At 47.3% G+C, this 71,306-nt stretch overlaps 2 protein-coding genes across 2 annotated transcripts; one reads left to right on the top strand and one right to left on the bottom strand.

Annotated features, from left to right (window-relative positions):
* The first annotated feature begins 22,962 nt into the window (after positions 1–22,962).
* On the top strand, positions 22,963–34,857 carry PDCL3 (phosducin like 3). Its single transcript, XM_084754127.1, has 6 exons — positions 22,963–23,074; positions 26,481–26,613; positions 30,541–30,631; positions 30,879–31,022; positions 31,996–32,204; positions 34,170–34,857. Exons 1-6 carry the CDS (start codon positions 23,069–23,071, stop codon positions 34,310–34,312), a joined length of 726 nt encoding a protein of 241 aa, XP_084610253.1. The 5' UTR covers positions 22,963–23,068; the 3' UTR covers positions 34,313–34,857.
* A 26,041-nt stretch (positions 34,858–60,898) lies between these two features.
* Positions 60,899–61,547, bottom strand: LOC311581661 (acyl carrier protein, mitochondrial-like). The gene has a single exon (XM_084754130.1). The coding sequence runs from the start codon at positions 61,525–61,527 to the stop codon at positions 61,057–61,059; it is 471 nt and encodes a 156-aa protein (XP_084610256.1). The 5' UTR covers positions 61,528–61,547; the 3' UTR covers positions 60,899–61,056.
* Positions 61,548–71,306: the final 9,759 nt, after the last annotated feature.

Below are 71,306 nucleotides of genomic sequence, written 5' to 3'. Positions count from 1 at the left end.
CCTGCCTCTAGATTCCTGCCGTGGCTTTCTGCTCTGACTTCCCCAGATGCGAGACTGGGACGCAGAAGTATAAGCCAAATAAATCCTTCCTTTAGGGTTTTATCACAGCATACCTGAAGTTAATGTTATGCTTAGTGGTGAGAAACTGGGGGGATTCTGTGGTGGTTTGAGTGAGGGTGCCCCCCATAGATTTATCCATTTGAATGCTTGGTCCCAGTTGGTTAAGCTATTTGGGAAGGAATAGGAGGTGTGGTCTTATTGGAGGAGGTGTGTCTCTAGGGTGTGTCTCTTGGAGCTTTCTTGCCCATGCCATTCCCCGTTAGCCCCTCTCTCAGCCTAGCGCTTGTGGAGCAGATGCGCGCTCTCAGCTCCTCTTTCAGTGCCAAGCCTGCCTGCCACCACCATGCTCCCTGCCGTGTTGTCTATGGAACCATGGAGCCCCTGAGTCAGTACATTTTAACAGGTTACCTTGGTCATGGTGCTTAGTCATAGCAGCAGAAAGGTAACTCAGACATCTCTCACCACTCACCAATAGCAAGGATGCATAACGGCCTCGTCTGTTGCTTCTATCAGATGGCACACACCACACACACACACACACACACACACACACACACACACAGAGAGAGAGAGAGAGAGAGAGAGAGAGAGAGAGAGAGAGAGAGAGAGAGAGAGAGAGAGAGAGATTGTAGTTATGGCCATACTTAAAAGAATAGAGACAAGACTGTCTTTGGTTGCAGGTAGTCTGTTTTTGTAAAAACCATAATCCCCAAACTGACACAAATGTCACATACATGAGCATGCAAGGTTGCAGGATAAATGGTTAAGGTACCAAAGTTAGTTTTCTGATTATCACCAGTGAATAATTAGAATTAAAAATTGTTAAAGTAACTCATTTGAAATACAGAAATAAATAAAAGCCAGTACAAATCTAATAAAAATGTATAGAATTTGTATTTTAAAAAGAAAACATAAGTGAATCACCATGGAAACAAAGCTCTAAGCATGTCTGTGAGGGTTATATTATATATACATTATATATATGGCTAAATGAACTGAGGTTGGAAAATCTACCCTAAGTGTGGATGATACTGTGCTATGTGCTAGGTCCTAGACCGGATGAAAAGGAGAAAGTGGCTGGGTACAGGTATTTTTGGCTCTCTAGTTCCCAACTGTGGACTTTAATTTTACCTCTGTCCTTTAAACTTTGAGAACAAAACCCTAGGCGACAGGAAAAGCTGAGTCCATCCCATTACCTTCAAATAATCCCAGGCCTGGGGAGCCCTCAGTCCAGTGCTGCTTGCCTTAATGAGCGGGACCCTGGAGCTGATTAATAAGAGATCAGTGCTGGGTGCGGGCAGATGGCTATTGTCCGATGCTCCCTGTATCCCAAAACCAGAGTGTGAGACTGACTTACAGCAGCGATTTCTGATTAGCCCTCCCTTTTATTCCGCCATGGCTCATCTGGAATCACACAGCTCCATGCTCACTTCCCAGCACGAAATAATGGATTGTTAAGCGTTTCGGAGGCTTTAAGAATCACTTGATGTGAAAAGGTGCCTGTGCTCAGTGCTGTAAAAATAGATTCTAAACTCTCAGAAAGCCCTGGTTTCTAAAGCCTGTTTCCAGATGGCCTGTGATGGCAGCATCCGCTGGAGGGGCCATGAGAGTCGGCAGCTTGAGTAACTGGCATGAATCACCGTGACTCAATAGGTCAAGGTGTGTATATATTCTTGGGTCTTCCGGTGTATCACAAGGGGCCTTTATGCTCTGAAAGGAACACATTCCTAAGAGCGAACTTCCTGTTTGGTGCCTCACAGGCACCCTGGGTTCAAATCTCAAAATCTCAGGAGTCCAAGTGCTTTCTAGAGCCTGGTACTGCTGGTATTAACGGCATAGTGTGTAACCTGTATTGAGACAGTGCCCATGCGGTACTGAGTGCGGCCTGCAACCTGAACACTCTCAGAACACACCTCGAGCGCAGCTTAGGCCTCATCGCCACCATGTTGAACACGGCTCTGAGGTGTCTTCCACAGCAGCGGTTCCCAACCTTCCTAGTGTTGTGACCCTTAATACACTTCCTCAGGCTGTGGTGACCTCCCCAACTATAAAATTATTTTCGTTGCTACTTCATACCGGCAATTTTGTTACTGTTATGGGTTGTAATGTAAACATGTGATATTTCCCATGGTCTTAAGGCTAATCCCCGGGAAAGGGTCTTTTGACTCCCAAACAGGTTGTGACCTAGAGGTTGAAAAAAATCACTGCTCTAAAGTTATATATGCTAAAGACTTTCTTCCAAGGTGATGGTGTATCCTTTAATGTGGTAGGACCATTAAGAGGTGGGGATAAGGCCTAGAGAGATGGCTGCTTTTCCAGAGGTCCCAAGTTCAATCCCCAGCACCTACATGGTGGCTCACAAGCCTCTATAATGGGATCTGATGCCCTCTTCTGTCATGCAGGTGTACATGCAGATATACCTAAATAAATAAGTTTATTTCAAAAACAAAACAAAATAAAAAGAGGTAGGGACAAATCGGAAGTTTCTAAGTTATTTAAGGTCCTCAAAGGGGATTGTGGGAATCTGGCCATAATCTCTCTTTTGCTTTCCAACCATGAGATACACAGTTTTAATCTTCCCCACACCCTCCACCTGGTCATCTGCATACTCAACCAGAAGCCTAACAGCAATGCATTCACTTGATCACAGATAGAATTTTTTCAAAGATTTATTTATTTATTCTTATGTATACAGTGCATGTACACCTGCAGGCCAGAAGAGGGCATCAGATCACATTCTAGATGGTTGTGAGCCACCATATGGTTGCCGGAAATTGAACTCAGGACCTTTGGAAGAGCAGGCGGTGCTTTTAACCTCTGAGCCATCTCTCCAGCCCCACAGATAGAATTTTTAAAACTGTGACCTAAAGTATAGGTCTTTATGTGTTGATTCTGTTTCTGTTCCACACATGGGAATCAGAATGGTCCTAGAAGGATGTTTCCTATGGCTGCTGGTAAGTGTAGCCTGTTGAGCACCTCATTGCTGTGATTGGCCAATATGATGGGACTGGACTTAATTTTGGTGTGATGGATAGTTTTATGTCAACTTGACATAGGCAAAGTGATCGAAGAGGAGGGAACCTCGATTAAGAAACTGCCTCCATAGGATCGGGTTGTAGGCAAGTCTGTAGAGCGTTTATTTCCTTAGTTAGTGGTGGATGGGTTTGGGCCAAGCCCATGTGGGTGGTGCCGTTTCTTTGCTGGTGGTCCTGGGCTTTCTAAGGAAACAGGCTGAGCAAGCTATGAGGAGCAACCAGTAAGCAGCACCCCCGTGGCCTCTGCGTCAGCTTCGTGCCCTGCTTGGAGTCCTGATGATGAAGCGTGATAGGGAAGCATCTTTCCTTCCCAGATTTCTTTAGCCATGTTGTTTCATCCCAGCAATGGTAACCCAAACTAAGACACTTGAGTGTGATCACTCTGCTCTTCTTGGTTGGCAGAGTCTCATTGCTGACCAGCACTTGGGCCATGAGGCATCGAAGATTGGTGGCTTCCTCTAAGTCAGCTTCTTGAGTATAGATGCCCCTCTTTAAGTTGTGTTTGTCACAGGAGGCAAGAAAAGTCACTAAAAAGCAAGCATAGAATATCTCCATCAGTGTAGAAAATGCAATCGAATAAAATTATCCTGAATATCTCAAGCAAAGGAGCTGTGTACAGGGAACTGCTTCAGTGCATTGGAAGTGAAGACAGGGTTACAAAGGCAGCAGGGTAGTGTCAGGTCAGAAGCTCCTAGTGCTGGTACAGAGTCTGTGAACAATACGGTTCCCTCTGCTGCTGCTGGGGGAGGGCCTCCGGGCCTCCCATGAGACAGAAGCAGCACCAGAGGCAGAGTGGTCTTACTATTTCATGCTACTAGAATACAGTCAGCACGTAGCTGTCACCGGAGTTTAGCAGAGTAGCATTCTATCTTCCAGCCCCAAGGAAGCCAGGCTCTTAGGAGAGCAAATGGGAGCCGGAGTACAAACGTGATAAACAGCACAGTGCTGGCTTATACACTACTACAGTGTGTGTGTGTGTGTGTGTGTGTGTGTGTGTGTGTGTGTGTGTGTGAGTGTGTGTGTGTTTAGCCTTGTTTTTCTGAACCAGGACTCAATTTGTTTCTGAAGTTTGTGCCTCATTTGACCAAACTGTCAGCCTTACACCTTTAGACATTTTTTTTTTTCCTTCTTTGCAGTGGAGAGCATAGGTCCACTTTTGGTTTGATAAGCTAGTTTCTTCCTTTTAAGCCACATGCTGGGGCTAGCTAGCTTGACCGGGAAGCCAAAGTGCTTCTTTCAAATTTCCCTGGGAGCCTTCATTGTGTGAATCAAAGCTTTTCACCATCTTTACTGGTGTGTGTCACAACTCACAACACGTGTCCGTTCTGTTTCTGTGGTTACTCATGACATCCTCTTCTCATTTTTTTCTGAAATGTGGTGTGTGTGTTTGTGTGTGTGTGTGTGTGTGTGTGTGTGTGTGTGTGTGTGTGAGAGAGAGAGAGAGAGAGAGAGAGAGAGAGAGAGAGAGAGAGAGAGAGATATTGATTTCCTCATTCCTATCACTGGGAGCCTCTATTATAACTCTGTGTTCTATTCTTTCTTTATTTCTTTTATGTGCATGTGCCAGGGTGTGCACATATGTGTGCACCATCTGCGTGCAGGAACCTGTGGAAGTCAGAAGAGAGTTTCAGATCCCCTGGAACAGGAATGGAATTACAGATGATTGAGAGCCACCCTGTGGATGCTGGGAATCAAAACCAAGCCCTCTGTAGGGATAGTAAGCGTCCTTAACCACTAAGCCACCTCTCCACCTGCTGTGAGCTATTCCATCCCTTTGCTCTTCTAATTGCAATTTTTTTTCTTCAGGCTCTTAATATGTTTAATATATTCATGTTTTAAAATGTCAACAGCTTTTATCTCACTTGAGGAATCTGAGTGGTTGGGGAGATAGCTAAGCTGTTAAAAACGCTTGCTGTTCTTCCAGAGGATCCACACGTGGTTCCCAGCACTCGGAAGCTCGCAATCGCCTGTGACTCCAGCTCCAGGGCTCCTGGCTCCTGTCCGCATTCCTGTGCTGTTTTCTTACGTCTAGTACAAGGGCTCACTTGCGAGGCAGCAGCTAAGTCCTTACTGGTCTCCAACGTCTCTTTGAAATGCTGCCTGACACTAGGGAGTCCAAGCCTAGCATTAAGACTCCCCTCTGCACCCCACAGTTGTTAGACTACACTAAATGCAGGCTGTGCCTGCACATGGTGCAGGCAGAAACATTTTCATGATGTTTTTGCTTCCGAGTCAGGCGGAGCTGCAGATGTGGGACCTGACAATGTGAAGGACAGGCTTTCTATAGCAGCCCCTTTCATATTATCTTTCCATCTATGGTTCTAAAATGATTGTTTTCACCAAATGAACTATGCTAATTGTTCATTCCTCCAAATTATGCTCACCAGAAATGTGATTGATGTAATCTGCCTAATGCTAGACACTCTGCTGCAGTAAATATCTGCGGCATTCTGGCTGTGAGCCTCAGAGGGGCATTTTCTGCTGGGGCTTTGAAATGCTCGTAACAGTTCCTTCTTTCCCATCCCCACCCACGTGTAGCCTGGAGCTACAGTCGCCTTCCCCCACGAGCTTAGACAGCAAGTCACGGTGCCTGTGATGAGGCAGATTCCAGCGTTGGTCTTTGTTGGTATCTGTCATGTTCCCACTGATTTTATTTGTGTTTAGATAACTCTGTAATTTAGCTCATCTTTCAGAGGGACATAATGGGGAAAATGAACACTTAAAATTAGGAGTCGGCATCATCACTTGTCTGCTTGATTATGTTTTCTAATGTAACTATGTTTATATTGAAAACATAATATTCTTCGACATCGCCAAAGCATTTTGTAGCCATCCCAAGAAGAGCAAGAACATCCTAAAGAGAGGCATCTGCATCCCATAGGACTAGTCAAACAATGGCCTTCAAAAATCTGAAATCTCTCCAGGAATCTCAGACCCAAGCAAGGGAAGGCTGGGGCCCCTGGTTCCAGCCAGAGATATCTGTCTCCCAGGAAGAGATTTCACACGGTTGTGACAACTTGTCAAACCACTTTTGTAGAATTGACTGGACTGAGGCAAGGATGGGCCAATAATGAGTGGGCCCACCCTGACCAGGACTCGTTATTATGAGAATCTCTTGTCTTCCTGTTAAACTTAAGCCTATGTTAGATCCCAAAGATGGAGGTGGGGGGTCACTGGATCTCTTTATTCATTTCCGTTCCCAATGTGGTGACTTAGACTAAATCTCCCTTCTCTTCTTTTTACTAGTACTGCCTTATCTGAGGAAAATAAAACAAATCATTCTGCATCTAAGAGCATTCTGACCCTTGGCACTCTGAGGCCATGATTTGTACAACAGGCTTTTTAGCTCAGAAAACTGAAATGTGTTTTTCTGGAGATGTATGGGCTTGCTCTGTTCCCAAATATTTAGGGATTTATTCTTTTTTAAATTAATTTATTCAGATTACGACTCAATTGTCATCCCATCACTTGTATCCTCCTGTTCCTCCCTCCCTCCCTCTTTTGCCCTATTCCCCTCCCCTAGGTCTATGACCGAGGGGGACCTCCTCCCCCACTATATAGTCATAGACTATCAAGTCTCATCTTGGTAGCTGCTTATTCTTTCTTTGAGTGCCATCAGGGCACCCCACCAACAGGAGGTGGTGAAATATGGGGCACCAGAGTTCATGTCAGTCAGTCCCTGTTCTCCACATAACTGTGGAGAACATCCTGTCCATTGGCTAGATTGGAGTAGGAGTCTGATATTTACTACTTGTATTGTCCTTGGTTAGTGCAATAGTTTGAGCAGACCTTCCTGGGCCCTGATCTACTGGTCACAGGTTCTTCTTGTAGGTTTCTAGAACCCTCTGAATCCTTCTATTTTCCCATCTCCTATATTTCTCTTACCTAGAGTCTCAGAGAGATGTCCTCACATCTATCTCAGTCTCCTGGTAAGTGAAGACTTTCATGGGACACGTCTCTTGGGCTAGTGCCCAATTATAAGTGAGTATATACCATGTGAGTCTTTCTGCTTCTGGGTTAACTCACTTAGTATATTCATTTCTAGTCCCATCCATTTGTCCACCAAGTTTGGGATTTCCTTGTTTTTAGTAGTTGAGTAGTATTCCATAGGGTACATATACCTCAGTTTCTTTACCCATTCTTCAACTGAGGGATGTTTTACCTGTTTAGTTGGCATATTAAGGACAGATGGCCGAGTTTATCTTGTTAGGGCTCCCAGGGGCCAGGCTTTGACCCTAAAACCTCCAGCAAGAATTTTGGGTTGTTGAGCCAGAAAATACCCATTTGGTGTGTCAGTCACTTGCAACAAGGTGACCCTCAATATAAAGCTGTGGAAATCATGTTATTTCAGGGCCTGTTGTTAGCTTCACTCCTGCTGACTCAGTGGCTTTCACCTCTATTTGGAACTTTTGCTTTAGACTTTCAAGAGAGTCTGACACTTGGTAACTTCTCCCAGTTGGAGGACCTTGGGCTTTGCTCTCCTGTTGGTTTGGAGGCACCTTTGAGCCACTTAGATTTAGGATAGTTAATATTGCCTGCCTGACAGGATCTAGAAGGAAAGCCTCTGGGCATAGCTGAGGGGATTGTCAAGATCAGGCTAATCAAGGCAGGGGGGCTTACCAAACTATGGCGGCACCATTGCATGCACTGGCGTCCTGGACTGAATAGGAAGGAGAAAATGAATGGAGCATCAGTATTGGTTGCGGTGTGACCAGCCGCATTCCCCTCCTGCTGCCATGGCTCCTTCTCCTGCCACCAAGCCTTCCCCAACACAACGGAATGGCCCCGACTGTAAACTCTCCCTCTCTTAAATTGCTTCTGGTCAGGCACTTCATCAGAGCAATCAGGTGGATGACTAAAACAGGCTCTTTTACCACCATTTTGGCCACTGGTTGCCCTTCAGGCTTTTCTGGGATACGGAATTTCTTTTGTACCATCTGGGCTATTCTGACATTTGTACAACTTTTGACAATATTTGAATATCTGCTGAACAATTTGGACATCTGCCAGGTGACAGGGAAAGTATACATGAGCCACTGGGGTACCCTTGGACCATTTGGGGTACAGGGAAATGAGCCCTAGTTTGGTCTATAAAGAATGTTAAGTGTGCACTGTCTTGATTCCCCTCAGGGAGAATTTTAACTGACTGATCTTTTGTAAACTGATGATGATTTGTCTAATAGTACACTCTGAGTAAATACATTTTTTCACGTCATTTTGTGTCTAAAACAAATGAAAAATGCAACCCGCACCTAGATTTCTTGAAAATAACTTCTTATTAACTCTCAATATTTGCCCCATTTTTTTTCTTATTGTGCACTAAAGTTACTATTCCTGGCATGTGTGTGTGTGTGTGTGTGTGTGTGTGTGTGTGTGTGCGTGTGCGTGTGTGTGCGTGTGCGTGTGCGTGTGCGTGTGTGTGTGTGTGTGTGTAGCATTTGATGTATCTTTACTGGCTTCCATTTCATATACTGAATTGACTTCCTTCTTTTATTCAGCTGTTTGTTTTCACTCTCTTGGACTTCACTCAGCAGTTTAGTTATGCTCTTTTTTTTTTCTTTGAACATATTTATCATTCTAGCTTTGAATTCTTTGTCAGAAATCTCAGATAAGTCACCCTTACGAGGGACCGTTACTGGAGGGGCTGGCAACAAGAGATGTGTGCTATTTTCCATGTTACTTGTATTTTTGCCTTAATCAGGAGGCAGGTCATTAGTTGAATTTTTTCATTTAGGTCATTTTTAGTCTTTCAGTCAGGAGTATTCCGTGTTTAGGAGGGAGAAGTTTGCAGTAGGGTCGTGGCATATTTCCCCCTATTACTTTACGCCATCGGGCTTCACCCTCAGTCTTCTCCCGGGTGCAGAGCACTGTCTGTAGCAACAGGCACTATCCAGATGCCACTTTAAAAATAGAGTACCAAGGCCAGTGAGATGACGTGTGGGGAAAATGAGGACTCAGGCATTTGCTGTTACGCCCGATGACCTGAGTTCTATTCGTGGCAGCTGCACAGTGAAAGAAGAGAACTGACTCTCACAGGCGGACACCGCGCACAGACTGTGACTCGTGTGCTCCCCCCTCCCCCTCCCTCCCTCCCTCCCTCCCTCCCTCCCTTCCTCCCTTCCTCCCTTCTTCCCCCTTTCCTCCCCGCTTCCTGCCTCGCTTCTTATCCCTCTTCCTACATCATAAATGTAAAAGTAGAGCAGCAGTCCACTAAAATACAATTATCATTTAAGGGCCGGTAATCTTAGGAGGCAAACGGGCACTGACAGTATGTGTATAGCAATACATTTCTGCGGGGTGAGAGTGTGAAGGAAGAGAAAAAGGGAAAAAGCAAAACAAAACTCATGATTAGCATTGTGTTACTAGACAGGAGATAGAGGAATGGGGTTCTAATAAAAGGGGGAACTGTAGAGGCCAAACAAAAAGAAGGAGGGGACTGATGGAGTTTGGGAGAAGGGTGGAGTGGAAAACCACTTTATCAGATTGCAAAGACTAGCAGTCCCATATCTCAGGAAGCTGAGCCACAGAAACGTTAGAAGCCAGACCAGCCTGGGAGATGTCTCAGTCAGTGTTCTATTGCTGTGAAGAGACGCTGTAACCATGGCAACCCTCATAATGGAAAAACGTTTCATTGGGGCTGGCTTTCAGTTTCAGAGGTTGAGTCCATTATCATCCTGGTGGGAAGCATGGCAGCGTGCAGGCAGACATGGTGCTGGAGGAGGAGCTGAGGGTTCTACATCTTGATGTCCGGGCAGCAGAAGGGGGCTGTGGGTCACGCACTGGGCATAGGTTCAGCATGCAGGACCTCAAGGCCCACCCCTACAGTGACGCACTTCCTCCAACAAGGCCACACCTCCTAACAGAGCCACTCCCTATAGGCCAGGCTTTCAAACACCCAAGTCTATGGCAGCCATTCCTAGTCAAACTACAACAGGAGAGGAAACTTTTCTTTAAAGGAAAAAGAGTGAGAGTTGGGGAGCACAGTATAGGATAAGAACAGAGAAAGGCTGATCTGGCACAGAGAGAGACAGCCATTCAGAGAGATAAAATATGAAACATGACCGGCCTGGTGGCTGGGTTCAGAGACGCTTGACATTCCTTCGCAGGCTCTATTGCTGCTAGTTTAAAAATCACTCCGATGCAGATGAAACAATGGTAGTGGCCCTGCTGTGTGGGCAGTCCGGCTGCTGGAAGCCCTGGCTGGCATCCGTTTCCCTGCACTGAGCAAGCATTCTGCCACTGCGTTATGAGACATGGCTGTGTATCCAAAACAAGCCTGGCTGTTGGTTACTAGCATCATTCCCTGACTTTTTAAGAGGCAGAAAGTTTTCAGCAGTGCATAAACTCGATATCCAGCCAAGCCCTGGGATGCTAAACTTTGCTTCAAAAATACCAAGAGTGTTAGCATACAGAGAACTTCGGTGTGAGGTCTCCTGGCTTCATCAGAGGGCCATGTCTCAGAGCCACCAAACACAATGGAGTCACCTCTGCCAACCCTCCCAAAAGGAACTAAAACCCAGAAGCTGTGGAGAGGCAGATCTTACCTGTGGCTGCCTGACACTAACATAGTGTCCTCCAACTTTGACTCTCACTTGTATTGTGTTTATGACCGCTGCTTTGGGCTCCCTTTAGCTGCCAGACTATGGACACAAAGGATCTCAAAACAAAAACAAAAACAAAAAACTAAAAACAAAAAAAACTAGAACTTCTGATACCACGCTAGGGAAGGATTAAAGTCTCGGCAGCAACAGGAGCCATTTCACAGTTCTGATAACTTTCCAGAGCACCTTGCATGTGAGCCTAGAGATGAGAGATGCTGGTCAACAGTGGTGGGATCACACCTTGGTCTTGACTGCTTAATTATGCACCCTCTACTGAATAAAGTCCTTTCTCTGCCTTTCCCTCTTTAGTGGGCCTACTGAGGATGGCTGGATGCGCCTGGTGGATCAGGGTTAACATGTTTCCACACTAAAAAAAAAATCCAATAAAGACCATGTTTCTTCTTTCAAAGCCGTTCTCTCAATGATAGCGTATAAACTTCATTTCAGAATGTCAGAGAGAGAATGTGGATGGTGCTTGTCACCTAAGACGCACGAGCTTGTGTAGTAGAGGGCTACAGTGTGGTGGACACCAGGCCCTGGGCACAAGTGACAATTGTTCTGGGAGTCTGTCTGCATAGAGAGAGCCTAACAACTGGCAAATGGTGTGCAGAGAACGCACCCGAGAAAGACCAGCAGGGTGGCTGGGGTACTTAGTTGGAGAGGCCACAAAACTATGTGATGGAGAGGGCAGGCTGCTTCCATACGGCCTCTGAAGACATGGTTGTGCCCTGCCCTACGTTACACAGTTCACTATGGAGCTTCGTGCCTTGGCTGGCTCCATTTTACAAGACAGCGGTTTTCTCTTCCTCAGAGTGTAACAGAAGAATGGCTCCACATCTGGCTCACTCGAGTCTGCCCAGCACACACCCTGTGGCACAGACCAACAGTTTATATGAATTAAAGTATAAATTTTCATCACCTACACCCTCACCAATTAAATGTAAGATAGGTGAGCATATGAGTGTTATCAAAACTGTGTTATAAAGAAAACGAAGCTTCTCTGACTGAGCAAGACCTGAACAATGAGAAGATGTTAGGTGCATTAACACAGAAAGGGGAAGCCGTGGCGCATGCCTGTAATCCCAGCACTCGGGAGACAGAGGCAGGCGGATCGTTGTGAGTTTGAGGCCAGCCTGGTCTACAAAGTGAGTCCAGGACAGCCAAGGCTACACAGAGAGACTTTGTCCTGAAAACCCCTCCCTCCCCCCCCCCAAAAAAAAACCACATACACACAGAAAGGGGAAACCTTCCACTGAGTTCCACCCCGTGGTGGTTTGAATGAAAAGGGCTGCCATAGACGCATAGCGGGTGGCACTGTTAGTAGGTGTGGCCTTGTTGGAGCAGCCATGGCAGCTACTTGAAGGAGGAACTGTGTCGCTGGGGATGTGCTTTGAGATTTTAGAAGCTCAGGCCAGCATCACCCTCTCTTCCTGTTTCCTTCAGATCTGCATGTAGAACTCTCAGCTACCTCTCCAGCACCATGTTTGCGTCTGTGCCACCATGCTCCCTGCCTTAATGAGAATGGACTAAGCCTCTGAACTGGAAGTCAGCCCCCCAACTAAATGATTTTTCTTTAAAAGAGTTGTTGTGGACTGGAGAGATGGCTCAGAGGTTAAGAGCACTGGCTGCTCTTCCAGAGGTCCTGAGTTCAATTCCCAGCAACCACGTGGTGACTCACAGCCATCTATAATGGGATCTGATGCCCTCTTCTGGCAGGCAAGTGTATGTGTAGATAGAGCACTCACATTAAATAAATAAATTAAAAAAAAAAAAAAAGAGTTGCTGTGGTCCTGGTGTCTCTTCACAGCAACAAAACCGACACTACACCCCAGACAAAGAACTATAAGCAACTAATGACTGCTGAGAATAGCCTCTCTCCCAGGGAAGAGTCCCCTAATTGGTTATCCAAATCAAAGTGGTCACCTCTGAAATCATACACATACAGGCAATAAAAAAAAGATTCCAGCCGGGCGTGGTGGCGCACGCCTTTAATCCCAGCACTCGGGAGGCAGAGGCCGGCGGATCACTGTGAGTTCGAGGCCAGCCTGGTCTACAAAGTGAGTCCAGGACAGCCAAGGCTACACAGAGAAACCCTGTCTTGAAAAACCAAAAAAAAAAAAAGATTCCGCTGGCTGTATTAATATATTTTTACATATATGTGAATATACCATTAGTTTGAGAGGAAATGAGAAGTGTTGGATCTTTTTCCTTAACAATTAAGCTTTATTATGAATTTATTAAACAAGCTTACCTCCCTTACAACCCAATTGTCCTAAACGGGAGGGAAAAGAGATTAAGGAGAACAAGAATGAAGCTTTCTGGGTGTCAGTTCCAAGGGGTGAATCCCTTGGCGTAATTCTCCGGGAATCTCGCAGATCCTCTGCACTACAGAAGAAGTTCGCACTCTCCTCGCCCAAACTCCAGCCTCCCTCCCCCCTGCTTGCTCATCTCCTCTGCAACTCCCCAGCCCCATGGGCAGGAATCTCTGATCTTTCTCACTCGATTCCCCAAGGTCTTTTTCCTCCTAATGGATGGTCCTTTTTGCAATACAATACCCCAGGCAGAGTCGCAGAAGCCTGTCTTTTGTCTTGGGCTGAAACTTCCTCCCTTTCTGAGTCTATCTAAGAACTTTATCTCAGTGAGGTCTCAAGTAGGGTCAAGCCACATTCCTTCCACAGAGAAGGAGGGCCAGAAGGAGGACTATTAATGCCATTATATTTTAATTAAAAATATATTTAAAAATAAAAATAAAGTAGGAAATGAAAAGATAGAAAAGCTGTTTTTCAACCCTGGCTACTTGGTACCTGTCCCTGACAGCATGTGATGTCCCAAGCTGAGCTCTTGCCTCCTCAAGGATAAAATAACTAGTAACCAATCATTTTAAAGGGCAACTAACCAATCATGTTTGTACTAAGTTCTGCTTCTGTAAGAGTATAAAAGACCCAAGCTTTGCTTATTCAGGGTCTCCAGCTCGATAGAGCTTGGTAGCCCCCTCTCGATAGATCAATAAAGCATCCCTTGCTGATTGCATCGGACTGGACTCTCATGTCTCATTGGGCTCCGGGAAGTAGGACCTAGCCCCGCAGGTCTTACAGTAAACACAAATATGTCTTTGATCCGCTTTGAATTTATTTTTGTACAGCGTGCAATATTGGGGGCGGGGTCTCATTTCATCCCTTCACATGTGATTTTTTTTTTCTGCTTTCACAGCACCATCTGTGGAAAAGGCTGTCCTTCTTTCGACACCTTTAGTAAAGATTGACTGGTAGAAGCTGTGTGGGCTTACTTTTGGCTCCTTTATTCTATTTCATTGGACCACATGTCTGCTCTCTCTGCCAGTACCATGATGCTTTGTTGCTACAGCTTTGTAGTATAGTCTGGCATTAGGTATGCTGACAACACCAGCATCACTTTTTCTGCTTAGGATTGCTTTGGCTGTTTTAGGTCTTTTGTACTTCTATATACATCTTTTGACCTTTAAAAAAAAATCTACTTCTGTGAAGAATATCATTGGAAGTTTGATAGAGACTATATTGAATCTATAGATCATTTTGGTAATATATCTATTTTCACAATATTAATTTTTCTAATCCATAAATGTGATAGGTAATTCCACAATCTAGTGTCTTCCCCAACTTCTTTTTTCAGTGTTTTGAAATTTTCATTGTATTTTTTTCCACTTCTTTGGTTAAGTTTATTTTAATTCTTTAAGTTTTTTAAGCTTTAGTATATGGACTTTCCCCTTTCTCTCCCATTCTTCTCAGCAAGTTCATTATTGCTAGATAGAGAAGGTATGGCTTCCTGTGTGTGGATTTCACAGCCTGCTACGTTGTTGAAGTATTTTCCAAATGTAGGAGTTTTCTGGTCAAGTCCTTAGGATTGTTTAATTATAGGATCACATCATTTACAAACATAGATAGTTTGATTTGTCTCCTTTTATATTTATGTTACTTTTTAAAAGTATTTATTTATTTATTTATTTATTTATTTATTTATGTATACAATGCTCTGCCTGCATGTATACCTGTAGGCCAGAAGAGGGCATCAAATTACACTACAGATGGTTGTGAACCACCATGTGGTTGCTGGGGATTGAACTCAGGACCTTTAAGAAGAGCAGGCAGTGCTCTTAACCTCTGAGCCATCTCTCTAGCCCTATTAATGTTACTTTTATTCCTTTCTATTTTATACCTTTGGCTAAGAACTTCAAATATTAGAGTAAATAAGAGAAGTGGAAATGGATATCTTGTCTCATTTAAGAAGAAATTGTTCTGGATTTTCTTCATTGAGTATAAGCTTGCCTGTAGATTTGAATTCTATCGCTTCTTTATATTAAGACTTCATATGGAAGTCTCTTCCTTCTCTTGGTTTTGAAATGAGAGCATTTATGAGTAAGACTTCTCATAGCGCTTCTGCTATAGTGTAAAGGCTCTGACACACTGTATCTGCTGTAGTGCAAAGGCTCTGACACACTGTATCTGCTGTAGTGCAAAGGCTCTGACACACTGTATCTGCTGTAGTGCAAAGGCTCTGACACACTGTATCTGCTGTAGTGCAAAGGCTCTGAAACACTGTAGCTGCTGTAGTGCAAAGGCTCTGACACACTGTAGCTGCTGTAGTGCAAAGGCTCTGACACACTGTAGCTGCTGTAGTGCAAAGGCTCTGACACACTGTAGCTGCTGTAGTGCAAAGGCTCTGACACACTGTAGCTGCTGTAGTGCAAAGGCTCTGACACACTGTATCTGCTGTAGTGCAAAGGCTCTGTCACACTGTATTTGCTGTAGTGCAAAGGCTCTGACACACTGTATCTGCTGTAGTGCAAAGGCTCTGTCACACTGTATCTGCTGTAGTGCAAAGGCTCTGACACACTGTATCTGTTGTAGTGCAAAGGCTCTGACACGCTGTATCTGCCGTAGTGCAAAGGCTCTGACACACTGTATCTGCTGTAGTGCAAAGGCTCTGACACACTGTATCTGCTGTAGTGCAAAGGCTCTGACACACTGTATCTGCTGTAGTGCAAAGGCTCTGACACGCTGTATCTGCTGTAGTGCAAAGGCTCTGACACGCTGTATCTGTTGTAGTGCAAAGGCTCTGACACACTGTATCTGTTGTAGTGCAAAGGCTCTGACACGCTGTATCTGCCGTAGTGCAAAGGCTCTGACACACTGTATCTGTTGTAGTGCAAAGGCTCTGACACGCTGTAGCTGCTGTAGTGCAAAGGCTCTGTCACACTGTATCTGCTGTAGTGCAAAGGCTCTGACACACTGTATCTGTTGTAGTGCAAAGGCTCTGACACGCTGTATCTGCCGTAGTGCAAAGGCTCTGACACACTGTATCTGCTGTAGTGCAAAGGCTCTGTCATACCTTATCTGCTGTATCTGCTGTAGTACAAAGACTCTGACACTGCATCCGCCATAGTGCAAAGGCTCTGACACACCATATCTGCCGTAGTGCAAAGGCTCTTGGTTGCCTCAGCAAGCGGGGGTTCTACTAAAGCTCGGGAGGAGAATTCTCCTGTATAGAAACAGAACACAAGACATGAAGAAGGAGAGCAAGTCTGTGATCAAGCTCTCAAATTTTATTTTTCAGGTAGAAGGTTTTATAAGGCAGAGGGCAGGGAAGCATATTGCTATGGCAACCCAGCTGCAGGCTATCTCAAGATGCGAGCAATTCCAAGCAGGTCACAACGTTCTGCCACACTGAATATTTTGCTATCTTTATCTGATCTAACTGCTAAACTATAACAGGGTGGCTCCATCTAAATCTTATCTTTAGTCTAACTGCTGAACCACAACAGGGTCAGTTGGTTTCTGGTAAATGACAGACTGCTTGAGAGATAGAAACCTAGGCTCTGACAAGATGGCTGAACATTGGCCATATGGCCTACTGTCCCCAACACTTGGTGGTCATCCCATGGTACTGACATCTTGAAAACTGCTGGGGGTCCCTTGCTGCAACTGGGCTGCACTTTCACCAATAGCTCTCCTCTCTTCTCCTCACCTCTCACAGGCTCTCTTCATGGTGCCGAGCCTCAACTTCTCTGCATGAGCCCTTCAGTCCTGAGCCTTCAACTGCCACTGAAGCTGCACCTTTACCAATGGCCTCTCTTGGCCTCTCACAGTGTCAACCCTTAGAGGCTCTCCATGACCCCTTCATGCCTACAAAACACTACCAAGTCTGGCTGCCAGCACACGGTACAACGTTGGCTACTTGTGGAACACAGTTTCTGTGTGCTGACCCTGAGGAAACACTTCCCAGAGGATTTCACCTCAGGGATGCTGGTCGTCGTCTTCTTCTTCTTCTTCTTCTTCTTCTTCTTCTTCTTCTTCTTCTTCTTCTTCTTCTTCTTCTTCTTCTTCTTTATTTTATTATTTTATTTTTTACTTATATATTTATTTATTTATTTTTGGTTTTTCGAGACAGGCTTTCTCTGAGCAGCCTTGACTGTGCTGGACTTGCTTTTGTGGAACTCAGTGATCCGCCTGCCTCTGCCTCCCAAATGATGGGATTAAAAGAGTGCGCCACCATGCCGGGCTCTGGTCTCTTCTTAATCATTGCTGATTTCTTAGCTCCAACTGACCAGCATCCATTGTGAAGGTTTCACTTCAATGGTGCCCGGTTCTTGTTTTCTCACAGCTGACTTTTCAGCCCCAGCTGAGCAGAATGACAGACTCATAATTCAAAATAGCACAAATGGCCCTGCTAGAGCCTTCAAACTTCCCTCTGAAACTTCACAAGGCAGGCCTCCATTTTCTGCACTGCTCGGAACATTCTTATCTTCCAAGCTTAGAGAAAACATCCCACTGAGCTCTCAATACTAAATGGCTTTTCTAGCCCAAAGTTCCAAAGTCCTTCTACGATCCTCTGCAAGGCACAGTCAGGCCTAATCCAGCAGTACCCCCCACTACACTAGTACCAACTTCTGGGTTACTTAACACCCCCAGTGCAAAATAAATAATTACTACACTAAATGCAGGTACTAATAGCAAGATGGTTATGTATGCTTAGTACCGACGCAATTCATAGTTGGTTGACGAAGAATCTACATTACCTAATTGTGCCTGACTCCCCCCTTCCTACCCCCACAATCAAATGTGACATTTACATAATTGCACAAAAATACTCATGGTGGTTTTAATAACTATTTTATTTCCAATAAAACCAAGTGGTGCCCAAAAATCACCAGTACTGTAACTGAGTGGCGTCCTCATCCCAACTGCACATTGCTGAGCTTTATTCATACCTGGAGCACTAGATGCCCCAGAACTAGCAATTGTGGCATGCAAAACAAAGCTGTGAATCACTCCTTATGAAACCGGTAAGGCTGTTCCGAACATCAAAAGCTCCACTGATTTTTCTATTTTGTTTCTTTCCCCGGGAAATTGTTACTGAATTCTAACAGCCAGTCAGCCTTATGGGAAACAGCTCTTTTCATGATTGTGGGCTTCCCAGACTTTCTCCTAGGCATTTCTTTCACGGTGCTTGCCTTTCTGTTGTCAGTAGTCCCCAAGGTCCCAAGCCCACAAAAGTTTTCACTGTAGACATTCTCTTAGCAACTAGTCATCACCCACTGCTGCCACTAACTACTGAATTCCTCTAGGCTCCAATAGATAGTGACAAGCAGTGGGCAGCCATCTATAGTGAGACAGGAACAGCTTTCCCCCCACTTTGCTCTTTAAAGGCAAATAATCAGAGATGAGAGACAGTGTGAGGAGGGAGGAGGAGGATGGTCCTGTGGGTTTTTTTTTTTTTTCATTGACTGGGAAACCACACACAAAGCACTCTTGGGGAGAAGGCTGCATAACTAGCAAATACAAATCACTTTTGGCCATGGAGTTCCAGTTTAGACTTCAAGTTTAGACTTCAAGAGCCTGCATTGTCACTGTTCTTGTAACCACTGCCACTCAGGTGGTCTTCACACACAGTTTTTGTCTCAGACTGAACCAATATTTTGAGTTCAGCTTGCTGCCTGAGTCAAGTCATCTGCTTTCCCGAGAGGGAGAAGGAGCTACAGGTGAGCAGAATCCTGCCTGTACCTGGGCTCCTGAAAGACAAAGACACCAATGCCAGCTTTCCAAGCAGTTTGCGGAAGGGGCGTTATTACCAGGTGTTTCACCCAGAGAATTGCTATTGTAAATTAAAGACAATACTCCATGTAACCAGGCATCACAGGATTGTGAGATAACTAAGTTCCGCTCCTACAAGTGACTAGGCCGACTGGAAACTTTTCCTGTTACTCATGTTAAGAAGTCAACACATTGGGTATCAGTTCAGAATTTGTCTCCCTCTCTGTTTTATTAAGCCTATTTATTATTTATGTTGCCTGTTTTTTGGTCACTTCCCCCTGGCAGGACTGCCTCACCAGGCCACAGGGGAAAAGGTCAAACTCAGTCAGATTAGATAAGACTTGACGAGTTTGGGCTGGAGAGATGGCTCAGAGGTTCTGAGTTCAACTCCCAGCAATCACATGGTGGCTCACAACCATCTAGAATGAGATGTGATGCCCTCTTCTGGCCTGCAGGTGTTTATATTGTATACATAATAAATAAATCTTTAAAAAAAAAAGACTTGATGAGTTGAGGTGGGTGGTTAGGGGGAGCTCCCTTTTTCTGAGGAATAGGGAAGGGGAAGGGGGAAAGAGGGACGGGACTATGACCAGGATGAATGAATAAATTAATCAATAAATTAATGAATTAAAAAGAACTTATAAATAGCCACCCCAGAAAGAAGGAGAAAATTTGGGCACTGCTTGGAATGGCTGACAGACCAACCCCAAGTCTTCCACCTCTGCAAGGAGCAAACGTGTGCAAAACATCAAGAAAGAGCTGAGAAGATGGCTCAATAAATAAATCACTTCCTGTACAACAATGTGCATCAGAGCTGAGGTCCCCAGGACCCACATAAAAGCTGCACAGGCAGGACAGCTGCTGGTCACACCAGCAGGGAAACAGAGACAGGATTCCCAGGCTAGTCAGCACTGACAAGCTCTGGGTTCAGGGAGGGACCGTGTCTGAATTAACAAAGTAGAAAGCCGGCAAGAAAGACATTCACAGTGGACTTCAGGCCTTTGCACACTTGTACACACACATCTACTCACACATATGTGAATATGCACCCACACAAACATACCATGCATATGAACATCAACTTTTTTTTTTTTTTTGGTGTTTTGAGACAGGGTTTCTCTGTGTAGCCTTGACTATCCTGCACTTGCTTTGTAGACCAGGCTGTCCTTGAACTCATGGCGGTCAGCCTGCCTCTGCCTCCGGAGTGCTGGGATTAAAGGCGTGTGCCACCACGCCCAGCAGTCAAACATCAACATGTTTTTATGAGAGCTTGGCCTTATTAAGCACACTTGCAGAAATAAGGAGCACAAGTGGAAATCTGGTGGAAGCCACCCTAAAGCTTTGTTCAGAAGAAAGGAGACTGTGAGTTAGTAGAAATCCATTCTGAGTAATAAATCTTTCTGCTTTTGGTGAGGAGGGGAGTCCACTAATGCTAAGGGAAAGAGGAAGTGGTGGTATCTTTGCTATTGCACAGATGTGGTTCTGTGCGTGTGTGTGTGTGTGTGTGTGTGTGTGTGTGTGTGTGTGTATGTGTTTGTGTGTCTTAGTTGGGGTGTGACCTAAAGCAACCCAAGGAAGAAAGAATTTATCTCAGCTTACAAATCTCAGGTCACACTCCATCACTGAGGTAAGTCAGGGCAGGACTTCAGTACAGGAACCTGGAAGCCGGAACCGAAGCAGAGGCCACGGAGGAACGCTGCCTTGCCCATCCTGAGTTCTTACACAGCCCAGGCCTACCTGCCCACAGATGGCACCGCCCACAGTGAGCTGGGCCCTCCCACCTCAATCAAGACAATGCTGCAGCTGGCATGGTGGTGCACTTGGGTAATCCCAGCACTCGGGAGGCAGAGGCAGGTGGATCTCTGTGAGTTTGAGGCCAGCCTGTTCCACAGAGTGAGTCCAGGACAGCCAAGGCTACACAGAGAGACCCTGTCGTGAAGGGTGGGGGAGACAATACTGCAGAGTTGCCTAGAGGCCAGTCTTGGTGGCATTTCCTGTTCCCACATACGTCTAGGTTCATGTGAAGTTGACAAAACCAACCAGAACACTACGCATGGTTATTGCTGGCTGTCCTAGGGGGAAAAATTACTGCAGGAGTAATCTTGTTTTTTTCTTCTAGTAGTTTTGGTTTTTTTAATTCTAGTATGTGCTATAAAATAGGTACTAATTTTACCTACTTTCAAATGACTATCCAAGGTTTCCAATAGCTTTCACAAAAGTTCTACACACCTTCCCCAGTCAAGTAAGATTTACTTACACAGGGTTTCACACTGAGGACACGGCTGTTTCAGAACTCATGACTTAATCCCAAAGTAAAGAGTCAGATTAACAGTTTGTTTCTCACATGTATTCATTTGAAGACTTTATCCCTGTTACATTCAAATGTGATAAAATCAAAAGTCAAATTAGTAGGATATTGTTCTGAAACACACATGCGGTAAAAAGCAACTGAGAGTACTGTTTCCAATACATCAGGTTATATGTATGTATGTATGTATGTATCTATCTATCTATCTATCTATCTATCTATCTATCTAGCTAGCTATCTAATCAGTTGATCCACCTGGGAGTGGGAAAGGGGAAAACACCACCCACTTTATTGTTGTATGAGATGGAGAGAAACATAAGACCAGAGTCACTCCCAAGCTAGACTATCCAAAACTGATTTTGGAAGTGAAAATGGAAAATTCATTCACAACACTTCACAGCTAGATAAATTGACAAAAACTTAGCTTGTAATCTGGTTGGAAGGAGTCGGGCTAAATTATATAAATTTATACACTCCTATAAATAATAATTAAATTGTAATTATAAGTTATTTTCTACATTATTAAATCCAAGCTCCTTGTTTTCAGGGACTAGTGTGAGGTTTTTCTACATCAGTGATGGTGTCCGTTTATCATTCCTCAGAAATCATCCATTCCGAGACCCCCCAGCTCCGGGTAATTAAGTTGTCTGGAAATAATTCGGCAGGGTAGCTGCTGTTGTTTGTTTTGTAGACAAGGGCTCACTCTCCAGCCCTGGCTGGCTATTATTCAGAGATGCTCCTGAGTCAGCTAAGCATTGGGATTACAGATGTGAGGTTACCACACCCAGACAGCTGCAGTTTTGAAGGCTCCTGGGCATCCCACAGTGTGCTTAAACAGGAGGCTGTTGGTTCTGTTTCTTAACAATTAAACTTTATTATACAACCCAACTAGCTTACACAAGAGGGGGAAAAGGTTAAAGGGAAACAAGAGTGAACCTTCCGGTACCCGTTCCATGGGACGGGTTCCTAGGTGTCTCTGGCCTGTGCACTGGTCCTTTTCCCAATCCACGTGCGTGTGCTCAAGCCAGGTCTGAACCTGCTGCTCCTCTGTCCTCTCCCCCTGCCTGTCTCTCACGTGCAAGGGGCAGTCTTCCTCTCCTATTGAGGGTCGATTAGAAACACAATAGTCCAGGTGGAGTCCCGTCCCATCCCCCTGCCCCCCACCCGCCACCCCCTTCCTGAATTCCAGGCCCAGGATGGTTCCACCCAGTCTATCTCAAGGTTAATCTCAGGGAGTATCCATGGTGTGTCCAAGGGCAAAGCCCATCAAGACTGCTTTCACCTGTGACAAAGCTTACAATCCTTCCTACAGGCGGCAGCAAATCTGCCCAGGCGTGTAGGATGTGTCCTTTAATACCTGGGAGGAACAGTGCTCCAGTTTGGAATGACATGGACAGGCCCTGGTGCACAAGAATATGGTGTCAACCAGATGAAATGGTTTTCACCGGCGTCTTTTCTTGTGAGTAGCGAATGAGGCATGGAACCCAGATCCTCCACAGGCTGGAATATGCTGTCAGTAAATAAACCTTATGAGCAATTCATCTCACACAGACAGAAACGACGGTGAGTGACTTCCAGGTGACCTTGTGTCATCTTTAATCCAAACATCGGATCACTGAAAGGTGAGTCTGTTTCTGACTAATGGTAGACTAATGGGTAGAGCCCAGACCTCTAGAAAGGCCCGAGTTGACTGCCCGGAAGTCGCAAAACCTGTGGGTACAGTCCAGAGCAATACCCTAGACACTTTTCCCTAACAAGGTAGCGCCTGGGATCGGCCCAGGGTGACGTCACCCGGTAGTCCCTCCCACCGGAGGCACGGCCTGTCACTCACGTGCGCACAGCCTTCTAGGCGAAGACTCAGGACCTCACTTCCTCCTTGGCCCCGCCCAGGGCGCCCAGGGGGGTGGAGAGGAAGCCGGAGGGGGCAGTGCCGCGCCTGCGCGGAGAGGAGCCTAGGGCCCGGGACGCGGAGGGCTTGTCTGAGTGACTGGAGGCAAGATGCAGGTGAGTGTGGCGAGGCCGAGACCTCAAGGCTGCGGTCGTTTGGCTCGGTGGGCTCGCGCCAGATCCGGAGCCAGGTCCGCACAAATTACCCAGCTTGGTACCCTGCCGGGAGGCCACGGTAAAGAACCGGCGCAGGCGCACTGCGAGAGGGCGGGTGTGGTCCCACGAGACTCCTGGGCTGTGTGCTCCTGCTGGGGTGTGTCCTGCCCGGCAAATCTCTGCCCTTTGGGGGCAGCTGGCCCTGAGGTCGTCTTCCTCCGGGTCTGGTGAAGGCCTCGATTCTTCTGCCTTCCAGAGCTGACTCTTTACCCAACGCCAGCGTCTCGTTGGAGCGCTTCCTGCATTCCAGATCTGAACCCATAGAGCCCAGGACTATTGCTGGTTTCTAAAATGAAGAAAGTCAGACCTCCTTAGAGACTTTTGTTGTTATTGTTGTTGCTTTGAGCTGGAATTTGCTGAAAGTGCTAGAAAACACCATGGAAATAACCTTTAAGAGCAAAAATCTGCCATAGCCACATTTGTCACACATATATCACCAGCCTTTCTGTGTCGCTGTTTTTAAGATTCTGCATGAAGGGTAGATAGGGCAGTTGTCGTGGGGTCCAGCTTGGGAGACGGGCGCGGGGGACTGGAGGGGGTGGCCATCTCCACGTTTAGCAAGGCCGCCGCCACAAGCCAGGTAATCCTGGAAGGCAAAGAGAAAGCTCGAAACTGCCTTGGACTCCTCTGCATTCTCGATTCTTCTGGTCCTTGCTTTAAACATCACTCTTCACTTTTTCTCAGAACACCTTGCTAAAAGCTCTGTCTCAGCCAGACTATGACACAGAATTGAGACTGAAGCCTGTTTGTCCCATGGTCTCTCCTTGAGTTCATATTCTGAACGGTGTTCTGAGCCCTGCTGTCCTGCCAAGCTGTGCAACCCACAGATACTGGGCATTTGGGTCCCAGGTCTGAGACTACTTTGATCCTAGGCAGTTTGGTTAACTTCCTCATGGCCGTATCTCTCTCCCATCCACTACTAATCAGGCCAGGTCCTGCTTAGCTTCTGACTTAGAGGAGATTGGGTAGGCTCAGGGTTGTATAGTCAGAGGTGGCAGTGTCATTCTGAATGTCGCACACCTCACCTACGTTTGGGAGGCAAGAGTAGGCACAGGTAAAGGGATGTGCTTAACATTTAGCATTTAATAAGCATTAGCTATCATGGCTGACTCTGGGGTGAGCTGAGTGTCTGCTCTTCTCAGATTTACTCTTTAGACTCTGACATTAAGAGAAGCCTGTCGGCCGAGCCTCAATCTTCCTCCTCCCCAAGTCTACTGCAGCCTCTCTAGACAGATGCTCAGAACGTCACAGTGTCTTTGCTTTGGGGTCCTTTGCATTTGCTGGTCCCTCTGCCTGAAAGAAAATGCTATTTTCTTTGTCTCTACTTTCCTCTTGTTGGGGGGAGGGGAGCTCTGTCTTCCTTAAAGAGAAATAAATTCTCAGCACTCAGAGATAAAAATAAAACTTTTAAAATTTATGTGTAGCTGTGGCTTATTGCTTAGAGAGGTCCAGCTTCAAGCAGCAATCTTTTGTGGCTCATGTAGGGTTAGGCATTGTCACAGCCCTGTGATCGTCTCAGGGTGGTCTTTTTGCTGATGCTGAAATTTGCAAGTGTCTGGTTAAGACCGTACTGGCTGTCTACGCGAGTATTGGTGGTGGGCACGTCTCAAAGGAGGAGAGCAGAAAGATGCAGACTCCTTTCAGAAACAGCACGAGCCAGGGTCTGAGTCAGGGTTACCATTGCTTTAATGAAATCCCATGGACAAAACACAACTTGGGAAATTTACACTTCCACGTCATAGTCCATCACTGAAGGAAGTTAGGACAGGAACTCAAACGGGACAGGAACCTGGAGGCAGGTGCCGATGCAGAGGCTGTAGAGAGATGCTGCTGCTTATAGGCTTGCTCCCATGGCTTGCTCAGCCTGCTTTCTTACAGAACCCAGGACCCACCCAGAATGGGCTGGGCCCTCCCCCATCAATCACCAATTAAGAAAATGCCCTATAAGCTTCTCCTACTGCTCAGTCTTCTGGAGGCATCTTACCAGTTGAGGTTCCCTCCTCCCGATGACTCTAGATGGTGTCAGTTGACATAAAACTATCCAGCATAGTTAGTAGTTCAGTTTTAGCTCTGTTGTCTCGATTCAGAGACAGTTTCTTACTTTGTTTTCTTATTCCTATGTAACCTAATATTTCCTTAATAAACTTATTAATCACAATTAAAGTGAAAGCTTGCCATTTTTTCTCTTTCACTCTGGGTGACTCCGTCCTGCCCTCATATAATTCAGTGTCTGGAGAACATCTCTGTTGGCTGTGTAAAACCTGGTCCCCTGTAGCTTCCTTGTACAATAACTTGTCATTGCACTCGACACAGCTGTCTGCATCACAATGTGAGGTTTGCGTGGGTGCCCACATCTTTATTTGATTCCTGGATCCATCACGTGCACTAGTACATCCTTTTAGTTACTGCCCAACTCAGTAATTTACCTGCTGCAGTGTCTCTGTTACATGTCTATTGCTGCAGTAAAACACCAAGACCAACTTAGGGAGGAAAGGTTTTTCACTGTACAACTCTCAGGTCACAGTTCATCACTGAGAGAAGTCAGGGCAGGAACTCAAACAGGACCCCAGAGGCGGTGTGAGCAGCAGAGAGCTTTGCAGGAATGTTGCTTACTGGCTTGCTCCTCATAGCTTGCTCTGTTTGCTTTCTCATGCATTTCAGGAGCACTGGCCCAGGAGTGGCACTGCCCACAGGACTGGGCCCTTCTACATCTCACCAATCAAGAAGATGCCCCACAGGCTTAGCTACAGGCCAGTCAGACGGGGATATTTTCTCATTTGAGGTTTTCTCTTCTCATATGACTCTAGTTTGTGACAACTTGACAAAACAACAACAACAACAAAACTAACACAAATAGCTACTTGAAGTCTGTTGCAGGAGTCATGTCACTGTGAGACCTCAGAAAAGCCAGGGGCCTTTCTAGACATCACCTTCCTGGGCCTCACAAGTAGACTTCAGAGGAGCACTGCAGCTCCACAGTTCATGTCTGTGTCTTTGTGGTCAGGCTTAAATTTAGGTCATGTCATAAAAATTCATTATAGTTTTATATAAAATTTGTATAAATTATAAGGGAAAATACTAAATAGAAGGCAGGTCAAAGCCTTGCTTTCAGTCTTGATGCCCATCATATCCTGATTTTGTACTCCAAAGCTGGCTCCTCAGGGAGACTACAACAGGGCAGTAGACCTTTCCACATTCTGGGGAGTAATTTAGCTTGAGCTCCTCCCTGCTCACCACCTTTCCCGTTGTCACTTTATGCCCTCTCTCCTGGCCTCTGCCTCACCGAGGCCTTGTCTTTACTATCCAGGACCCCAATGCAGACACCGAGTGGAATGACATCCTACGCAAAAAGGGCATCCTGCCCCCTAAGGAAAGCCTGAAGGAACTGGAAAAGGCGGAAGAGGAGAAGCAGGAGCAGACGCTCCTCCAGCAGTCAGTAGGTGAGCTTACTCGATTCCTTCCTTTGTTCCGAGTCTGCCTGGCTTTGGTGGGGCTTTTTTTTTGTTTTTGTTTTTTGTTTTTTTCCTGAGACAGGGTTTCTCTGTGTAGCCTTGGCTGTCCTAGACTCACTTTTGTAGACCAGGCTGGCCTCGAACTCACAGTGATCCACCTGCCTCTGCCTCCCGAGTGCTGGGATTAAAGGCGTGCGCCACCACGCCCAGCCCTGCCTGGCTTTGGAAACAAAACCACCAGCTGCTGTAGTAGAAGGCAGGTCAGGTTCCCCCAGCATCGGTTCAGACGTGCTTGATCCCTGCTGAGTCGGAATGTGTGTGAGGCCAGGGCATCTCATGGTAGACAGGCACCTTCGGGGGTTTCCGAAACTTCCCGACAGGGAGATGTTGCTCGGAGGACCTGGCACTTTTGCCCTGTTTGTTGTGAACATTTGTTCAGAGGAGGATGTTTTAAGACGTGTCCAGCTTATGTTTATTGAATGATTGTGTGTGTGTGGGGGGGGTGTATTGGGTGTGTGTGTGCGCATTGGGTGTGGGTAGTGGGGATTTAGTGGCGCACAGGCTGGACAGGAGCAACAGGTGTAAGAGGGGTTAGTGTGGAAGGAAGGAGGGAGGGATGCTGTCCGTTGGGCCAGAGGGGAACCTCACTAAGAAGGTGAAATTGAGTAGACTGGAAGATGAGGTAAGGTAAGCCATAAGCTACTTGAGCAAGAAGAAAGGTGGCCTCCGGTCTTAGAGAGTCCTCGAGGAGGCCTTTGTGACAGGGAAAGCAGCAGAGGGCCCGCCCACTGGTACCCTGAATAGTAAAGAGCATAGCTTTCCTGTCAAGTTGTTGGAGGCTGTAACCAAATGGCATGTCCTGTATTTTAACAGTGGAGACACTGCTGCTAATGCAAAGTCAGGGAGCAGGGAGACCAGTCTAAAACTAAGGCTTAGGGAAGAGACGCCATTGGCGTGGACCAGTGTGGTCGAGGAGGAAATGCCAGGCGGTCAGAACTGGGCATATTTTGAAAGAGGGCCAACAGAATTTGCAGATGGATCCCAGTGTCAAGTGACAGGGAAAAGACAAGGGACACAGCCTGGCTTGAGCAGTCTGACGGGTAGAGGTGCCGTGTGCAGGGTAAAGGTCAGCAACTGTTAAGGATGTGTTAACTTGAAGGTTTTTTAGTTACAAGCGCATATGTCTCTGTCTCTGTGTGAGTGTGTGTCTGTATGTGAGTGCAGTGTCTGCAGAATTCAGAGAGTGCCTTGGATCCTCTAGAGTCGCAAGCAGTTGTGAGCAGCCTGACGTGGGTGCTGGGAATCGAACCCCAGTCCTTTAGAAGAGTAGCAAGTACTCTAACCACTGAGCCATCTCTCCAGCCCAACGTGGAGATTCTGAGTAGAGAAATGGAGACATTAGGCAGGGAGTTAGGTTTGTTTATATTGAGTTCCAGAAGTGTTGATGTTATTTTTATAAAATAGTGCTTGTTGCTCTTAGTTTCTCTCTTAACCTGGCAACCACACAAACAGCTGAGACTCCTTTATATTTCTTTAAAAATAAGCTTCACAACACAATCTTGAGCAGTGTAAGTCTGTTCTTAACCCTCTTTGTTCCCCTGACGCTGTCTCTGCCACAATCCCAAGTTACTTGTTTGTTAGTTCTTTGGTTGCTCCAGCTGAGTCTCTTTCCTCTTGCACTTCTGCCTGTGGCTCAGTCCCCTGGCTGCATCCCCTACTTCCTCCTCTAACTCCTCCTCCCCTGGCTGGCAGGAAGTCCAGCCCTATTCCCTCCCCCTTGCTCATTAATTGGCTATAACATACTTTATTGACATATCGGGGACAATTAAGGGGGCACAGTTTATAAAACATTTAGACAGGAGAGTCTCAGAACAAAGATTGCAACCAGATATGGGGGTAGGGGGGGTTGGGGGGATAGAAATCAGCATTTGAATTACACAAAAGCCCTTTGTACACAGAGGAGTCCACATATTCCTGGTACTGTGGAATTAGATTCACTTCCCAGTGGGGATGCATAGATAAGAAGAAAAGGAGCCAAAGAACTGGGTCCTGAATTTTAATCAGCAAAGTGCTCCTGGGTCAGGCACAGGGCAGTCCTCAGGGTAGGCACTGGTGGCCTGCATGAGAGGCTGCTCATCATTAAGGGGTTAGTGCCGAACTTGACACCAAGGGGCAAAAATACTTATCACAGTAAGAATGAGATGCAGATTTCATGGTACAGGGAGGTAGTTGCCCGTCACCTGGGCCACGTCATCCTGGGGTGGCTCAGTGATTAAGAGCACTTGCTGCTCTTGCAGAGGACCAGGTTGGGTTCCTAACATCCATATGGTGGCTCATAACCACCTCTAACTCTGGTTCCTTGAAGTTCAACACCCTCTTCTGGCTTTTGAGGCATTAGGCATGCATGTGGTACATGTATGTATGTGCATGCAGGCAAAACACTCACATATGAATAAAGGAAACTTGTTTGTTTTGAGATACAGTTTCACTTTGTAGCCCTGGGTGGCCTAGGACCCACTATGCAGACTAGCTGGCTGGCTTCAAATTCAGAATTCTAGCTGCCTCTGCCTCACAGTGCTGAGATTAAGTGTGTACAATACCACTCCTGACAATAACTAAATCTTAAAAAAAAAGAAAAAAGAAAAATAAAATAAAGACCAAGAAATGATGACCACTGTAGGAAGGATGTGCTTGCGTATAGAAGACCAGCTATCTTCTCTACCTCCCGGGATGACGTATGGCCAGAATGACCTATGTTAGGGTGTTGTTGTTTTGATTTAATAAATTTATTAAATATACAACAAGCCAAAGTAAAAGAGTAAATAACAGATACTAGGAGTGTCCGAACAGGTGAGGCTTCCAGGTAAAGGGACAGACATCAAAGATAGAGATGGCATCTTCAGATCAGTACTCAACAATGTCAGTGGAAACCAGCTGAGGAAGTTGAAGCGGTCAGCTGGAGTTCCCAATTGAGCTTCTCTCAGTGGCTCAGCTTCCTGTGGCTCAGCTTCCGGTCCCATGGCTGAGCTTCCCACTGCTGAGCTTCCTGTGGCTTGCTTCCGGTCCCATGCCTGAGTTTCCTGTCCTGTGGCTGAGTTTCCCCTGGCTGAGCTGAGCTTTCCGTGGCTGAGCTTCTGGCTTCTCTTTCCTACAGCAGGGCTTCAGTATCGTGGGATAAACCAGCAGTTTTTACCTTTGGGGGTCGGACAACCCTTTCCCAGAGATCACATACCAGCTGCCCCGCATATCAGATGTTAACATAATAACTTAGGACAGTAGCAAAATTACAGTTATGAAGTATCAGTGAAATTAATTTTACTGTTGGGGGCCACCACAACATTGGCACTGTATTTAGGGTCACAGTGTTAGGAGGTTCAGAGCTGCTGAGATGACATCTCAGGGCACATCTGTGGGAACATTTCATTCCTGGCTGCTCTCAAGGATACGGACTTGGGAACCAGCGCATCCCACCTAAGCGGCCGGGGAGGATAGTTAAAGAAGAACGTGCTTGGGTCTAAAATAGGGTAGGAGACAACCCCATGCCTAGAGCCAGCCTCTCAGTGAGCTCAGATAGCGCAGCGCACAGGGCAGTTTACCAACAATGTACATTGTAGGTGATACGAGCTGCATTAGGACACCAGCCCACGAGCACATCCTGAAGACCAGAGCAGGCAGCTTCAGGCAAACGTGACTCTTGTTTCGTGAGTCTGGGAAACTTGTCATTTCTGTCCTTATAGAGCAATGTGACAGTACGAAGGGCAGTGGCAGGTCCGACTTTTTTAACAGTAGCTTAGTTTTTGTCTCTGGGCTGGCATCTTCGGGAGCTGTGTGCACACATGTAGGAGAAAAGGGAAGACTAACATGTGTTTGTTCATCTTTGCGTTGTTATGCTTCGGTCAATGAAACCAAATGCAGTGAAAAGGTATGAAGACATGACGCTGGAGGAGCTGGAGGCAAACGAGGACGAGTTCAGCGAGGAGGACGAGCGTGCCGTCGAGATGTACCGGTGCGTACTGTCCCGCCCCTGGGGACTGTGTGCTGGGGCGCGTGGCACCAGAATGTCTGTTTTCTGCCCGAGATCCCATGGGGAAGGGCTTTAATTTGACAATGATATTACAAATTTCAGCCAACTGGTCTTAGCCTTTCGCCAGGAAGCAAATCAGTAAGCCCGGCTTAAGGGATTTTCTTCTGCGCGATGCTCGAGCGGGCGTGTGGGCAAGTGTGTGTCTCAGTGCTCTCCTCCTGTTGTGCAGGCAGCAGCGGCTGGCCGAGTGGAAAGCGGCCCAGCTGAAGAACAAGTTTGGAGAAGTTCTGGAGATCTCAGGAAAGGATTATGTTCAAGAAGTTACCAGAGCTGGCGAGGGCTTGTGGGTGGTCTTACACCTGTACAAACAAGGGTGAGCTGACGCTGATCCCCCCAGACATGATCTGCAAAATGTTGGTTTGAATCTGTGTTCAGTCTATAAGAGACTTAACCTATGTAAGAGGTTTTGGTTTTATGTTTTGTTTTACCTGCACTTTGTAGTCTGTGTTTTTATAACTGATTGGCCTAAATCTTAATGGTCCGTTTTCATCTTAAGACTTAGATTAACATTTGTAAATGCTCTGCTAAAAGCATAGAGAAAGGACTTAAATTTCTTTTATTTAAAAAAGAGTGTGTCCAAGTGTGGCAGTACACAGTGGCAGTCCTACCAGGAGAGGCTGAGACTGAGAGGGATGACAGAGTTAAAGACTAGTCTGGGCTACATAGCAAGTTTGAGGGCAGCCTAGGTTACATGACAAGACCCAAATCTTAAAAACACAACAACAACAAAAACCAAATCACCCATCCCTGTAGAGGAATTGCATTTCAGAATTTTATGAAACCAATGAACTTGAAGATGGCCAGAGATAACTGCTTAGTGACTCCATGGGTGACATTGTGGGTGATGCTATGGGTGACGCTGTGGGTGGCTCTGTGGGGGACACTGTGGGTGATGCCGTGGATGACTCTGTGGCCTCCACTGTTTTCTTGCACTCCGGCGTGTTCTTTCATGTCCGCAGGCTGCTCGTTGAGCAGTCACTTGAAGGCAGGAAGTGCTTTCTGGCCTATTAAACATGCTTCATGCGCGCTCTTCAGCGTTTTCTAAGCGACCCTTACAGAAAGTCATAGCAGTTTTCAAAGCTATCAAAGCTGTTTCACAGACTTACTGTTAAATTAAATTGAATTTGGATGCAGAGTTATGCACTTTCCCTGAAAACACTAGAATGGATCTTGTTTTTCTAGCACGTGAATTCATCCTGCTGTAGCAAACATCTTTTGTGTCAGTAGAAGGAGCTCTGGCCCTGCTGCCCACGCAGGTCACTCTGTTTTCTCTCCCTCTGTTCCAGGATTCCCCTCTGTTCCTTGATAAACCAGCACTTGAGTGGACTGGCCAGGAAGTTCCCCGATGTGAAATTCATCAAAGCCATCTCAACGACCTGCATCCCAAACTACCCTGATAGGAATCTGCCCACAGTATTTGTCTATCTGGAGGGCGATATCAAGGCGCAGTTCATCGGTCCTCTGGTTTTCGGTGGCATGAACCTGACCAGAGATGGTGAGGCGCTCTTGGGAGCCTGAGGCTGCTGTGGGAGTGGGCGGGGACACCCCATACAGGGCGTGTATCAGTTTCCCTTGCAGGGATCACAGTTTATCCAGTTCACCTCTGCCTCTGCGTGGCTAAGCTAGAATTTCTCGTCCTTGCAGCCACCAGGAGCACTGAGCTGGGCTCTGCTGATCTCAGTAGAAGAGGCACACTGGACTCATACTTATTTTCATATTAACATCAAATATATTTTGCTTATCTGGCTAAATAACTTTATTTTCAAGTGTAGCTTAAGATCACAGTTTTTGCTTTTAATTTAGCTTACATGTTAATAACACTTGCTAATATGTATGTTTGCATTTCTCTATAGTCTTAGTTGACCCAGTAGTTTTAATTTTTAAATTTCATTTAATGCTACCTCTTAACTTTGGAAGGTTTTTTTATTTAATTCCTTTATACCTACTACCCATGGGGGAGTTAAATATACATATGATAATATGACACAGAATATGAGGCTAGAGGCGTCTCTATCAAGTGAAATTCTTTATCTCTTTCTTGGAATATAATATATCCAACTACTTCACTTTTCTTCCACAATAGACTTTTAAACATGATTTTATATATTTAACATGCAGATATTCAGCTTGAAAAGGTAGAGACATAGGCACATACGTAAGATATGTCAGGTATGTTCCAGCATTCAGAGGCATACAATATTACAGATCAATATATACATGTCTTTATCATCTTCTAATTATACTGTGAGAGGAGGTAGGCATATGCCTTAGTCCTTTTTCTCTTGTGAAAACAAAAACTACCTGGAAGAGCTTTACATCTACTTTGTGAGCATGTCACAGATGTGTAGTGCGTTATTAACTGTGGCCACCATGCTGCCCCTCAGGGACCCAGAGCGTTTTCATCTTTTTTTTTTTTAAAGATTTATTTATTACTTATACAGTATCCTGCCTGCATGCATGCCAGCAGGCCAGAAGAGGGCAGCAGATCTCATTACAGGTGGCTGTGAGCCACCATGTGGTTGCTGGGAATTGAACTCAGGACCTCTGGAAGATCAGTCAGTGCTCTTAACCTCTGAGCCATCTCTCCAGACCAAGCGTTTTGATCTTATATCAGAGAGTTTTTACCATCTGACTGTCTGCTTTTACCTCCAGCCTGAGCATCACCACTCAAATCCTGTTTCCTGGGGACTTTAAGGTAGCTTGATAAAGTACAACTGCCTGCAGGACTATCTAATTAAGAGAGGGGCGCTACCTGGGATTCAGATGTCACTTGATTTTCCTCCCAAAGTTGTCCCACTGTGTGGCATTTCACTGATTCTAAAGGTGGAATCTAAATATAGAAGCTGTTTCTTGGGCACCTGTCCTTCACTTTGTAGTAATTAACTTAATTACTTAGTTATTACTTGTGTTGCACCATGCTTTGCCCTGAGTGAAGAGGACATCAAACAGGAAGCTGGAAGTTCCCTTTCCTTACGGCCATGAGCTTAGGTTTCACGATCAGGCTCAGACAGACAGCAGAGCTGTTTTCTCTAAACGCTTCATGGAGATGTGCGGGCATAGGCACTGTGGCGTCGGCCCGCGTGTTGTCCTTTGTATCTTACTGTAGTTTCAGGCACAGTCAAGTTGGTGTAGTATTTACTTCACTTGCTCATCACCTGAAAAGGCATTTCAAAGTGATGGAGTTTTCCTTCCTAAGAGGAGGAGGAGTTGTTGTTGCTTCCTCCTCTTCTTCCTCCTCCTCTCCCTCCCCTCCCCCCCCTTATTCTTCATCTCATCATCATCTTCTTTGTCGTCTTCTTTTTGGTGCCTTAAAACTATGGCATTAAAATGGTCCCCAGATTTTGATGGTCCTTTTTCTTTTTAACTGAGGAAAAATTTAAATTGTGTTGATGGCCTCTGGGTGGGGACCCCTTTGAGGAGACCTGGTGTCTTATGTGATTTTCTTTTTCTTTGTCACCAGAGTTGGAGTGGAAACTGTCTGAGTCGGGAGCATTCAAGACCGACCTGGAGGAGAACCCCAAGAAACCCATCGAAGACGTGCTGCTGTCAGCAGTGCGTGGCCCTGTCCCCATGAGAAGGGACCGCGATTCTGAGAGCGACTAAGACAGCAGCTGCTGAAACTTTTTGAACTTTCTTGACATGACACATCATCTAGATTTTTAGTAAGGAAAAAAGCAAAAGTGTATCATTTTGGTTTTTAACCTTTTTATAATTGCTTAAATTTTATACATTTCAGAAATAATCATTGCTGGATTTTTTTTTTTAAATTCCTGGAACTCTTTAAATTAATAATGTTTCTTTAAGAAAAATTCAAATGGGCTGGAGAGATGACTCGGTGGTTAAGTGTGGCTGCCTGTGCAGAGGTCCTGAGTTCCTCCCCAGTAGCCACGTGGTGGTTCACAAGCTCTTCTTGTGTGCCTGAAGTCAGAGCACACGTGTACACGGAAAAAAATAGTGAATAAATATTTAAAAAAGAAAAATGTAAACAAGCTATTATGCCAAATGTTTTCCTACATGTATTTCAGCAAACCATGAAACTGTTTAGTATTTTTTGACATGCAACTATATAGAAAGGAATATGGAATTAAAAAAATGTGAATAAGTTAAATAAACTATTTAAAAAATAACAATGTAAAAGTGAGCACTAAGCTTTATAGTTAGACTGTTTCTTTCCATTTTATAAAGCTAGTAAAAGAGGATCAGCTAAAAGAAATGGCTGGCAATATTTTTGAGCAAATGCTGTTTTATCAGATTAGCTGACAGACTTCCATTTACTCCCATGTTTATTTGTTTTCAGGTAAGTCTTCTAATTAAACTAATGTGTATCTCAGGCTGTTAAGACACCAGCTGTTCTTTGTGGTGGTGTACACCTGACATCCTAGCACTGTGAGGCAGGGGCAGGCAGGCCTCTATGAGTTCAAGGCCAGCGTAGTTTGCAGAGTTCCAAGGTATCCAGGGTTACACCACCAAAACCCTGTCTCAAAACAAAACTAGAACACCCCAAAAGATATCAGCTGTTCTTGGCTGTAAGGTCTTTTTAGATTTGGTTCTGGGAATAAGGTTTTAGTGCGTGCGCACAAACACACGCGAGTGCGCGCGCACTCACAGCTCTATCTCAGTTGATTAATAAAAGTTTCAGGATGTTTTATGAGCCAGAATCCTGTAACTTAACATTGATAATATTTGTAATATTTTTGTTGAGTGATGTAGCATGTTTCAGTATAAGAACACAGGATTTGTTCACATATTGTAAAGTTTGTTTTTTGTTGCAATCCAAGGACTGACAGTGAGAAGGGACCCACTTTGTATGTGAGAATGCCTTGTTTTCTATTACTTGAGAGCCCATGTGGCTGAAACAAAGTGTCTCAGGAAGTGGTTCCTTCAGAGGCACTCAGGAAGTTTCAACAGCAAGGTTGGAACAGGAGATTCGTTGCTTGTAAAGGTCTTGTGTGGCTACCAGGAGCATTACTGCCTTCGGGTCTAGCTGGAAAGTTTGGTGCCTGTTGGCTTTAGAGCAGTTGTTCTCAACCTGTGGGTCGCGACCCCTTCGGGGGCTGTATATCAGTTTGTTTGGTTTGGTTTTTGAGACTGAGCTTCTCTGTGTAGCCTTGGCTGTCCTGGAACTCACTCTGTAGACCAGTCTGGCCTCAAACTCACAAAGATCCTCCTGCCTCTGCCTCCTGAGTGCTGAGATTAAAGGTGTGTGGCACCGCCACCTGCTCATATGATTCATAGCAGTACAAAATTAAAGTTATGAAGTAGGAACAAAGATAACTATGGTTGGGGATCACCACAACATGAGGAACTGTATTAAATAGTCGCAGCATTGGGAAAGTTGAGAACTACTGCCTTCTAGCCTGAATTTTTACACTAAGAGAAAAGGGCCGTACCTAGACGAAGGCAGTGTGCACAGTGGTGGGGAGCTGCAGGCTCGGTTCTTCTGAGGAGTTCATCCAGGACCTTACTGTAATCAGCACTGTACCACTTTGATCCAAATGTGAACACTGCCTCCATGCCAGGTAGGGACCTTGCCAACTGATAGAGTGATGGCAAGGGTTGGCCCACAGCAACAGCCCTGGTGCCTGTGCCCTTGGCTAATGAGCCCTGCCTACTCATACATGCTGGTACCCTGGCTGCACTAGAGGACCAGCCGCATCTTCATTCTAAATTGGCATTGTGATTGGAGCCTGGGCTGCCAGTGTCTGTAGCTTAGCTAATTCTGGGGCATGCCCTGTGGTGCTTGCCATTCCTGCCCTCTGCTCTTCTGTAGCATGTAGTTGTGACAGAGGTAATGAAACTTGGTTCTTTTTATTTTTAAGTTTCAATTTACCCTTTTTACTGATTATGAATGTGTTTGCATGCGTGAGTTTATGAGCATCACATGGGTGCAGGAGCCCACAGAAGCCACTGGATCCTCTGGAACTGGGGTTAACAGGCAGTTGTGAACTGCCATGTGGATGCTGAGGACCAAACGCATGTCCTCTGTAAGATCAGAAAGCTCTCTTGACCACTGAGCATCTCCCTAGCCCAGAAACATGCTTCTTAAACATGGAGTTCATCTAATTGCATAGCAAGAGATGCAGATGAATCTGGGGGACCTTGCTATTTCAGAAAGCACCAAAGCACTAGACAACAGGGAAGGAAGGAACGTCCAATGTGAAGTGATGGACAGGTCTCCAAGCTGCAGTGATGGACAGGTCTCCAAGCTGCAGTGATGGACAGGTCTCCAAGCTGCAGTGATGGACAGGTTTCTAAGCTGCAGTGATGGACAGGTCTCCAAGCTGCAGTGATGGACAGGTCTCTAAGATGCAGTGATGGACAGGTCTCCAAGCTGCAGTGATGGACAGATCTCTAAGATGCAGTGATGGACAGGTCTCCAAGCTGCAGTGATGGACAGGTCTCTAAGCTGCAGTGATGGACAGGTCTCTAAGATGCAGTGATGGACAGGTCTCCAAGCTGCAGTGATGGACAGGTCTCCAAGCTGCAGTGATGGACAGGTCTCCAAGCTGCAGTGATGGACAGGTCTCCAAGCTGCAGTGATGGACAGGTCTCCAAGCTGCAGTGATGGACAGGTCTCCAAGCTGCAGTGATGGACAGGTCTCTAAGATGCAGTGATGGACAGGTCTCCAAGCTGCAGTGATGGACAGGTCTCCAAGCTGCAGTGATGGACAGGTCTCTAAGATGCAGTGATGGACAGGTCTCCAAGCTGCAGTGATGACAGGTCTCCGGATGCTAAAGCTTAAGCAACTGAAGTGACACAGTGGCTCTGAGGTTATACCAGGAGCCATGTTTACATAGGTCTGAGTAAAGAGTGGGAAGGAAGAGAGCGAATCCCAAGTAGCTCAATGTAGATTCCTAACCCGCAAGGCACCCATTCTTAAAGTGCAGTGTTGCAGGATATTTGATCCCATTGTGAACCCCAAGATTGTAAACTGAAAACCTGTTTCTTGTTTGGTGTGGTTCAGCCCTACACGCTCCTTTAATCCAAGAGCTTTCTGTTTATCATAAACAGGTGATTGTGGTGTGGCTCAGCCCTAGCACACACCTTTAATCCAAGAGCTTTCTGTACATGGGCTTTAATAGAATTAACCCTAGGTCAAGAGGCAGAGCAAAAAACCAGCTGACAGAGATTAAGTAGATAGGAGGGTGTTTAAGACAGTGTGGAAAAGAAGGAGCTCTTTAGCTTTTTGACATTGAGCTCTTGGCTTTTTCCTTGTGGGCTCTCAGCTGAGCTGGCAAGTTTGGCCTAGAGTGTTTTGGCTTTTTCCTTTGGGACGACAGCTAAGTAAGAAGGTCAGCTGGGTGCTTTCTCTGCCTCAGTGAGCTAGCAGATTTTCACCCCAGCATCTGGCTCCTGAGTCTTTATTGGTAAAATTGAACCACTGAGATTTTTTTCTTCATTATAACAACACTGTAGTGTGTATGTGTTTGTGTGTTTATCGTCAAAGGTCAAAATCAATGACAGGTCAGGCTGACAATGACCCATTTCATGATGTGATGGAAAGGACACCTGTTAATGCCCGGCTAGTGCTCTGGAGAGGGTCCAGGGTAAATTCTCTCTCTGGGGTTGGATTGCGGGTGCCCTTGTTCACTTTGTCTCTAGGGTGGCCAGAGCTGATGGCTCAGGCAACCGATCAGGATTGAAAGAAGAAAAAGGAAGGAAAGGGAAAAAGAGCCCAAGGTTTCTTCTCTAGGGACTGGCTGTACCGCGGCTAAGGAGAACTTAAACTGACCACCTTTTTTCCTATGGCTGAGGCTGTAAAAGCGGCTTCTGGCTAGAAACTGCACGGGGTCGTAAAAGGAGGCTCTTTGATCTGTAGATAGGCCTCTTTACGGAGATCTCCAATAAGTTGGTGTAAACTTAGGCTTATTAGCTATAGAAGGCTGATGGCCCTGAGTCTGCTAACTTATTTGCGAATCTACAGAGAAATAAGATAGAAAATAAACCACTCACACACATACATTCAAGAGAAGAGGATCAGGAGAAAAGGTGGATGAAGTCGGGCATCTTAACTTCAACTGAAGTTGAGCTGCTTCATTTTTTCTCCTCTGTTCTCTCGCTCTCTCCTCTCTCTCTCCTTTCTCTCCTTCCTCGTTTATTGTAGAAGACCATATTTATACTTCTGAGAACAGGGAATTACCTCATAGTCAAAACAGTACAATTAATCACAAAAGCAGATGAATTCTAAAATACAACAGGTTACATGCTTTAAATCTAAACATTTCTTATCTATGTATCCATTACATAAGTTCATGGTGAGTTCAGAATGACAAAGATTGACAGGGTCTAAGGTTAATAGGGTCAGAAACTTACAAGAGTATACAATTTATCAGTTAGGACGGACCTGACTATACATTATCCAGCTATCTCTTAGTTTGTTATGAGCGTAGGACAATAATTTGTCTTTCATTCTAAGAAACAGAGTAAATTCAGACATCTCTAGGTAACTTCATTCCACATAGGTTCACATGGAGTTTAAACAAATTTGGCTATATTTATGGTCAAATACCAGGATTCATGGTGCCATCTGCGGTGGAGGCTTATCTGAAGCCACAAATCTGCTGGTAGGCTATCCTAGTGAGGCATCTGGAGGTCCACAAAGGTATTTATTGCAGCCAAAAACTAACTTTAACTTTTAAAACTATTTGAGCCAAATCAGGAATTCCATAATCAGGGATTAATTCATCTGGATAACAAAAAGTACATCTTCAATAAGAACCTCTAGGAAGTTTGCTCAATCAGAGCTGGTCAGTAAATAACAATTCACACCAATGCCAGATGTATTTATTTTTGGTTTTTCGAGACAGGGTTTCTCTGTGTAATCTTGGCTATCCTGGACTCGCTTTGTAGACCGGGCTGGCCATGAATGTAGTCCTGGCTGTCCTGGACTCACTTTGTAGACCAAGCTGGCCTTAGACTCACAGTGATTCACCTGCCTCTGCCTCCCTGGGTGCTGGGATTAAAGGCACGCGCCACCGTGCCCGGCTCTAATGCCAGATTTCAGAGAGATGCAGCAGTGCACAATTGACAGGGTAGTCAGAGGTTGGAAGCAATTCTGGGGCACATCACGGTACAGACCTTGCAAATATCGGATCACCTCCAGAGATCTCTCATGCCTCCTGGATTTTCCCAAATCAATGGCTCCTGACAGCATGTCAGAGGCTGGAAGTAGTTTCAGGGTACATCATGGTATAAGACCTTGCAAACACCAGATCACCTCCTAGACAGCCCACATGCCTAGTGAGCCCCCTCAACAGGGCGGCTCTTGGCAGACACCTTACCTCTACTCTTCCTTCCAAAAACCTACAGTCAAGACTTAACCCCAGCAAACCCCAGCTAAGTAGCATCCTGCAAAATAGGTGACTGGGACACCCCAAACTGTCCTCAGACTCAAAGGGGAATCTGAGAAACTGTTACAGCCAAGAGACATGGCTGCTCCATGGGTTGTGAGTTTCTGCATGGGGTCCTGAGACAGAAACAGAGTATTAGGTAAAACAAGTGGATTTGGTTACTGTCACTATTGAGAAGTTACATGGAAGGACATATTGATGTCAGTCAAGAAACATATAGGGCACTCCATTAGCTTCCTAGTTACAAAATTAAAAAGCTATACCAAAAGTTTCCTTTTAAAGTATGGTAGCTCATGAATCATGTCACAACCGGAAACCAACTCCAGTGGGAAAGCAGTGCTCAGTTTGTGACTGCCCAGTGTCTGTAAAAATATGTTGTCACTAACGGGCTACCCAAGTCTTAGTTATGACCTACCCAAAAGCAGGGCCCTAGCCAGCCCTTGGGTTCAGTGTTTGAGAGAGCCCAGGCTGCAGAGGAGAGGGCTGAGAGAGGAAGGCAGGATGGGAGTGGGGAAGATTGAGGGCAGGGCTGGAGGGGACAGAGAGGCCATCACTGGGTAGCCCAGACACCCTCCAGTGGTGTCCATCCACAGACGGGAACCTGGGTTTGGGGTTCCCTGTTCCCAGCTCCCAGGTGAGGGCTGCTCTCTAGGAACATTAACTGTGTATCTTAGCTGCCCTTGCTCAAGAGCAGAGGGAGTGTCTGCCTTGGAGGAAGAATACAGGCGCTGCAGGCACAGGAGGGTTCTGAGGTTCCGAGCTCGGAGGAAGACCACAGGCACTGCAGGTGCAGCATGGTTCTGAGGTTCCGAGCTTGCACATGCCTGGTTTTACTCATTTAGAAGAGATTGCTTAAGTATCCAGGGATGGATTTTTGTTACTTATCTTTGCTGTGCGTATATTTGAAGGAAAGAAAGTGAAAGGAATTGGGCACACTTTTTAAAAAATTCTGTCATAAGTTACATTGGGACCACAGTTTCTACCTCCTACTCCTCCCTGTCCTAACCCTGCCTCCCCCAACGGACACTTCCTGTCTTCCTCAGATCCACTCCTCCTGTATTCCTTCAGGAAAGTGCAGGCCTCCTAGAGACATGACCTGACGTCGGCATAACAAGTTACTAATAAGCCTAGCTACAACCTTCTCATGGACGAGGCAACCCAGAAGGAGGAAAAGAGTCCCAAGCACAGGCAAGAGAGTCAGAGACAGCCCCTGCTCCCACTGTTAGGAGTTCCACAAGAACACCAAGCCACAGAACCATCACACGTACAGAGGACCTAGCTCAGACACATACAGGCTCCCTGGCTGTCGGTTCAGTCTCTGTGAGCACCTATGCGCCCAGGTCAGTTGGTTTTGTGCATATTCTTGTGGTGTCCTTCACCTCTCTGCCTCCTACAGTCTTTCCTCCCTCTCTTCTACAGGAATCCCCCAGCTCTGTTTAGTGATTGGCTCTGGGTTTCCGCATCTGTTTCCATCAGTTGCTGGATGAAGCCTCTCTGATGATGATTATGCTAGGTTTCTGTCTATGAGTAGAGCAGAATATCATTTGGAATCATCTCATTGACACCTGCCCCCCCCCCAATCACATTGGTTTTGTCCTGTGTTTCTGGGCTATCCAGCCTCTGGTTTCTGGTCATCCAGGCCGTGCCAGGCATAGGGGCCCTCTCATGGCATAGGCCTCAAACTGGACCAGCTCTTAGTTGGCCACTCCACAAGTTCTGTGCCACCATTTCCCCAGCACATCTTGCACGCAGTACAAATTGTAGGTGGAAGGTTTTGTGGCTGGATTGGTGTCCCATTCCCACTACTAGAAGCAATGCCTGGTTATAGATGGCCAGCTCAGGCTCAGTATTCCCATCACTAGGAGACTTTCCTAGGGTCACTCTTGTAGACTCTAGGAGTGGGCACTACACTAGGTTTCTGTGTGTATGCGTGTGCATGAGCACACACACACACACACACACACACACACACACACACACACACAATGTTCCTCAATCCCAGCTGTCTCTCCTAGTTCTCTCTGTACATCCCCACCCTTCCCCAGTCCACTTGCAGAGTCTGTTCTATTTTCTTTCCCAGGGAGATGCCTCCATCCCTGATTGAGCCCTCCCTGTTCCTTAGTCTCCCTGGGTCTGTGGATTGTAGCATAACTGTCCTTTACAGCTATTGTCCACTTATAAGTGAGCACATACCATGTGTGTCTTTCTGGATCTGGGTTCTCTCACTCAGGGTGAAATTTTCTAGCTTCATCCTTTTGCCTGCAAATTTAAGTGTTGTCATTGTTTTTAACAGCTGAGTAATACTTCAACCATTCTTCTTTTACCATTCTTCGGTTGGGGGATGCCTAGGTTGTTTCCAGTTTCTGGCTATTACGAATAGCTATGAACACAGTTGAGCAAGTGTCCTTGTGGTGGTGGGAGTGCAAACTTGTACAGCCACCATGGAAATCAATATGGTGGTTCCTCAGAAATTGGGAGTTGATCTATCTCAAGACCCAGCTGTACCACTCTTGAGCATGTACCCAAAGGATGCTCCATCCCACCACCGAATACCTCTGAGGGCCTCCCCTGCCAATTAGGATGCTAGTGCTTTCTAGATCCCACCAGAAGGTGGCACACGCTGACAACGTAATCGCAATCGCTACCAGTCAATGAAACCTAGATGAACCTGGGCTTCGCTGGTGTCTAACAGGAGGAGCAAATGTGCTTTCAATGAATGTGATGATGTAGACTGAGCCCAGGGTGGTGAAGATGTGTCAGGTTATTTTATTTTAGTTTGAACATCCTAGCTTTTAAATGTCCATTCTCTGGGTCTGTTTGTTCATTAAACCTTAGAGTGCTGAGAATGCCAGCTTCCTAAGAGAGTGACGCTGTTATGGTCCCTTGAGTACTTACTAAGGCAAGTGCAATTTCCTTGAAAAGGAGTAAAACTTCTGGTTAGTGGCCTTGGGAGACAGTTTCTTACTGTTGTAACACTCTATCATCCCAAGAATGGGCGTGCATCAAAGAGAGGTAGAAACAAGTTAACAGGCCTCTTGAAGCCCATGCTGGACTGATTTGAGCCAAGCAGCAAATTTACATGATAAGCCAAGGCAAAAGGTCATTACACAGTGTCTGTTATGTGAGTATACATGTGTAGTAGAAGTTTACCGACAGAAAAGAATGTGTTGCCTCAGCACAGACTTTCTTTCTGTTCCTGGTGGAATTTGAGCCTTCTAGAAGATGAGTAGTTCCCACACCTATACCCGCATATGCTACTGAGAGTACCTCCTCAGGGTCAGCAGACCTGTCACCTCCCGGCACTCTCCCTCGCTAACTGTGAGATGGTGAGCTGTGTGAAACAGGACGTGAGCTGGCAGTGGCATCCAGCTCTGAACCGGAGGCATTGCGCTTGTCCATCAGGCACTTCCGTTGTAGAAATTATGAAGCTATCTAATAACAGTTATCATAAGATCAGCCTATAATTATTTCAGTGGTGCTATCTAACCTGCTCCCATAATCAAGAAAGACACAGACAGCTTGTATTTCAGAACAGCCTCATTTTCCCTGGGACTGGGCAGGTACTATAACCCTCTAAACTATCCTGATCACTTCCCAGCCCCCGGCCCAGGCCCCCTGCTTTAATCCTTCCTATCTGGGCTTCTCCTGTCCATAATCCCAAAATGCTTGTTACTGTTCCTCATATGGGCGGCTCTCCTCCATGCCCGGTGAGCTGGCCATGTGCTTCTCTCCACTACAACCCATCTTGACTCTTCCTTCCTTCCTTCCTTCCTTCCTTCCTTCCTTCCTTCCTTTCTTCCTCTTCCTAGACCTGTATCCTCTCTCTCCTGCCTCTTGGTCCCCCAACCCCAGGCCTGAGAACCTCACACTCCACTTCTCTCTCTTCTGCCAAATCCCAAGCTTTAGCATTTTTTTTTTAACTAACCAATCAACTTAAATAGGTAGAGCGAGATTTACACCACAAGGACAGGTGTATGTGAGAATGTGGGCAGCAGCCAGATCATGGAGGGCAAGTACTTAGCATCAGAATACATAACACCAGGCCAACCCTCAACACACTTCTGTGATGTCAGTAAGGTATGGGAGAAGATTCTTTTTCTTTGAATTTTCATCTATGTGTTATTTTCAAATAACTAAAAATGTTTGGACATGAAGCTTGTTGAGTTGTGTAGCTCTTATAACTACTTTAAAAAAAAAAAAGTTTTGCTAGCAGTTATATTGCCCACAGTGTGGGATACTGAACTGAGAGCCCTGTGCACACTGGACAACCTTTGCTGAGTTCTATCCTAGCCCATGAAACTGGTCAGTATTTCTTTTAGCTTAATTGCACAGTGGGGGGGGGGGGGACAACCTAGTGAAGCATGAGAGGACGTGACGGGGACTTTGGACCTTCTGAAGCCATGCTTTGGCAGCTCCGGTTTATAAGTAGGTCTGAAGCTCTGCTGGCTGGCCCAGATCCTTCCCTGAGAACTGATGACCTCTGGGCCAGCCGAGGACAGTGCTGACTATGGCATGCTCAGATGGCATTGCGGGGGACTCTCAAGGCACCAACCTTCCTGAAATAATGGCTCCTCTGCTATCTTTGCTGTCTGTCACACCAGCAGATCTCATAGGCCTCTCATAGCGCCTTTGGAGGGAGCATGACCTTCTTGAGCCTCCGTTTCCATGTCTATGCAGAGGAGGCAGGCTATGCCCTTATTGTGGGATGAAGTGAAGATGTGCAGGTTTCATTGGCATCTATGGCCTTGCTCTTGTGGTTGCCATCAGCATCGTACTTTTTTTTTTTTTTTTTTTTTGAGTCTTTAGTTTGAGGAAGATTTTCAATGTGGGATTAGCTTCTTGATCTACTCCCCATGATTTTCAGGCCTCATATGACCTGGAAACATATACTGTATTTTTCAGACTATAAGATACACCTGACCATAAGATGCACTCCAGGTTTTAAGAGAAGAAAAACAGCAAAAAAAAAAGCAATCGGACCATAACACACCCTAGTTCCCCAACACACACACTTTTAGGGGGAAAATGTGCATCTTATGGCCCAAAAAATACGGTAAGTGCACCAGCAAAACTAAAGATTGTCATTTGGGAAACTTAATGTTGATTTCCTTGTTTTCTGTGGCTGCTATTGCACAGTATTTCTTGTATAGTGTATTTATTCCTGTGCTCTTCCATATTTTGTCTTAGTATGCTAAGAAACACTCATGTCTCTGGGTCATTTTTTCCCTTTCTGTTTTCTGAGCTAGAAGAAGCCTTTCTACCTAAAGTATGGTGTCTTTAAGTCGTCACGTGTGACGTCATCATACCCAGGACAATTCTCCAGGAGATAAATTGCTATCTTATTGTTTTCTCCCACTGACTTGTCACTAAAAGCACTATGACGTCATAGCCTTGGGTTTTATCAGGCCACTCAACAGTGTGCCTCAGCCTCTAAATGTCAGGATGGCATCAGCAAGAATGAGGAGGGCCACCTGCATTTAGTTACCTCTGGAGAGCTTTTGCTATGCGTTCTCAGTAGAGGCGCTTGTGTACCCACACTCAGCAGGTTAAAGGCCACTGGGGTCCAAGGTACCTACTCTATCTCTCCTTGCATTAGAATGAGCTTGAGACAAAAAAGGGCAGGACAGGAAGCAGAAGGGACATCTTGTAATGGGGGGGGGGATGACCTTTGTAAGCGAGGGGGGAGTATCCCTCGGGTCTTCTCTTTCCATTTTCTCACCTTCCCTCCTCAAGCCAATCCTGCTGCCTCTATTCTTGGAATATTCTTGGAATATTCTTGGAAGAGTGACCTTTGAGTGTCAGTGCACACATGCTTATGTTTCAGTTGGTGCCAGTGGGTTGGCACAGAGTCCCTTGGGAACGGGTTCCGAGCCCTGTAGGGACGCCCGTCCACTGACGTGGGAGCTACATGGCTGTGCTGCTAGTTTTATGTCAGCTTGGCAGGAGCTAGAGTTAACTGAGAGCCGAGAACCTCAGCTGAGGAAAACGCCTCCAGAAGAGCCAGCTGTAAGGCATTTTCTTAATTAGTGACTGAGGAGGGAAGGCCCCAGCTCATTGTGGGTGGTGCCACCCCTGGGCTGGTGGTCCTGGGTTCTATAAGAAAGCAGGTTGGGCAAGCTACGGGAAGCAAACCAGTTAGCAGCACCCCTCCATGGCCTCTGCATCAGCTCCTGCCTCCAGGTTCCTGCCCTGTTTGAGTTCCTGTCCTGACTTCCTTTGATGATGAACAGTGATGTGGAAGTGGAAGCCAAAGAAACCATTTTCTTCCCAACTTGCTTTTTGGTCCTGGCATTTCATTACAGCAATAGAAACCCTGAGACAATGGGTTATTCCAAATGGATGCAGTTCACCCAAGAACTTGCTCTGCCCAGGCTGGAATGACCTGCTGCTAACATAACCCTAGACACACAGGAACATGATAGAAGGAGAGAGACAGACAGACAGACAGACAGACAGACAGATACACAGAGAGACAGACAGACACACAGAGAGAGACAGAGACACAGAGAGAGACAGAGAGACACACAGAGACAGAGAGAAAGACAGGGAGAGAGTCAGAGAGAAAGGGAGAGAGAGAGAGAGAGAGAGAGAGAGAGAGAGAAGGGAGGGAGGGAGGGAGGGAGCATGGAAGACTGAGTGCTAACAGGACGGGAGGTCTGTATGGAGGCTGTACTATCCAGACTTTCGCTCATTTGGAGGGAATCGGCCAGATGGAAGGTTTCATTAATTTCTGATTGATACCTAGAATGGAGGAGATTTTAACTTGATCTCATGGCTCCCCTGTCAGGGTTGGACCTACCCTAGGAAACATTTGAGGCAGCAGAAGAGATGGGATTCTACTAAAGGCTACAAGCTTTCCCCTTATCGATAGGAATGTGCCAGTGGATGTGCAAATGCTTAAGAAAACAGAGAAATTCGGCTCTTAAGAGCTTCTTGGCCACCAAGGAGGTCCTTGATGGCCACTCTCTTGCAGTGTCCTCTTTTGGAGACAGCAGGCCTGCTGAGTAAGCACACAAGAATATGGGGCACAGGGGCGGGAGAGCTCAAATGTGTACCCAAATAAGATGACTGCCAAGGGGGGCTCACAGCTCAAGGCGGCAGTACTGGCTGCGTGATGTAAATTAGTGCCTGCTTGCCCCGGGCCTGCAAGAAACCAGGTCAGGATCAGGAGTCTTCTGAGGCTGGTCTGAAAGATGCATAAGGAGTTGGCCTCTCCTAGGGAGGTGAGAGGCAGGCACGTGGGAGACTTCTGTTAAGGTATGTAAAATAGGCAGATTTCCCCAGTGCCTCAGATCACAGCCCACTAAGGCAAGACAATGAACACAGGGTGCTGAGTGGATCTGAAGGCCATTGAATAGCTTTGGGCAGAAAGATTTGAGCAGTAGCAAGTTAACTGTCCAGTGATTTATGACCTGGCCTCTGGAGCTCTTTGCCCTCAATTTCAAAGCTGTCTACTGCTTGGCTCCGTCACCAGCTTCCACCTCCGGGCATGCTTCGGTTGAGCTTGCATTTACTCTGCTGTAAAATCCAGACTTCTTCGTGTGGAATTCACAAGGCTGTGAGAAAAAGAAATGCTAATGTACCTCTCTTAGAACAGGGTCGCCAATTCAGGAAAGTACTAGTAAAATCATATGCCAAGCCTGGTGACCTGGTTACTACCGCTGCCCAACCTGTGAACCTGGCTCCAGAAATGGCACCACTGCCATTGTACCTACAAATTTCATGCGCCAAAACAAGGCCCCTGTGGTTACGGCTCGTCCATGATCTACAGTGTTCGAGCCTTCGTGAGGGAAGAGATAAGAGGCAGGGGCTCAGGGGCCAGGCCTGAAGCATCCTTCACAGTGCTTGAGCCAGGCAGGGGCTCAGGGGCCAGGCCTGAAGCATCCTTCACAGTGCTTGAGCCAGGCAGGGGCTCAGGGGCCAGGCCTGAAGCATCCTTCACAGTGCTTGAGCCAGGCAGGGGCTCAGGGGCCAGGCCTGAAGCATCCTTCACAATGCTTGAGCCAGGCAGGGGCTCAGGGTCCAGGCCTGAAGCATCCTTCACAGTGCTTGAGCCAGGCAGGGGCTCAGGGGCCAGGCCTGAAGCATCCTTCACAGTGCTTGAGCCAGGCAGGGGCTCAGGGGCCAGGCCTGAAGCATCCTTCACAGTGCTTGAGCCAGGCAGGGGCTCAGGGGCCAGGCCTGAAGCATCCTTCACAGTGCTTGAGCCAGGCAGGGGCTCAGGGGCCAGGCCTGAAGCATCCTTCACAGTGCTTGAGCCAGGCAGGGGCTCAGGGGCCAGGCCTGAAGCATCCTTCACAGTGCTTGAGCCAGGCAGGGGCTCAGGGGCCAGGCCTGAAGCATCCTTCACAGTGCTTGAGCCAGGCAGGGGCTCAGGGGCCAGGCCTGAAGCATCCTTCACAGTGCTTGAGCCAGGCAGGGGCTCAGGGGCCAGGCCTGAAGCATCCTTCACAGTGCTTGAGCCAGGCAGGGGCTCAGGGGCCAGGCCTGAAGCATCCTTCACAGTGCTTGAGCCAGGCAGGGGCTCAGGGGCCAGGCCTGAAGCATCCTTCACAGTGCTTGAGCCAGGCAGGGGCTCAGGGGCCAGGCCTGAAGCATCCTTCACAGTGCTTGAGCCAGGCAGGGGCTCAGGGGCCAGGCCTGAAGCATCCTTCACAGTGCTTGAGCCAGGCAGGGGCTCAGGGTCCAGGCCTGAAGCATCCTTCACAGTGCTTGAGCCAGGCAGGGGCTCAGGGGCCAGGCCTGAAGCATCCTTCACAGTGCTTGAGCCAGGCAGGGGCTCAGGGTCCAGGCCTGAAGCATCCTTCACAATGCTTGAGCCAGGCAGGGGCTCAGGGGCCAGGCCTGAAGCATCCTTCACAGTGCTTGAGCCAGGCAGGGGCTCAGGGGCCAGGCCTGAAGCATCCTTCACAGTGCTTGAGCCAGGCAGGGGCTCAGGGGCCAGGCCTGAAGCATCCTTCACAATGCTTGAGCCAGGCAGGGGCTCAGGGGCCAGGCCTGAAGCATCCTTCACAGTGCTTGAGCCAGGCAGGGGCTCAGGGTCCAGGCCTGAAGCATCCTTCACAGTGCTTGAGCCAGGCAGGGGCTCAGGGGCCAGGCCTGAAGCATCCTTCACAGTGCTTGAGCCAGGCAGGGGCTCAGGGGCCAGGCCTGAAGCATCCTTCACAGTGCTTGAGCCAGGCAGGGGCTCAGGGGCCAGGCCTGAAGCATCCTTCACAGTGCTTGAGCCAGGCAGGGGCTCAGGGGCCAGGCCTGAAGCATCCTTCACAGTGCTTGAGCCAGGCAGGGGCTCAGGGGCCAGGCCTGAAGCATCCTTCACAGTGCTTGAGCCAGGCAGGGGCTCAGGGGCCAGGCCTGAAGCATCCTTCACAGTGCTTGAGCCAGGCAGGGGCTCAGGGGCCAGGCCTGAAGCATCCTTCACAATGCTTGAGCCAGGCAGGGGCTCAGGGTCCAGGCCTGAAGCATCCTTCACAGTGCTTGAGCCAGGCAGGGGCTCAGGGTCCAGGCCTGAAGCATCCTTCACAATGCTTGAGCCAGGCAGGGGCTCAGGGTCCAGGCCTGAAGCATCCTTCACAGTGCTTGAGCCAGGCAGGGGCTCAGGGTCCAGGCCTGAAGCATCCTTCACAATGCTTGAGCCAGGCAGGGGCTCAGGGGCCAGGCCTGAAGCATCCTTCACGATGCTTGAGCCAGGCAGGGGCTCAGGGGCCAGGCCTGAAGCATCCTTCACGATGCTTGAGCCAGGCAGGGACTCAAGATCCAGTCCTAAAGCATCCTTCACAATGCTTGAGCCAGGCAGGGACTCAAGATCCAGTCCTAAAGCATCCTTCACAATGCTTGAGCCAGGCAGGGGCTCAGGGGCCAGGCCTGAAGCATCCTTCACAGTGCTTGAGCCAGGCAGGGGCTCAGGGGCCAGGCCTGAAGCATCCTTCACAATGCTTGAGCCAGGCAGGGGCTCAGGGGCCAGGCCTGAAGCATCCTTCACAGTGCTTGAAGCAGGCTGAGGTGGTGGCAAGGCTGGACGCATGGGAACCAATGATTAGCTTTGCATATATGGACCATGAGAGCGAGTGGCCCCAAGTGGAAATTATGTGGCCTTCGTGAGATTCCAGAGCTTAAAATTCTCAAGATAGTCAAGGTCCAAGGGGGAGGGGCACCCACTTTTCTATGGGGTGACTGAGCACTCGGCTGCTCATTAGCCCTACACCACTGCACAAACAGCAGATCTCCTACACAACGAGGAGACAGCCGAGGGGGACTCTTGGTTGCAGCCGGCCAGCCTGACTAGCAGCTTCTCAGCACCAGAGCCCAGCTGCTGAGCCACCCTTGTTAGCCGAATGAGGTTGCCTGCGCTGCATTGTCTTAATTACAGGCTGTTATTTCATCTTAAGACTCCACAGTGAGATTAAGGGCACTGTCATCTTAAAAGCCATGGCCTAAAAACTCATCAGTGAACCAGAGGACAAATGTTCCCGTTTGTGCCAGTTAAAAATAGGAGCAGCGGAGAAAGTGATGGATGCCATTAAGATGTAATTACATTTACCGTAAATGGGAGCCTGGGGAAGGATCTATTCTAGGCAGGAAAGCCCGAGACACAGGAAACCCAGCAAGGCCGCTCACTGATGGCTCTGTGCTTCCTGATTCAACATTCCCTACGGAGGAGGGTGTGAGCAGTACCGTCATTGTACCTAGCGCCCTGGGCCTAACTGGAGGTGCTTCTTAAAACTGTGCTCTCCACAAAGGGAAAGGGGAACTGTGGAGTTCACCTTCTCTGTGGTTCACCGTTTCTAAGTTGTTCCTCAGCTGCCAGGCGCCGTAACTGAGCTGAGCAAGGGAGAGCTTAGTAGTTCCTTTGAGCAAAACTAATTTACAGTTTTCAAATTTTAAAATACTGCAAAATTTAAAACAATGCATCTAGAAATCTATGCGAAAAAAGTAGACATCCTAAATCTAGCCCTAGATGAAAACCAGTCTTGTCTGTCTGTCTCTCTCTGTCTGTTCCTTTTAAGCTTAAAAACTATTTTACTAGAGTTTGAGAGAAAAATAACAACAAGGTAAGCAAGTGGTAAATGCTGGTAGCTGATGGGAAAGGCGCAGGGGAAAGAAGGCTGCTTTAGTTAGGGTCCAAGAAGGCAGGCCAGGTCAGCAGCTGTGTGGAGACGGGTGGGTGCCTTCAGAGAGAGTAAAAATGTCCCCATGGTCTCAGGACAAGGAGGCATGGGACTCCCGCCAGCATCCAAAGAAAGACACAGTAAAGGTAGAAAGGAAGACATAAGAGGGCAAGATGAGCACTGAACGTGCAAGCAATTGTGTGCAGTCTGTATGTGAGTTCACAGGCAATCCTCCCATTTTCCCAGCAGATAAGGCTCTCTGGTTTCTTCTTGGTCAGTGCTTATGTTCATAAGCCTAGAATTGCGTCCTCACATCTGAAATGAGGAAGGATAATACAGCATCAGTGATCTGCTATGTCACTGTTTAGTCAAGTTATTAACTTCATAAATAAAATTATTGCCCTATGGGAAGCAAATTATTTTGGATGTACACGCTTGTGTACATACCTTTGCTAGCATGCTGTGCCTTTGTGTTCTCCGTCAGCTGCCTTTTTATTTATTGTTTTTCAGTGAACATTGTAGATAAGTACATTTTCTCACAGAAGTACATAGTCAACATTGAGGACACACACACACACACACACACACACACACACACACACACACACACACACGCTTTCTACCCTCCCTTTTCCTAACTTTGCCCACTCCTGTTAGTTCTTATTGATTATTCCCTAGACATTTTTACTTCTACTTTCACACATGATTTTGTGCATCTATTAATATGCAAAAATCTAGGAATCACGGAGACTGGCTTAATTCACGTAATACAACTATCTCAAGCAGTGTCTATTTTCCTACAAACATTAAAGCTTGGTTATTGTTTACTGAAAAAAAATCTTATTATGTACATTTCACATTTCTTTATCCATTCCTCTACTGTTGGGCACATAGACTGGTCCCATAACAGCTGTGCTGTACATTAAATGCAGCTGGCTCTGGGGTGTGCTGACTTGGAGGCCTTGTGGTAAATAGCTAGGAGTGGTAGGTAGGCGTGGCTGGTCATATCTTTAGTCTATGTGTAAACCTGCCCACTAGCTGCCATAGTGGCAGGGTGTGTTTACGTTCTCCACAGTGTGTGTAAGGGTTCCTGTGTGTGTGTGTGTAGGGTTTTATTGCTGTGAAGACACACCATGACCACAGCGACTCTCATAAAGGAAAACACTTAGTTGGGTGCTGGTTTACAGTTCAGAGATGTGATCCATTATCATCATGGTGGGAAAGATGGCGGCATGCAGGCAGACATGATGCTAGAGGGAGCTGAGAGTTCTACATCTGGATCAGCATGCAGTAGGCAGCAAGAGTGAGTGACACTGGGCCTGGCTTGAACTTCTGAAACCTCAAAGCCCCACCCCCAGTGACACAGTTCCGCCATCAAAGCCACACCTCCTAATGGTGCCTTTGGCCTTTGTAGCCATTTTCATGCAAATACCAGAGTTCCCTGGCATCTACACCAGCACTTGCTGTTACTTGCTTTTTAATGACTGTCATTCTGACTGGGGTGAGTGAGAATCTCCATGTAATTCTGTTTTATATTTTTATGATGATTAGTAAAAAAAAAATCCAGTTTGTAAAAAATATGTTTATTGATTATTAGTATTTTGTCTTTTAGGAACTGTTTGCTCATTTTGTTAGTCTATTTATCAACAGAATTATTTGAGCATTTAGTTTTTTTGAGTTCTTTTTATAGCTTCGATATTAATCCTGTCATGTTTAGCTAGCTAGAGTTCTTCCCATTCTGTCTCTTTGTTCACTGTTTTCTTAGAATTTATGTTTAAAAGTGGTTTACAGGGTAAAAGATAAACGCATGTACTATTTATATCTAACACTAATGTTTTCTCTGAAAACATACCACTTTAACACTTCTACAGATATTTTGGTCACCATTAAACATAACAGATCTTCAATTTCTTGCCCATATACCAAATAATTTTATTTTCACTGTCGTAAATTGCTAATTTGCGTTTCCTTTTTTGGTGAGGTGCTGAGGAAAAAACCCAGGGCCTTAAGCCAGGCATAGTGGTGCACGCCTTTAATCCCAGCACTCCAGAGGCAGAGGCAGGTGGATCGCTGTGAGTTCAAGGCCAGCCTGGTTTACAAAGTGAATCCAGGACACCTAGGGCTACACAGAGAAACCCTGTCTTGAAAACCAAAAAACAACAAACAAACAAACAAACAAAACCAAGGGCCTTGTTTGTGTAGATAAAAGTTCTACCATTTAGCTATACCCCAACCCTAATTTGCATATCCTTTTAAGAGCTGTTTCTTTTCAAACATATTTTATTTATGTATTCCTTTATTTTTATTGATTTATAGCCATTATTTACAGACTAAGCGTATTAGCACTTTGGCATACGGCATGTTAGAGAGTCTGACAATGTGATCGTTACTTAGGTCATAACTCTGGATGTTTCCAGCAGGCCCAGTGCTCTGTGACAGCCTGGATGATTCTTAGAGAGCCTCTGCCTCTTCGCTCCACACTGGAAGGTCAAAGAAACTGGGTTATATTGTTTGTGAAGAGTGGCAGCAGTGGTGGCGGCAGCGGCAGCAACAGAGTGGATGCTCTCAGAACATGGAGCAAAGGGGAGCAAAGGGGAGCAGGGGAGCAAAGGGGAGCAGCTCCCTATCTGCCAGCGGGTGCCGCCCACTCCTGGGAAAGCCCTAGAAATCTATGTCCCACAGGCCTGGCCAGGCGCAGGCCTTAGCTGATCTCAGACCCAACCAAGCTGACAACCAAGATTAGCCAGCACAGCTTGTTTAATTGTTTTATTTTTCATTTTGACCACATGGAAGCGCTACAAAGTGAAGCGTTTCTGTATTTTCTCTTACATCTAATAAGATCGGACCTATGACAACTTGAGTCCCAGTTTTTAAAGTTTGCAATGGTACAAGGTCAGTCTTCTAGTTTCCCGTGCAATAGACACATTCTGCTGCGCACTCTCAGCTCAATTCTCATTACAGAAGATGCTATTACAAAACAGGGTTTGGGTTAGAAGACTGCCCAACTGTGGGCCCGTTCAAGTGGGCCAGCATGCGTAAGGTGGGCTGGGCCACGTTGTGGTCTAAGTTAGGTGCAGCAGACGGCATGTGGGTTTACTGAGATTAACGCCCATCATAGCTGGGGCCTCTGCACTGCACTTACAGGGGCTCAGGTGAAAACGTCACCCGGGTTTCTCTCATATCCTAATGTTTTCCCCTTCACAGGACAAGTTTGCACTGTACTGTGAGGACCCCAGTTCTGTTTTGCTTTCCAAATGTTTTCTCATTAAGATTTGATTCTCAAAGTTTGGTTAAAAAAGGCAGAGGAAAGAGACTCTGGAGGAGGGTACTATGGGTCTCCCTCCTGTGTTGCCTCCCTGACCTCCCTCCCCCGCAGGGGCGGAAGGGGGGCGGGGAATAAAGGAACCCAACAGGACTTGGCTTATGGCTGTTCGGAGAATGGAGAATGTTTGCCGAAGCTGAGAGTACAATTGGGATAGCATCTTGAAACGTGAGACCAAGCCATCTTCAAAGGAGACGGTACCCTGAAGAGGTCGCTCCATGAAATAGAGACAGTCCCTGTGGCTCAGCTGCGGCTCTCCGTGCCAGTCCCACAATATCCGGTGCGGCTTCCTACCACGGAGCAGTGTCAGCGTTATAACGACACGGATGAGGACAGCGAGCGCCGCTGGCCTGTAAGCCCACGGAGGGCAGGCTCCAACCACGCTCTCCTGCAGGTCCCTGGATCACACACAGTCAGTGAGCAGAAAGGCTGCGCTTTCCTGCCGATCTTGTCGGCGCAAAGGGAGAGAAATCACCACTAGGTGTCAGGATGAATCAAGTTAAAGTCCCGGTTGTGTTAAAAAAGTTAAAAGCATTCGGAGCATTGAGCTCCATCTTTAGTCAAGCACCTGTTGGGCATAGGCTGGTCCTGGGGAGCCTGTCCTTGCTGAGCCTCCAGGCTTGGTAAGGAAAACAGCACTGGGCAGAGAGGCAGGGCCACCAAGGGACTCGGGATGGCGGAGGAGGCAGAAGATACTTTCTGCTTTGTGTGTGAAGGATCAGGACGGGTGGGACATTAGGTCATCCTCCCGAGGTGGCAGCCTGAAATCTTCTCCAGCGCTTGCTCTTGCCCCAGACTGAGCTTTTCCAACATGGGAGGAACTTTGGTGGGACTGGGGTGAGGGTCAGGGGGTCAAGGGGATGTTTTGAAGAATGGCTTGTTCCTAGCCTAACCAGGTAGTGCAGATCTGTAATCCTAGGCATTTGCAAAGCTGAGGCAGGAGGATCTCAAATTCAAGGACAGTTTGGGGTACAGAGTACATTCAAGGCTGCTTGGACAACATAATGAAACTCTATCTCAAGATCATGATGGTGATGATGATGATGGTGATGATGGTGATGGTGATGGTGGTGCTGATGGTGGTGATGATGGTGATGGTGGTGATGATGGTGATGGTGGTGATGATGGTGATGATGGTGATGGTGGTGATGGTGGTGATGATGGTGGTGATGATGGTGATGGTGATGGCGATGATGGTGATGGTGGTGATGATGGTGATGGTGGTGATGATGGTGATGGTGGTGATGATGGTGATGGTGGTGATGGTGGTGATGGTGGTGATGATGGTGGTGATGATGGTGATGGTGGTGCTGATGGTGATGGTGGTGATGGTGGTGATGATGGTGATGGTGATGGTGATGGTGATGGTGGTGATGATGGTGATGGTGGTGGTGATGGTGATGGTGATGGTGGTGATGATGGTGGTGATGATGGTGATGGTGATGGTGGTGCTGATGGTGATGATAACAGGCATGGAGATGCAGCCCAGTGTTAGAACTCTTGTCTCATGAATGTGAAGCCCTAGGCTCAATACCCTGTACTGAAAGAAAAAAAAAAGGCTGTTCTTTACCTATTTTATTGAGATATTGCTTTGGTTTCTTTCTTTGTTTCTTCAATTCCGTCAAGACAATCTCCTGCAGACACACCCACAGAATGACCTCATGTAACCCCTCCTTCCTCGAGATCCCTTCCTCTGTGAGTCTGCGTTGTCTCTGGCTGAGCAACCACCATGGCCCTCTTTTTGTGCATTTGAAATGTTTTGTAATAGCAGAATAAATCCAAAGCAAGGGCTTAAAACAAATGGAAAAAATATAAGCCAGACCTTGTTGGTCTTTTAAATTTATTATCTTTATATTGAAGTTCAACAAAAACCCGAGTTGAATGTCTTGAATATCTACCGAAATATTATTTATTTTCCTAAATCTATATCTTGCTGGTGGGATTGAGAGCCTTTTAAACAAAAGTCTCCTAAATATTATTAATATTATTTATTTTTAAAAAGATTTTCTGGTGGCTGGTCTACTAGGGAATTTAACATCTGTTTTCTTCTTTTCTTTTTCCCTCTGTCCTCTGGTCTCTCCCCGTCCAGGATAGCCATGGACTCAGTGTGTGTGCAAAGGTGACCTTGAGTTTCTGCCTCTACCTTCCTAGTGCTGCGATTACAGGAATGTGAGAGCACAATCATTTTAGTAGTTTTATATGAATAACATTTGGCTCTGGGAACATACTAGTTGAAAGAAAACTTTTTCCATATGCTGAGGGTCAATCAGTGGATTACAAGCAGAGTCTGGGATCTTGTGAACTCTAGGATTTGGGGTGCAGGAGATAGGGAGGGGGACACTGAAGTAGAAAAGGTTACAAAGAACACGAGGCTTCTCAAGCTCCATGTTTCTTCTAGTCTTGACATCACCCACCATGAATCCCCTAGAACCTATGCTGGCAACATTTGCCACTAATGTCTGGTATCTGAGGGCAGAGCTGTCAGGCACACACACAGACACACAGACACACACACACACACACACACACATGCATGCACACATGTTCACACACACAGGCACACACACATGCACGCACATGCACACACACACATGTGCGCGCACACACAGGCTCCCCTCTCTGTCTCTATGCCTTGCATCTCTACCACCAGGAGAAACCTGTTTGAAGAAAGTGGGTAGCGAGCATGGCAGAAGCCGGGGTGAGGAGGGTAGGGTGCGGGGCTGTGGGTGGCAGGGGTGAGAGTGGTGGGAGTGAGGGGTGGGGGGAGCAGCATTGCGAGAGGCTTTCCCCTCATCCTCTTTCTCTGGATGCACTCCATCATCTCCCACGCATGTTGCTCACGACTTGTTAGTCACCATAATCTTAATCTACTGAACAATAACACTCTGTGCTCCTTGCAGCCCCACCGAAAGTGACTTTGTGGCTGTCTTGACACTTAACACCGCATCACCATAGCGTCATGGGGCCACATTTACTTCGGAGACTTTAAGCTACTTGTGGGATTTTAGTAGCAAAACTTTACAGCACAGAATTGCCTGGATGGATTCAATCGATTGGCAAATGGTTTCTCACAGTGAATTTAATTCTTTCAGGATCTACTTTGCTTTCTTTCCTCTGCTTGGAATATTTGCCTCCTGTTTGATCGGGTACCCTGCCCTGGTACCCGGCTCACTCTCATACATTTAGGAACATGAGGAGAGTGTTTGAATTTGAGTCCCATACATGGCTGATTGGTGGAATTTGGAAATGATGCACTTACACAGGCAGCATGACGGTTTGAGAGACTTAACAACAGGTGAGCTGCTCCAGCTCTCCGACTGATCAAAACACCCCCGATGCGTTGACTCATCAATAAACCCCACAAACTAGCCAGGCCCTCACCAACCAGATCCTCCACACACAGGCCCGTGGGGATGTGTGAGGAGGGGCAGGTTCTGCACTGCTGCATCCTTAGGCAGAAATGGCAGGTGGGAAAAATGACCATGCAGGACTTCTCCGTTTAAAACCTCTGCCTGGCACTTTGGCACTAAAGCTCTCTCCTGTCCCCACCTCACCCCCGTGACAGATCCTGGGGCTGAGCCTCTCAGTTTGTCGCCATTGCAGTTTTGCATCTTGCTAATCTGATTCTAACGTTTTTGAGTGACAGCGGTCATGCACTAAATTTGCTTGTTTCTTCAAAAGGCTCCTAAGTTTACAAATGCACAATAAACTTCAGAATGACCCTGGCCAAGCTTGGAGTCTTGGTCAACATGAAACACATCCAGGGGGCACAGATGTGTAGTTTAGTGGAGGAGCACAAGCTGAAGACCCTGTGTTCTTACACACACACACACACACACACACACACACACACACACACACACACTTAGGCAAAAAGCCTTTGCTGCCTAGTGCTGTTTGGACGGAGTGAAGCTGGGTGGGTCTGTGTGTAACCCCAGCATCCTCTAATGCTGATGGTTCTTTAAGTAGCAGCTGCTGCGCCATCCTCCCCCCTCCCTTTACCATGGCAACATTTCTGGGGAATCGCTGCTGTGGGAGGATTCTGTTCTTCTGCTTGCTGCTGCTGATTCTGAACCTCCCAAGCCCCAGAGAGTACCCACCCTGTGTGCTTATTCCTCCACCTCAGCACAGAGACCTGACCCTGAGGCTCTAGTGACAAAGGCTGGGGTCTTGCTCAAACCAAAACACGTCTGTGAGAGAGGATGGGGGCTGAGGGATACTTGACCCAGGCGCACTGCAGCTTTCAGAGGGAGGAGATGCTTAATGAGAGGTGAAAGGTGAGAGAGTAAGATGTCCTCTGGATCTGCTTCCCTCATGAGCACTGCCCTGGGAAGGGGCATTGGATAGGTCCCGGGGCTGCCACACCTGGCAAACGGAGGCCCAGCTGAAGCTAAGGCTGGTTGCAATTGCTTTCCCCCATTTGGCCCAGGAGGCCGTAGAAAGGGTGAAGGGTAAAGGGTGAAGGGTGAAGGGTGAAGGATGAAGGATGAAGGATGAAGGGTGAAGGGTGAAGGGTGAAGGGTGAAGGGTGAAGGGTGAAGGGTGAAGGGTGAAGGTGAAGGGTGAAGGGTGAAGGGTGAAGGGTGAAGGTGAAGGGTGAAGGGTGAAGGGATGAAGGGTGAAGGGTGAAGGGTGAAGGGTGAAGGGTGAAGGGTGAAGGATGAAGGATGAAGGATGAAGGATGAGGCCTTCTCTCCACACGCAGGAGAGCCAGTGTCCTGGACCCCCCAGTACACCGACAGTGTGGGTCACAGTGGATCAGCAATCTCACTCACTTGGAGGTCCTAGTCTTTCCTAATCGCAGAGGTTTTAGCCAGGGTGGAAATCAGGGTCCTCATCTTCCCCTCCACTCCCCTTTCAACCTCACCTCTGCGTGCTGGTTAACCTTGACTGTTGGCTTGCATGACCTAGATTAGTAAAGCCCTGTTCTGGGCATCTGTGAGGACACTTCATAACTGAGGAAGAGAAGGCCATGTGGGATAAGAAAGGAAGAAGGAGGAATCTCATTCCTGCAGGCAGGCATCCTCTTCCCGTTTCCCCGACTGTCAAACGAGTTACTCAGCCCCCTGTGACATGTGATCCTGTCACCATGATGCTCTGTTCTGTCTCCTCACAGACTACACTAATGGAGCCAGCCAACCATGGGCTGAAGGCCCTGAAACCATGAGCAAATCAAACCTTTCTTCTTCTTAACATAGTTTGCGTCAGGGATTCTGTCATAGCGATGAGAATGGCTAATCTCTTAGATGCCTGTTTGCCACCCTTCACCTTCATGCACGCCTTCTGTAGGTGTCCACCTGGGGCAGATGGCTGAAGGAGGGGCTTGAGGGTGGGGCCTAAAGCCTTTGGTACAGGGGTGATGGAAACATCAAGTTAGTAAAAACAAAAACAAAAGCATAAACAACACAGCCTGCTGCCGCCACCCAGTGTAATGTGTTTGTTTGTTTGTTTTCAAGAAAGGGTTTCTATGTGTATCTCTGGCTGTCCTGGAACTCACTCTGTATACCAGGCTGGCCTCGAATTCAGAGAGCCACCTGCCTCTTCCTCCCAAGTGCTGGGACTAAAGGCGCGCGCCACCATGCCTGGCAACACCCAGTGGCTTGTGTAATTATAGTCTCTTTGTTGAGGAGCCTAGGAAGCCATTCTGTGACAAACCTGATACCAATACACAGTAAAAAGCGACAAGTGAGCAGAATTCAGCATATTCGTTCTGGTGCCACTAGTAATGTCTGAAATGGGAAAGAGCTCTCTCTTGTAGGAGTCCCCCATCACTCTCACAGGTGTCCTCTGATACCCTAAAATGACACACACCAGCAGAGCCTGCATCCTCCTCCTTGTCCCTTCTTGCATCTCTTCAACCTTCTCTTTCTTCTTATGACTAAGGGAGTCTGTCTCTGCCCCCAGCTCTAGGTTAAGGTATCTTGAACTTCAACATTGCTGCCACTCAGCCATCACGCCTCGGGATGCGCTCACATCCCCATGTTCCTGTGCTTTACTGTCGCGTCTCTATTTGCCGTGCTGCTCCCTTTACAGTCCAACCCCTGCAGGCCAGAGAGTGACGCTTCCAAACTGCAAACCCCATTGCATCCCTCTCTGGCACACTCAGCCCCTCCCTGTCCCTGTGCCCTGGGCACTGGAGCTCACCTAGCCTGTACCCTGTGTGCCATCCTGCAGGTGAGCTTTACTGCCCCTCACAGCACAGAGACGGTGTAGAATCCGCACATAGTCGGTGTGGAACAGAGTCACTTGCAGGATGGAAAGGTGTGAGCACCAAGGCCAGTCCACCTGCCAGATCCCAGCCTGGCCCTGGACACTGTGACAAAGGTCTTCTGGGGTATCCTGCAGGCTTTCCTGGTCACAGGACACAGTAGAAGTGCTCTTTTTTTGTTGTTTTGTTTTTGTTTTTGTTTTGTTTTGTTTTGTTTTGTTTTGTAATAGATTTACTTTGAAAGGGTAAAACACTCAGACAATTTAAATAAAAGTTCAAAAGAACCACGGTTGGTCAGCCACCACTGGCGTGTCCTTGTCCTCGGAGTCCTCTCAGTGAGGAAGGTGGCTCTGGTACTTTATTCATACTCATCCTTCTTATCTGCAATGTAATCTACAATTTCTTGTGGACACATTAGCTTCTCTGCATCTATATCAGGAATTTCAAACCCAAATTCGTCTTCCATGGCCATAATAATCTCCACTTGGTCCAAACTGTCTAAGCCCAGGTCCTTCATAAAGTGGGAATTTACTGAGAGCTTTTCCGGGTCAATCTTGTCATAGAGTTTCAAGACATACAGAACTCTATCTTTGATCCCCTCTAATGTTAGTGGGGGTGCGTCACTGTACTGGCGGCACAAATGTGTGACCCTTCCAGGCACCTGCGCGAGGGCCAAGGCAGGCTGCAGAGTTCCCGGTCTCCTGCGGATTCCCTCAGGACAGAAAGTGGTGCTGAGCGGCCGGGACAAGGCCAGAATGGGAAGTCGAGGTAGCGGCGCAAAGGCCATGGGCAGGCGGCAGACACAGGAGGAAAGGACACGAGCCGCCATGGCTACCCCAACCCAGGATGCACTGCCGGTAGAAGTGCTCTTACCTAACTATCCCTCTATACCACGGGCTGCCCTGGCACTGCTCATACTGTTACTTTCAGTTTCCCCTCTCATTTGAAATACATTAGAGTGCTATGGGCCTTGATGTCCTGTCATTGGACAGTTTGTGTACTGCATGTTCAGAGCAGCCCCCACCTCTTTATCCTCCAAGGAGCCTTTCCCTGGGAAGGGCGGGCCAAGCGGGATGCCCTGGGATGTTCCGAGCACAGTTAGAGAAAGCGAGCATGCACACGGCCAACAGTGCTTGAAAGCATAAAAACACGGGGACACTGTGAGACCCTCGGGGCTTTTCCACAAATATGATCCTGTCCTCCCTAGAATAGTGCTCACCTAAGCCTTTCTCCAACTCCCCTCACCCCCTACTCTCCCCAAACTTTGCCCCTACCCCCATTCCCCCAATCCCCGGTCAGATAGCCACCCTTATGCAAACTGCAGCTCTTGAGGAGCTCACCATTAGATGCTAATGGTGGAAGCTGCCCTCATAAAGCAAGACGAGAGGAGGGGGTGCAAGACACGCTGAGATGAAGGGCATTGTGGGTTGACTAGAAATGGCCCCCATAGACTCCCGTGTTTGAATGCTCAGCCACTGAGGATGGCACTACTAAAAGGTGTGGCATCGTTGGAGTAGGTGTGGCCTTGGTGGAGGAAGTGGGCGGGGCTTCGTAGTTCTCCTATGCTCAAGCTCCACCCACTGTGGGATCTCATCCCTTCTGTTGCCAGCATCAAGATGGAGACCTCTCAGCTCCTCCTCCAGCACCATGCCTGCCTGCAAGCTGCCATGCTTTCCGCCATGGTGCTAAGGGTCTAAGTCCCTGAAACTGTAAGCCAGCCCCAATTAAATGTTTGTTAGTTTTTTTTGTTTTTTAAGAATTGCCTTGGTCTCTTCTCATGAATAAAAGCCTAACTAAGATCGTTACACAGAGCAGGGCGCTGACTGGATCCTAGGATCCCCCAGACTAAGTTAAAGAGCATCAGGGAGAAGAGAGAAGCCTCTTTGGAAGGGAGCATTTTGTATGCAAGTAAAGAGAGCGCAGACCTCAGTGCTCTGAACTTACAGCCCTGAGTGTGCATGGTTCCAGCTTCCTCCTGGGAGGGCAGAGTGGGGAGGGGGTAGGTCCCGCCACCATCCCGCACTGAGCAAAGTGTGTATGCAGGCCATGGGGCTATCCTCCGGGGAGAGCCGATACTCACTCCTTGTAGTGGGGATAGTCGCACTCTCACTCAACATTTCAAATGCAGACTGACAGTAAAATAATAACTTTTGGTGCAATAAAAGAATAGGAAAGACTTCCTGGGGCAAGCCTCACTGAATCATCTCTGAATTTGGCAAATCAACAGGTCCAGCTCTCTATGAGGTGAGAGCTCCTCAGTCTTCAATTAATTTTGGAAATGATTCTTAAGAGTGCGAATGGGTTTCATTATGTCCCATGCCACACCTGTTAGGACAGATCTCTCTCCATGGAGGCTTCACACAGAGGTCTACATAGACTGCTATGAGGAAGACATTCTGAGATCACCATTGCTTTACCATTTCCAGGGCCCAACACAAAGCGTACAGAACATCTCAGTCCTAAGTCTGGTGGCCTTCTTAAGCAGTCTCTTGAGGAGCACACATGAGCCTCAGGTGGGCTGGCTGACCCATACAAACAGCATGGGACAGAAGTGGAGAAGGCAAGAGAGCTGAGACTTGGATGCCACCTGTCTTGAGTCACCGTAGACAAATGCAGATGGCAGCAGCACCCTGGGGACATTTATCAGGATCTTCCAAACCAAGTCTCCAGAGGAAACTGAACTTGACTGCAGTATTAGTCTGTTAGTCACTATTCTGTTGCTGTGAGGAGACAGGGCTGGCTTACCATTTCCGAAGATTAGTCCATTACCATAAGAGTGGGGAGCATGGTGCTGGGGAAGTGGGTGAGAGTTATGTTACAATCTGAAGGGAGATGGGGGGAGCAGGGAGGGAAAAAGGGAGAGAGACAGATTGGGCTTGGCATGGGCTTTTGAAACCTCAAAGGCCACCCCATGTGACACACTTCCTGTAACAAGGCCACGCCTCCTAATCCTTCTAATCCTTCCAAACAGTTCATCAGCTAGGGACTAAGCGTGTAAACATATGAGCCCATGGGGGCCATTCTCTTGTCAAACCACTACAACTATTGACACTCCCCCAAGCAGACGTTTGAATCTGACCACAAATTAAGGAAGTTTACAGAGATGTCCCAATATGGCAGCCAGGCAAGGGGCGTGCCTCTTTTTCTCTGTTTATATTAATGTAGGCATTTGCACCTTGAGATACCAGGGTGCATTATGACTTCCATCCTGGTTCTTTGCAAACTTTGAAAAATATTTTCTGCAGCCGAGTTGGGTCCAGGTGTCAGATCAAAAGTATGCTTGCTCCTGTGGAAGCTGGACCAACAAAAGATTAGCTCTGATTTGTTCCCAATTAGTCATCCGTATAAATGCTCTCCAGTGTCTGAGGACAAGATAACCTGTACTACAGGCATCTGCCAGCCTTTTCAAGGAGAGACTGGGGCCAATGAAGTCAATTCATTATGAATCTCACCATCTGGCATTATTCGGATAAAATCATTTTCTAACAGTGGAGTCCTTTGTCTCCAGAATACAAAGCACGGTGTAGTTCACTAGATCCTGTGTTCTTCCAGGTTCCCACTGGAGCCATTGAGTTCACCTAAAGCAGATGGGTTGAAAATGAGAAAGACATGGTGTGTCTTGATGCAGCAGGTGCTTGACACCTAAAGGAAAGGCAGTGGGGATGCTGGTAGACAAGGCAATTGATACCCCCGAGGCAGCCAAGAAGTCAGAAGGGCCATCCCTTGGCACAAGCCCCACACTGTTATCCCAGGTCTGAAGTTGTTCATTTATCCAGCAGCCATTCATCAGGGCCTAACCGCGGACAAGGTCCCACACATCCAAAGATATGAAGTAAGATGCCCCGTGGCCCTGGTTCTTAAAAGTCTTGTACCACATGGGAACAGTGACACCTTATGCCTTGCTAGATGGAGTTCCTTCTCCTGGTAAGGGAGATTGTGGAGTATACAGGAGGCTTCCAGTGTGCACTGGGGAAGTAAACTGTCCTGTGGCCATTGTAGAAAGGCAGACTCGGTGACAAGAGTTTGTCATAATTGGAGCCAGGTGTAAAATGGTAACACAGAAGGTCAGGTGCATCACCTGGACGCATCATCCCTTTGATCAAGCCCATACTTTGCTTCACCACAGCCAGAGAACCGTTCCTGATGTGGGACCAGGCAATGATGTTTACTGGGCTACAGCCAAGGTTTACCCAAACTCTACCAGCTTTCAGTTTCTATTGTGCTGAGCACATTATAGATTTATTTTTAAATCAATGCTTTTTTTTTTTTTTTTTGCCTTCCAACAAACTTCATCATATTCTTTGAACTTCAAAATGTAAAAAAGAAATCAAAGGCAGAGTCCATAAGTTTCTCCGGAGCTCTTGACCTACTTTTGAAGAAAAGAATTCTTAATGGAATATGAGCGGAAGACATCCATCCTTCCAGAGGCTTCTGAGATGCGCTGTCAGAGCACAGAAGAGCTGCTTTTTCTGGGCTCCCTCCAAAAATCTGCACATGAGCAGCGATGTCTAAGCCAGCGCTTTGCTGCCGGTTCTCCACATGCATCCCGTCAGCAGATCCTTGAGGAGCTCGTGGCGACTCTGGGACCCACTCGTCTCTCTCTCTCTCTGTCCTTGTCGCTCAGTCCTGGTAACTAGTAACCAGGCCACTGTCTTTCTACACCAAGTTCCTGCTTGCTGCCACCTTTGTAACTGACACTGTGTCCTAACCCCCACCTGTACCACCTGTCCCCTGAGGGTCTCCTGCCTTGCCCTGCTCTTGTCTGTGTGTCATTCTTCAGGAATGTGTCCCCAAAATGCCATGGCTAGAAACTTAATCCCCAAATTCACATTGGTCTCAGCTATAACTGGGGTCTGGGGAGGTGATTCGGTTTCAGTGAGGGCATGGCATCTACCATGGCATCAATAACTTCCTAAGACAAGGAAGAGACCTGAGTTAGACACCTGCTGTCTCTCACAGTGCCTTGCTTCCTCCCAGGCTGCCGCGCAGCAAGCGGGCCCTCTCCAGACATGTGTCCCACGCTGCTGCACCTCCCAGCTCCCCAAACACTGGCCACGCCACATAGACTTCAAACTATCTAAGTTCAAGTATTTCATCCCACAACAAAAAAAAATACAATGCCACCAACTCCTGTGACACTGTATCCAGGGACCATGACTGTCACCCTACAACACACACACACACTTTGATTTCTGTCTGTGTGAGTCTTTTGTTGGGACATTTTTATTCTTATCACTTCTTCTTACAGTCAAAGGCTAAAGCCAGCATCAACTTCCTCCCTACTCACCAGGCCACTCACACACTTTGTAAGCCCTGGTGCTTTCCTCCTGCAGAGAAAAATGAATTTCCAAATGTTATGATTCCCTAAGTAAAAGTTGAAAGCTCACATGATGATGATGCACATGCAAGTGCTCACAGGGGCACAACACACACACACACACACACACACACACACACCTCAAGATGGAGCCAAGCAACATATTGATCAAGGTGGTTTGTATTTTCTTAGTTCTCAAAGCCCTGAATGATGTGACAACTGGTCTACCCTGCCAAAGGGAAATTGTCTCTTTGTTCTTGGAACAGGTTAAATTGCTGCCCTGAGCTAGGGCACACTCTGTCTCCCAGAAACTTCTGAGTCCTGTGTAGAGATGGAGATGGCCAGTACCTGCTTTCAGATATACGCACATCCTGGAGTTCTGGTAAGAATGAAAACAAATAGCCCAAAGGAAAGACTTGGTCCAAACTTGGGCAAATCACATCACAGGTGCTCAAATGATGGTGAGTATGGTAATACTGAGATTAATAAGGAGGCCATAGCCTGGCTTGGAATGCACACATTGGGTAAGGGGAGACTGGACTTGGGGAGTCTCAGACCAATGTCTTTCTAAGTGTCCTGTATCCTGTGATATGGTTTGATGTAGAATGTTCTCCCAAGACCTGTGTGCTGAAGGTTTGGTCCTTGGTATTATGAGGAGGTAGCAGAACCCGCCTTAGGGTTTCTACTGCTTGAAGAGACACCATGACCACAGCAACTGTTGCAAAGGAAAGCATTCAACCGGGGCCCGGCTTCCAGGTTTGGAGGCTTAGTTCATTATCATCCTGGCAGCGCTTAGGCACACACCCTGCTGGAGGAGGAGCCAAGGGTTCTACATCTGCATCAGCCACAAGGGGAGAGAAAGGGAGAGAGAGGTGGGGGCGGGGAGGGAGAGCCACTGTGTCTGGCTTGAGTTTCTGAAACCTCAAAGCCCACCCCCTGTGACACACTTCTTCCAATAAGGTCAGACGTACTCCAACAAGTCCATATACCCTAATCCTTTCAAATAATGCCACTCCTTATGAGGCTATGGGGACCACTTGCATCCTGACTACCACAGAGCCCTTAGTGAGAGGAGCCGACTGTGGGGGGGGGTGTCTGTAGGTCACTGGGGGATGTTCCCTTGAAGGCAACATTTGGGATCTTAGCCTCTTCTTGTTTCTTGATTTGCCTCCTAGCCACGGTGAGTTAGTAGCTTTGGTCTATTCTTACTTCCTGACATGATTTTCTGCCTTGCTATAGTCTCTAAAAAGTAAAAGCAATTGACCACGGGCAATCTCAGAACCTTACATCACAATATTACAACACACACACACACACACACACACACACACACACACACACACACACACACACACACTTCTCTCAGGCACATGTCATAACAATGAGAAAGAGAGTGGCATAGATGGAGCCGACAGCACGATCCATCCCACTTACTGAGGATGCTCCATGGAAGACTCTGCTAAGCACTTTGCCTACCTCATCTCTACTTGCTCAGAGTTCTACTATGTGAGAGAAAGAGAAGGAGTTAGGGCAAGGTTGTATTTCCTGTCAACGGAAGAGGGAAGATCTCTGGAGCCAGGGCCTGGGCCTGGGCCCCCTCTGCTGGCCCGCTGTCTGCACATGCAGTCCTTTATCATACATGTAGACTGTCAATGTTATGCATGGCTCTAGATTTGGCACAGAAGAGGTGGGATGACGTGGAGTTCTGGGGTCCATTGTTAGATAGGGAGTCAATCAATTTTCAGAGACCTTTATCTGGCCCAGCACTTAAGAGGTGAGTCACACATGCTTCTATGGCGTGAGTGAGTAACTTCAGCCTGCGGCAGACGGTCTCGGCACAGCAGGCTCCCTCTCTCCTTTGGTTAGGTCCAGCAGCTGTCTGGTTTCGGTCCTGTCAGCAGCTGGAGAGTGGGAGCTCTCTACTTCCAGGCAGAGGCACCAGAAAGAATTCAGGCTTTGGCTCATTTGTGTCTAGGTATCAGTGCAAATAACCATAGTGGTCTTCTGTGGGCGCTATATGTTCGTCAAAGTTGACAGGCAGTGAGGAGACTCCGTCTGCACAGCTGATCTCAACAAGAGGCTTCTGGCAACTCCGCTCTTCTCAAGTCCACCTCAGATAACTCTGTGGCTGTCTCCTCCCAGCCCACCTCTCCTCCCTTCCTCCTGTAACCAGGCAACCAGGGAAGCTCAGGTATCCCTGAGTGACAGCTCTAAGGGTCGTGTGCTCTTCATTGGTCATTGGTCACAGACACCTAGAACGTTCTGAAGACACATTTACCTGGAGTGTCATTGGCCTGGTGGAACAGCAGAAAACCACAAATAAACACCATAGTTAAGTTTAGGAAAGGGCAGTCGCATCTATCTCCTTCGCATTTATATTTCTAGGTAACTGAAAAGCCACCCAGCCCGGTAATTACTCTTCCCTTCCCATTTACTTGGCACAAAATGCTAATTACTCTTTGGGAACTCTCAGTGCAGGGTACACTATTTTAGTCACCGTGAGAACCTTCATAACTAAAGATACAGTCCGAGCTCCATGTGCTGTTGTATTGTGTATTGCCAGACACCGCTTTTCTCCAAGTGGCCATCTGAGAGTCAGTATGGAAGTCCACATGGTCAGGCTGGTAGCTGTTCTGCTGTTGTTGGCACGTGGCTTCCAGCTCTCTCTGGCCACTTCTGCTCATGCCATCAGAAACAGCATGAGTGTGAGACAGTTTAAAGTGCTGCCAGGGTGCGGGGGGTGGGGTGGGGGAAGGGGGGAGGGCATGGGAGGGCTGGAGAGACCCTCAGTGGCTAAAAGCATGAACCCCTCTCCCAGAGGACCTACACTAGATCCCAGCATCTATGTGGTGGCTCACAACTATCTGGCACTCCAGTGCCATCAGATCTGAGACCCTTGATTGCCCCCACAGGTATCGGGCACACATGGGGCACATATACACGTATGCAGGCAAACACCCGTACGTGAGAACCAACATAAATACGTCTCTACAAATAAAAATAGAGTGTGGCCTGGGAATAGCACAAGTGATTTGCACTTGTGTCCCTGGCTGCTTGCATCTACACTGCAGGGGGCCCTGGGGAGTGTAGAGTGTGCAGGGGGCACCTGGCAGGATAGATTTCTACTTGTGGAGAAAGGCGAAGAGCTGGCTACTTCCTCCCCTGACAGCTATTGTCTGCATTAAGTCAGCCCAGCATGCCATAAGACTATATTCTCCATTTGTGCTCTAGAAACTCAGTTATAGAAGTCCAAGACAATGGCCCACCTGACGTCTAGTGAGAGCCCGTGCCATCGTGCTCCAGAGAACGCCTTCTAACTATACCTATGCAAGGTAGAGAGGTCCAGGGGTGCCTCTGGGGTCCCCTTATGAAGTCACCAATCCCACTCACGGTCTAACTTGAAGGTCCCACATCCTCTTGCATCGTCTTGTGGAATTGGTTTCAATATATGACCCCGGGGGGCGGGGGGGCGGTGTACCGTCTCACTTTCTTACTGACATTTTTCAGCTGAGAAAACTGAGGCATGGGACGACTAAGGAGCTCCCTCCAGAGCATAGATAATAAGGGTGAAGTTTAGGTCCTGTCAGTTCATCAGGATCTGAACCCAAGCCTTACCCCTGCTCTGTTGGACCCACACTACGTCATTGTCTTTCACAGATAATCAGCACAGATCTTCATGTTTCACTGCCTTCTCTATCTCTCTCTCATGCTTAAGCACCAAAGACACCACTGTCAAGAAATCATCCATAGACACACGACCTTCAACGCGGGAAACAGAGTCTCCCATACCTCAGCCATAGTCTGAGCCCTGAACAGTGGGCAGAGGATCAGCTCAGCAAGGCATCCTACAATCTCCTATGGTACAACCAGCTCATCAGGAGCCAGGAGGACCAGCTGCTGAGTCTACATGGCGCACAGCCCGGCTCTCCCTGAGGGGCGCAGCTCCTTGCTGCTGCTTTGAGAGGCTCCGTTGCTACCGTGGGAACGTGTGAAGGCGGCAGAGGACCACGATAGCAGCCCTACGGCATACAGCTGCCGTTCCCACTACCCGTGGCCAGGGTCTGGGAGGCATGGCTCTTCCTGCCCGACTTTTCAGAGATGCTGTTTTACATCTTCAATGCTCTTGAGACTTTATGTTGTCGCCATCTCATCTTAAAAAACAAAGCGAGTACGACCCTGTGGCCCTGCAGTGACGTAGGCACGCCTGCTACTTTGAGGACGTCAGGACTCCTTAAGCCCATAGCTGGAAGGAGACAAAGGCTGCAAACATTCAGAGGCCTCCATGGGTCATCAGGAAGCAGTGTCGGGGTCTCCTCTCTGACTCTGGCTCACATCTCCAAAACACGATTCTTCACCTTGCTGGGGGGGTCTCTATAGCGATGGTCTGAGCTAGCTTAAGCAGGCCTCCTGACCCACTGATTTATAACTTTTAGAAGGGTAGGGATTCAGTATTTCCCAGGTCATGGATGCATGAGTGCTTTCTGGACTACGAGCGGTTCAAGCACGAAAGGAGAGAATGGCGGTTTGAAGAGCTGCGTTGATTCTCTGCGAGAGAGAGCGTTGGCTTGGGTTGTGAATCCAGCACAGCGAGATCCACGTGCTGATGGACAGGCTCCGAGCTGCACCTTGGCTTATGGCTCCAGAGGGAGAGAGAGTCCACCGTGCTAGAAGCTGGTGGGTTGCGTTCCCATGAAACAAGGAGCAAGAACAGGAAGTGGGCTGAGACAGTGGACCCTGGAAGCCCACCCCCAGGGACCTACTTCTCCCAGCAAGCCTCCACTTCCTAAAGGTCCTGTGATCGCCCCAAACTTTGCCACCCACCAGGGTCTTTATAGGCTCAGCCGCGGACAGGGTACGCAAAGACCCAAGCTTCCCTTTTATCATCTACACTCTGGAGGGAGTTTCTTAGCGGTTCTGTACCTCAGCTTCTAAATCCGAACCAAGCACTTACACAGCTGGGCAGCCTCAAACTTCGGCAGCATCCAGATGCCTTGAAACGCTTTCAGGGGCTCCCTATGTAAGAAAAAGGGCCCCTCCTTAAAATGTACAAGTATTTGCTAGTATCACTAATGGGAATAGGCCAAACCGTTTCTTTAGTCAATAAGAAAAGAGTTAAAGAAACTATAGCTAACCAATGCTGTGGGCCACTATGCAATAATGCAACACAGAAAGAGATGGGCATTATGTGTGTGTGCATATGTGTGTCTTTGCGTGCGCACGTGCACACGCTTTTGTTTGTAGCTTCCAAGCCGCATGTTGAAATTGAATTTCCATTATGGGATTAGTAGGTC

This window comes from Acomys minous (assembly GCF_964271855.1).
Source record: "Acomys minous genome assembly, chromosome: 13".
In the NCBI taxonomy this organism is placed as follows: domain Eukaryota; kingdom Metazoa; phylum Chordata; class Mammalia; order Rodentia; family Muridae; genus Acomys; species Acomys minous.
Note: the sequence above shows the minus strand (reverse complement) of the source record. Positions and strands in the feature narration are given on the sequence as shown.

What these genes read in the sequence shown, in the direction of transcription:
- PDCL3 (XM_084754127.1), top strand. An exon ending in GCTCCTCCAGCAGTCAGTAG is followed by an intron (nt 26,614 to 30,540) that starts GTGAGCTTACTC and finishes AACCAAATGCAG; the next exon opens with TGAAAAGGTATGAAGACATG. An exon ending in CATGAACCTGACCAGAGATG is followed by an intron (nt 32,205 to 34,169) that starts GTGAGGCGCTCT and finishes CTTTGTCACCAG; the next exon opens with AGTTGGAGTGGAAACTGTCT.
- LOC311581661 (XM_084754130.1), bottom strand. Translation starts at nt 61,527, where the DNA reads ATGGCGGCTCGTGTCCTTTCCTCCTGTGTCTGCCGCCTGCCCATGGCC.